We start from the raw sequence: 72,089 nt of genomic DNA, 5'->3' as shown, positions 1-72,089 counted from the left end.
AGAGGTGGGACCTTCTATGTCCCCGCCTAATATCCCCTATCTACAGGAAGTACACAATGACAGGAAGTCAATGGGTTCTTGGGAACTGTAGTTCTTTTTTTAGGGTAACAGATTTTCAATTATACAATATAGCTATAGATATAGATATAGATATCTTTCTATCTGCTGAGTATAGTATAGGACTGTGGGTTTTGAAAAGACCATGATGGAACTACATTCCCCAGGATGCCCCAAGGTCCCCTCCCCACTACTTCCTGGCATGGGATTGGTCTATAAAAGGACCAAGCCCACACCAGGGAGGGACCTTTGATTTCAGACTTGGAGCCCAGAGCTGCAGAGGAGAGGGAGAGCAGAGCTTTTGTCTGGAGCAAAGGTCATTTTTTCTTTATTAAAGATTTGTTTCCTCTGGACTTTCTCTACTGTTTCTTTATGTTTTGATCATCACAATATGAAGGGACAAAGGACCTTCAAAACCTAGAAGTAAATAGGAACCCCCATGTTCCCCCAAGTCTCCTGGGCTCCCTGCCCTTCCCGCCCACACAAAAGGAGGAAAGCCACTTTCTAGCCGCTCTCTTCCCACCAAGGCTGATCTCTCAATCCTTTCAGCCTTTTTACTCCAGCCTAGCTTCAGACCACCTTCTGAGATCTCTCTCATTTTTTTCTCCTTGGACCCCCTGCTGAGATGTCTTCCCTTTTTTAGACCCCTGCAGAGCTGAGCTCTTTTCCCCTCCAAATCCTCTGGTTGACCCCCTCTCTCCTTGCTTTCCCACCATCCTCCTTCCCCTCCTCCTCTACCTTTTCCTCCACCATGCTACCACTGCTGCTCTTCCAGCTTGCCCCAGATCTGGATCTTCCCTGATCATCCCAGATCCAAATCTCCTCTGTTTTCTCCATCCTTCTTTTTTCTTTCCCAGATTCTTCCTGCTTCTTGCTACTCTCTCTCTCTTTTCCTCTCTCTCTCTCTTCCTGTCTTGCCCCACCCAACTGAGACTCTCCACTCAGGAGCTCAGTCCCATCACCTCCCTCACTTTATCCTGGAGGCCACCTGCCCTCATTGACTGTGGCTTGCACTTGGCTCCAGCCAGCAATCTCCAGGCTCCCACTGCTCCTGATCCTGCCTGATATCTGCCCAGCCTGCAGCTTCTACTTGACTGTAACCTGACCCCCTGCTGAGAGTCCTTAAGAAGCAGGTAAGGTATACATCCTTTCCCCAACCTGCTAGCACAGAGGGCACTGTTTATGATTGTAGCCAAACTCTTCTCCCACCCATGAGGTATATATTTTTTTCTTTCTCTTCTTAAACACTCCCCCAGCCCTGTGCCAAACTTCCAGTTTCCTGCCCAACCTCATCCCTAGGCTCCTGCCTGAGGGCAGTTTGTACCTGCACCAGGCACAGGGGGTTTCCTGTTTTTATTTTGTTCTGTTATAGCTGCAACTAAGACACAATGTTGGAAAATATATTTGCAACCTTAATGCACAGCCTTTTGTCACCAGAGGTTTTTGAAAACCTTAGGGATTCAGACTGGATTTTTCTTTTTTACTAATCTTAGAAGTTTTTTTTTTTTAAAGAAACCTCAACAATAAACACCAAATGGCTAGTCTGCTTAATAAGAAGTTCCAACTGTAGACGCAAATGGAAGTTTTAAAGAGTTCCTTGTCTGGTCTCCAGATACAATAGAAAGATCCCTCTTCACCTATGTCTCAGAGGGAAGATCTTTCCTTACCTGTACCTCAGGTAGAATTTCTCCTCTCTTGTCTTGTCTAGCTCCTGGCGACCCTGCCCTCCCCTGTCCCTTCTTCCAGTACCCTACCCTCTCCTGTCCCTTGTCTTAGCCCTTAGTCCTGCCCATCCCCAGACCCAGCTCCTCCCTTTCCTCTCCTCTCACCCTTCCCCTTACTTTCTCGGTATCAACATAGACATCCACTATAAAGACAAGAACTATGACTGATTCATATGTAGTGCTTTTCCCATTAAGGGAAATGTCCACATGAAGGAAAAATGGGAACATGGTGACCTTAAGGCACCATAAGCCTTTTACTCCCCAGGATATAAAAAAATTTAAAAGAAATGTCCCCTTTTTTGAGGATGAGCCAATTGTCACTACTAAGACACTGGACAATATATTCTGCATGCCAGGAAGTACAAAACTTGCTTCAGGCCTTTTTCACTGAACTGGAGAAGAGCAAAATTATTTTTATTGTTAATAAAGGCCAAGGAAGGAATGTGATTCATTGGCCAGATCAGAAACCGAAATGGGTTGTTAATGAAGAAGGAGAATATTTGTAGCTTTACCATGCCAGGGAGGCATTGCTAAAGGTAATATGAGAATGCACCGATAGGCCAGATACATGGACCAAGTTAGAGAGCCTTAAGCAATTGGAAGATGAGTCACCCACCAAATTTATGGATAGACATATTGAACTGGGAGGAAGGTACATAGACCTTGACCTTACTAAAGAAAGGGATGTATGGCAAATAAGGAGGCAGTTTGTAAACAACTGTTGCAAAGTGATCTGGGAATATTTTGAGACAAATTGACCAAACTGGTCTAATATGGACCTTGAGGAATTGTGCAGGGTCACAGTGTATGTATCAAAAATCCATGAACAAAAAAAATGTCAAAACAAATTATTTGGTAGCAAAATTTTGGAAAGAACTGAAAACATTAACTGAAAGTCTTGATAAACAAGAGAAAGAAGGTTAAAAAGTGGCCATTGCCCCTTTGCAGGAATCTATACATTAATCACTCATATGTAACTTCTGTGCAAAAAGGAATCACATAATGATGAACTGTAAGAATTGAAAATAAGCATTTAGGAATAATAGCTTTAGAAATAATAACTTCAGAAATTACAACTATAGAAATAATAACAATTATGGAAAAATACTCCACATCCAACTCCAAACCAGGCAAATGATAACTCACACCAAAATACCCAACAAAAATATCTAAAGTGGAGCTCATCCATGCTATACTCAGTGTGAGATTGCCCCTTAGCCTAAAGGAGCCCAAAGAAATTCCCCAAACATACCAAATACCAAAATATCTTTATGAAAGTGTGAGATGGGGAAAAGGCACTGGAATCAGTGGCAGAAACTGAAAAGGAACATTTCCCTTCCAACAAAATATTGCAAGTATATACAACAGTTTATTAATGCCTGACATTGAAAAGAAAGTTAAGCACTGGCTAATAAGCATAAAGAAATATCCAAATCACTAGAAAATATTAATTTGGATCATTATTAAATTATTACAAATATGTATTTTTCTTAAGTAAACAACACTTAAAAATGACTTACAATATTTGAAGCATTACAACGAATACAGTCTCTGGATTTTTAAAATAGATACTATACTGTGATTGATATAAATATTTTGAAGGGAAAATTTGTGGCTCCATATTTGAACTGTTTGTGTTGGTCAATCTATAATGTTGCTATTACTCGATGTCATTTTCAACTATTGTATTTTTGCTTTGGAAATGTATTCTGTTGCACTGTCTTTATTCATACCATCCTATATCTGAATCTGAGAATATACCTTTATAAACATCCATGAACTAGTTGGACAAAACTTGTAACTTTTAGATAAGTTGATGTATTATGAATTTTGATAATTTGGTACTTTCTTTGAGTGTGTCTTACCCATTGCTTATTGTTTTATAAACCTGTTACTTTACTTTGAGAAATAATTTTTATAATTTGCACTTACACTGTGAATCATGGCTAAATTAAAAGGAAAATGAACCTAATTTTTGGGTAAGAAACCTTTATATTCTACCTCTCCTTGACTGACACAGTGTGTCACTGATTGTAAGATATCTATTTTCAATTTTTAAAATATTTTTATTGTTTTTCCTTGTATGTGCAGAATAGTATTTGAGTTTTCCTTTTTTCTTTCCCCCATTTTTTATACTTGAAGCATATGCCATTAATATTAAAATAATATTTTTTTTGCTTTTACACTAGTATAGATTTAGAATGTCTTTAGCCCTAAATGTAAATAAATGCATGCCCAATAGCCTTAGAGTATGGAATCTGCCACTGGTTATTTAACTATTATGGGACTTTACTGCATAAATGTGTCTGATTCAAGGAAGAGGGGTCCAAAAGGAGCATGGAGTTCACCTGCACAGTGCCAATGAAGCACAGACTTAACTTGAATAGTGCCAAAAGAGCACACAGGTCAAAGAGAGAAACCAATTCATGTAGGATCGATGAGATGCTGCACCAATACAAAAGGACTTGAACTGTGTGTGAGACTCAAGGTTGTAGTGCTTGACATATATTGAGACACAGGACTCCTTGTACCACACTTCTTATAAAACACTTTCAATCAAGTACATAACATTGGCTGTTCTGGCTCCCCTATCCCTAAGAGACAAGGAAAGGTCAGACCAGGAATTATATTTCACATCTATTTCAAAAATCTAGTTCCTTTTATATCTTTCATACTGTGGTAAATTACTTTAATCCTGGTTGCTAAGTGGTTAAGTGCATTAATACTATTGCAGGCTTATCAGACATAAATCACTTTGATTGGGCCCTGATTCAAGAACCTGTTATAATTTTATTTTTCCTTATTTAGAATTTTTTACATATTAGATTTGGATTTGGATGTTTTGGATTTCATCCAGTAATTACTTTACTTGGATTTTTTTGTGAATTTTTTGTGATCTTTTTTGATAGTTTTATTTAACAATGATTCATGCTTCATACCTCAGCCATGTATCCCTGTATGATTTCTATGTTTCTTTATATCCTCCTCAGGGGGAATGTGTTATTATTTTGTAATGAAAAGCTTAAGTTATTTTAAAAGTGATTTTAGGATAAGAAATTTGCTGACTTCAGGAATCCAGAATGTGAACTCCTTACAGAGGATACAAGAAAGATGCCTGCAGAGACCATGCACTACTTCAAGAGATGCTAAGCAAACCATTTGATTGTGCTGGATTGAACTTTGGGAGTTTGAATACATTTGTTTTATATGTACTTTGTTGTGCCAAAGGGATCTGGCCCCTTATTGGTTTAGTTCTTTTTCTCTTTTCTTTCCTTATTGTCCCTGTTATTGTATATTCCATTTAAAATGTATGAATGTTTAGTTTACTTATCTTTTGAAATGATCCATTGGGGAGACTAGTCTCCCAAAGGATCACAGGTTCCCCTTGCTCATTTTGAAAAGACTGCAAGATTGAACTACATTCCCAAGCATGCCCCAGAGTCCCCTCCCCCATATTTCCTGGCATGGGATTGGTCAATGAGTGGACCAATCCCATGCCAGGGAGGGACCACTCCCCCCCTACTTCCTGACATGAGATCTGTCTATAAAAGGACTAGTCCTGCATAGGAAGACACATTTGAATTCAGACATGGAGCCAGGGAGCTGCATAGCAAAGGAAGAACAGGGCTCTTGTCCCAAAAGATTTTTTTTTTCTTTATTAAAGATTTTTTTCTCTTGACTTTCCTTATTGTTTCTTTCTTTTTCTTTCTTTCTTTCTTTCTTTCTTTCTTTCTTTCTTCCTTTCTTTCTTTCTTTCTTTCTTTCTTTCTTTCTTTCTTTCTTTCTTTCTTTCTTTCTTTCTTTCTTTCTTTCTTTCTTTCTTTCTTTCTTTCTTTCTTTCTTCCTTTCTTTCTTTCTTTCTTTCTTTCTTTCTTTCTTTTTTGATTATCATAGTACTTTGCACAGAGTAGCTGTTTGGTATAGGTTCATTGTTGTTATTATGGAATCTTAAAGTGTAAAGAGAGGAATTCCATAAGAAACATATGTAGAAATATTTATTTTCAATTCAATTCAGTAAACATTTATTCAATGCCTACTATATGTCAGGCACTGCTAAGATGATCACTGAATGACTTTTTTTGATACTGATTCTCTGTAGACTATTGATGCTGAATATACTGCCAAGGATTTTGAATTATCTCTGTTTGCAGATAATCCTTGGAGTAGACTGCTAAAATTTCTCTGAGGAGAGTTGACTTTTCCCTATGAACTCCACATATATGTGGGTTCTAGTGGCCTGGAGAAAAGGCTATGCTCCCAATTTCTGCAGCACTGCTTACAGAGAAGTGAGATTTAGACAGAACAGGTAAGACTGAGAATGCAATAGTAAGAGAAGATGGCTGTGTGGCAGAGAAGTAGACTAGAACTGAGAACAAATTCATTGAGAAGTTAGGATTGTTGGTGACAGTTTCCAAGAACAAAATACAAATGGCTTCTATGCTTTCCTATAGTACAGAAGTGACTCTACCTGAGAATAGCTTTGTAGCCTATATATTGTTGGAATGTGAGTGCCTTTGTGCCTGTGTGCATGCATTAATATTCCTAATACATTATATTATAATTCATTATGATTTTTTATGCTATTAAAATGGGATTTAAGTTTGAAACAAGGGAAGATAGCCCATGGGAGAAGTGATTTCCTTGATTTCATGTCAAATTGGGAGTCAAACTGATAAAAAAAAAATGGGATAATTGTATGCAGTCATGACTATTTATTTAAGGATATACAATTAGTAAGAGCCTCAAACCTGAGATCTTCATTTTGCATGACAATTCAGCTCTTTTTTGACTCTATTCACTATGGAATCCAACATATCTTATATTCAACTATGATTTTATAACCCCTGCTGCCTTCTCATCTGTTCTCTGTTATAACCTAAACTTTTGTTAGTTTTGAAGATGGAAAGAAAAGGTGATTTCTTTCTTGTCTATTTCTTTATTAAAGCAATCAGGAGACATTGTACCTCAGCAGTTGTTTACCCCAAGGTACAAACAGGCAAGGATCAATATTAATACTTGCACACCCACACGAAGCGTTGCAAAAAAAAAAATCAACAAGAAGTTTAGCTAAGAGAAGAAATAAAGTATTCTAGACACTTGCAAAGTAATTTGGTCAGTCACTGTTATAAACCTAGGGAAAAGATTTTCCCTTGGAGGGAAAGAATACGTGAGCAAGTTATTTTTTGTCCAAAAATTCAAAGGGTCTTTCCATAAGAAGTAGACATGCTAGTCCATACTAGCTAGGTGGTAAAGTGGATAGAGTGCTGGACTCTGAAGCTGGCGTCAAAAGGACCTGATTTCAGATACAAAATATGAAGATCTCAAGCTTGAGACCATCACATTTTATATCTGAATATATGTACATGTAATATATATATACATACATATATGTGTATCTGAATATATACACATAAACATATATATTTATAACTCTATATTTATATTATATGTTATAATAGAAATATAGGTATATAATATATTTGTAACCTTAAGCAAATCATTTAACTTTGGTTTGCTTAATTTTTCTCAACAGCAGAATGGGGATGATAATAGCACCTACTTAATAAATGCTTATTTTCTTCCTTCTGTGAATCTGGGGAAAACATTTAATATCTGTCTTCCTCAGTTTCTTCATCTATAAAACTGGGACAATAATTGTACCTACTTCCAAAAGTTTGGTAAGGATAAAATTAAATAATATTTGCAAAACACTTTACAAAACTTGAATTGCTTTATAAATGTTGTTACCCCTAAAACAACTACAACTTCTCCTCTTCTTTCTTCTAAAAATATTTAAGGGAAGAACAAGAGATTTAATGGGTTCCAAATTAAGACTCCCATTGGAGGCTAGAAGGGAGACAGAAATAATAAGACCAAAAGTACTAGAATGGGTAGGTCTGCTGATGTCTCCACTCTGGGGCCTCTAGATTTATACCTCCAGAATGAAGATAGGTAGAAAAGAGGAGGAAATTATACCAAGGTGCCATTAAGGAACATCAAGCATGATGATTTTCATAATGGTTTTCTAGGGTCTAACAGAATATTATGCTCATCTCTTCTTGAGATCATTCCTTTTTTCTCCATGAAACAGGGCAAGTCATAGTTCAAGGCTGTATATGGGAGTAGTAAAGTCCTACTCAAGAGAATCAAAATTATTTCCCACTCTAATGGTCATAGATAGGATGATCCCAATCAATCATGAACAGAAAAATTCTAGCCTCAAAATTTATAGATCTAGAAAGCTTACATTTGGATGTTCTGGAAAAAAAAGAATAGAATAATAAGTAATGGGAAATGTGATGTAATGGAGAGAACACTGGCCTTGGAGTCAGTATACCATTCAACATTTATAACATATCTACTCTGTGAAAAACACTGTGCTAAGCCCTAGAGATATGAACTTGGAGTCAAGAATAATGGTCTTGAAGGCCATTTCAGACATTGATTATCTACAGGACTCAGGAAAAGTAACTTAACCTCTCTGTATCTTAATTTCCTCATCTATGAAGTAAGGATAATAATAACATCAACCTCATAGAATGGTTGTGGATGGCAAATGAAATCATGAATGGAAATTGCTTTGGAAAACTCAAAATGACATATAAATGTCAACCATCATCTCCTTTCAACTGATATGTGGGGGAGGTATGACCATAGAATCATTGTTGCCAAAATTCAGGAAAAAAAATAGTGAATATATAACCATTCCTTTAGGTCCAGGATGGAACTAAATATGCAGAATATATGTAAGGCAGATTATCCACTTAAGGAACTGACCTGAGAATGGGGAGTTTTACATTTGCATGCTTGGGAAGGTGAAATGATAAGGCTAATGTCCTTGACTGCAAAGGTTGGATAATAGCAAGGCCAATACACTGTCCAGTCTTAACGGATGTGCAGTTGTCTGGTACCCACACCACAGGATATCCTTTTGGCTGGCAGTATGCATAGCACCGGCCATCTTCTGGTTTGTAAATGGATGAAAAACACAAACCTAAATCAAGAAGTCAGCCAAGGAGACATTTTCTGTACTCTTAAGTTATTACATCGAGTTTCTGTTCAATTTTTGTGCCTTGAAGGTCACTCTTGTATTAAGTGTGCAGGACCACGGGGAGAATTTGAAATTCCCTTCGCTGAATGACTGCCTCTCTGACACCAGTTTTTCTTTTCTTTCTGTTTTTTTTTTACTTGAACGATTTCTTTTTCCTCTTGACAGGCCCTAAGCATAATATTTAGAGGGGCCAGTGGGTATCTACTTCCCTCATGCCACCTTGTTAAGTCTTAAATGTCAGATACTGTAGAAACAGCAGAAACTGGAGAACTTTAAGATGGATAATAGTCTTGGATTTAGAGCTGGAAGGAATCATAGAGATTATTTTGTTCAACTCCTTAATTTTACAGATAAGGAAACTGAGACTCAGAGAGTCAAAGTGACTTTCTTTGAGTTAGATAGGTGAAAAGTCAGATAAGCAAACCTGGTATTTAAATTGAGGTCCTCTGAAAAATTTACAGACTCTTCTACTGAACTTTCTCACATGGGGAGTGCTATCAATGCATTACTGTGAGTTCAACTCTCCCCCAATTCTAGGAAGAGACTAATGATTTTGAATGGAGGGAGTGGATATAAGGAATATTTTCTTCTTTAAATATATATATGTATATATGATATATATTTGTTCTTTAAAATATATGCTTATATTTTAAATATGCATATTTTAATATATTATTCTTTAAAATATATACTTATATTTTAAAATATGCATATTTTAATATATATTGTTTTTTAAAGATATGTATATTTAAAATACATATATTTTAAAATATATTATATATATTTGTTTTAATAAAGTTGGTCATTTTAATCATTCAGACAACTTAGACAGTTTTCTATTCTACTAGAAACTTATAACCTCATAGAGAAGAGTACCTTTTTTAATTTTTCCCCTTATGTCCTTAACAATTGTGCCTGACAATGAAACATGCCATACGAGAGTCTCTGAGGAATTGCCAAAATGAATAATAGAGAGGGCTAAAAGAGAGAGTCTAATGGCTGGTCACTAGGCTATACCATATAAGCGAAGAGAAATTTTAAAGATGAATAGCATTAAAGATGTCACCTAGGAAATAGAGAATAGGAAGAAAAGATGGGTTCATCATATAACTAGACTGATGACAAATAATGGATGACAGACAGATTACTTCATAGGCATCCTCATAATAGCAAACAGGAGGAAAATATAAGAAGACCTGTCATTTGGATAGAACCCCTATGATAATTTATTATAATATATTATGAAAAGATTTTCTCAAGACATGGTTGGGTTGCTACATACACCCATTAATTGTAGGGAACACCAATGCCAATGAAATCACTGATCCAGTGGAAATTTTCAATACCATCAATACTGAGCATAGGTCAGTTTCCCCCACAATTTTTAACTTGCATCTATTTTTCATTTAGCATTCTTATTTGCAAGGTGCAGTCAGTATTTACGAAGTCATTGTAGGCAAATGTGCCTTGACCACCATGAATTACTTCAAAGAAATAGTGTAATATTTATCTGAGGATTTTTTTCCCATATTCATCATATCTTATGGTCCAGTATATTTCATGACATTTACTTTTCAATTCAATTCAGCCATTTTCTGAGTGACTATATTTTGTTCCCATCTTTAGCTGTTGTAAAATGAAGTGGTTGATGAATATTTTGCATGTGTGTGTATGTGTGTGTGTGTGTGTGTGTGTGTGTGTGTGTGTGTGTGTGTGTTTATTTAGAGATAGGTCTTTTATGCCTACCTACAACCTCCTTAGGGTTAACTCCTAATACTGGTTTCCTTTAGTACATGAGCAACATTTAAGAAAATATTTTTATCCTCTTTTAAGCATGTAATTCCATTGCCCCCCCCCCTTAGACTAGATCTGTGATTTCATTGGTATAGACAATTCCCAGAGAGACCCAGTCAAGCTTTCTCCTCCCAGAACATCCTTCCACCCATGTAGCCCTCTTCTCCCACCAGGGACCTCATCCTAGGAAAGGTCCAAGTCAGTCATCCTGCTGGCTACTCCCAGTTCTCCTTCTAATATTTTGTCATGTTGTCTCATGTGCCTTTTCATTCTCAAAGTTCCCTTTTCTCCTGTGGTCTTTTTACCCTGGAACACTCTTCTAGGCCTATCCCCCAACTCTTACTATTGTTGAGTTCTTCTGGAAAACTCCATGTTTGGGGGGGGGGAGGAGTCCATTTTGATGAAGCACCCAGACTACCCATCATATATTTTTCTCCACATTCTACCTTTGACTCTCTGTATTGACCTGTGTCCTCCTTCCTTTTTTCTTTTATGTATGTGTCCCCTGCCCCCAATTGGAATATTAGCTTCTTGAGGGCAGGGGCTATCTTTATTTTTATTTACATTGAATTTCTACCATTTAACATAGTGCCTAGCACACTGGTTATACTTAAGTGTTTGTTAACTGGATTATATTTAAGGAACTTTCTCATATAATGTGGATATTCTATTGTTTATGATCTCAGAAAACTCCCTGAGGCAATTCCCAATGGGAAAAACTTCTGGAAGAAGGCAAGATTCTTGTTGAGATCTGAAGGAATCCAGGGGAAGAAAGGAGTTGGAGAGAAGATGGGAGAGGCTTTTCGATGTGGAGAAGAGCCATTGAAAATCCCTAGACTTGGGTGATACAGTCTCTTGTGTGAGAAATAGCCAGGAGGTCAGTGTAGAACATGAAGTCAATAAGATCTGAGATTAAATCCTGCCCCTTTTACTTACTGATTGTATTACCCTAGTCAAGTCATATGAGAGGAATGACTACTTACTCAAAAAATTCTTGAACTCAACATTAAGGTGGCAAAGGCTATTTTATTTCATACTCTTGAGAATGGGTACTCACAAGCCAGTGTTACAGCTATTACAGCCAGCAAGCAAGTATAAGGAATGGTGCCAGGAGCCATCAGAGACCACACTTTGACACGGCCACATGTGGAAACTGGGGAATGCAAAGCAGCCTCCAGGAAGGATGGAAACAACCACTGACATCCCCCTAAGTGACTTTCCTTATTAGCATCCCCTTATTATTGGAATTCTTATAATTACTATTCTTAGCTCCAGGAAAAAATAGTGGAGAGCAACATGCTTGCAGGGTTAATACAAATGTTCCACTCTGTCCCTCCAGGATATTACCAGGAGTCCCAACTTACAAATTAAACCTAAGGATTCTTATATACCCAATTAGATAGGATCCTCTTTTCTAGACATAAAAACTTCCTACAAATTTGTGCTTTGAATTCCCCAACTTATATCTAGGTCATGTTGATTCTACCCTTTTACCCAGCACTTAGCAACAATGTTTCATTGACTATCTCCCTAGGCTTCCTGTCTGTTGTTAGGTTCTATGGAAACACGTATGTTGAGAAAGAAACTGTGTGCCAAGTAGATGTGTGATCATGTAAACCTCAAAATTACAAAATATATATATAAAAATGAGTACTACATTCTTTGACAATTATATGGCAGCTGAAGAAGTAGGGGCATTGAGGAATGAAGGATACCTCCAAATTTTTATATTAATAGGTACTGTCATTTTTGTAATCCTCAATACTATATTTAGAGATGATAAAATAAGAAAAATTGAGGATAAAATGCAAGCCCAATTAGAAGATCTAAAAAGTTTCTTACAGGATCAATTGGCAAACAACCACTCTACCAGAAACAGACCTGTTTCTGAACCTTTGAATGAGGAAATTTCCTTCCCTGAAATAGAGATGGAAAACACCTTCCCTATAGCCCAGTTAACAGGCTGCTTCTCTCGTGTAGTGCAAATCTTGTCTGAATTTAATCCCCAAAACCCTTCCCCTGCAATCCCAGCTTCTCATGTTCCTTCTCCTACAGAAAACCAAATTCCAATGCAAGGGAGATCTTGTCCTCCTAGAGAAACCTGTCCTTGTCAGACTGACCCACAGGTGCAAAATTCAACTAGAGGCCTGTTTCCTCTAAGAGAAGTACCTGAAATAGGACGGAATGGGGATGTGGTGACTTTAAGACATAGGATACCGTTTACTCCCCAAGAAATAAATGAATTTACACGAAATATCCCCACATATGAACAAGATCCTTTTCTAGTAACAAAAAAGATGGGAGACATATTTTTTCAGTATAATCCGTCTTACAAGGACGTTGAGAGCTTACTCCAGGCTTTTTTAAGTGAACGTGAAAAAAATAAAATAATTGCTCATGTCAACAAAACCCGGGGGCGTAATGCAGCACATTGGCCATCTCAGGATCCCGAATGGGACTATAACAATCCTGAGGATTATCTACAACTATACCGTTGTAGAGAGGCCATCCTCACAGCCATGAAGGAATGTGCAGACAGTACAGATAAGTGGATGGAACTGGAAAAAATTAAGCAAAAGGACAAAGAAACACCCTCCAGATTTATGGATAGAATTATCGAGTTTGGGGACAGATACTTAGATTGGGACTTAACTAAAGAGAGTAGTTTAAGACAAGTTAGAAGAATCTTTGTAAACAATTCTTGCAAAGCAATTAAAATTATTTTAAAACACAATGCCCAAGATGGTCAGATATGGACCTTGAAGAATTGCGAAAAACAGCTATATATGTTTTAAAGGGAAACAAGGAAAAGGAGGAAGAAAATAATGATGACATAGAGGAAATAAAGAAAAAAATGAGATATTTAATAGATAGGATGACTAAATTAGAAAGTGGGCATGATAATGAACCAATGACAATTGCCCCTCTCCAGAAATCCAATTATCAATCCATTACTTGCCACTTCTGTGGGAAGAAGGGCCACAATATGATGGATTGTAGAACCTTTCTTAAGATGTTTGGAAGGAATACACAGTTTAATAATAGTTTTAGAAATAATAACTATAGAAATGATGATAATGGTTATAGAAACCAGAATTCTAGAAATTATAATAATGACTATGGAAATAACTATAATGAATATAGAAATAAGAACTTTAGAAACCAGAATTATAGAAATAGGAATTGGGAATTTAATGACAATGTTCCAATTAAAGAAAATCATAATGATAATGAACAACAACAATATATGAGAAATGGAGCTCGTCCAAAAAATACTCGAGGTACTAATGACCCTCAGAGAGGTGCCCTTCAGGAGGGTGCCCAAGGAACTTCCTAATATAATGATGATTCTTCTTAGATTGTATTGATTTTGTTGATATTAATTAACCTTTTTCAGTTTTTTTTCCTCCTCTCCAAATAGTAGGAAAGATGAATAAAGAACTTAAGACTATGATTGGCAAATTATGCACTGAGACCCATTTAAAATGGCCTGAAATTCTCCCTCTGGCCCTATTTTATCTTAGAAGCAGGCCTAGAGGAGACTTACATATTACACCATTTGAGATGCTTTTTGGACATCCGCCTATACAGGCTAAGCCTTTCTCCCCGGCTTATACATCGCTATTAGGGGGAGATATTACTATTGCTTCCTATATACAGGAGTTACAGCACAAACTACATGAACTTCATGAATCCGGAGCTGCAGTACAAGCTGGACCATTAGACTTTTCTCTGCATGACCTGAACCCAGGAGATAAAGTTTATATCAAGAATTTCAAGCGAACTGGAGCAACTCAACCTTCATGGGAAGGACCATTCCAAATATTATTAACTACTCCAACATCTATAAAGATTGGAGAAAGAGACTCTTGGATTCACTGCTCACATGTGAAGAAAGCATCTTCTGCTGAGACTGATTGACTCTATCCTATCATATGAATTGTGACTCTATCTTATCATAAGAATTGGAGATAATAATCCATAGACAAATGGATGCTGGTTTTTTTTTTCTCAAGAATATATTGAATTACTGATTTTTTTCTTATTTTTTCTTATTTTTTTTCTTCTCTTTTTTGATCAGAATATTTGATTTTTTTCTCATTTTTGTACTGAAGGTACACATAATTAATATTAATATTATTTTCCCTGCAGTAATACAAGTTAATATATATACTCTTGCTATAATATCAATATATGCCTAAAAGCTTTAAACTATGGGAACCTGCCATTTATTGATAAAATATTATAGGACTGTGATTAATGTTTGTGTCTGATTCCAGGAAAAGGGATAAAAACAAGGAGCACAGACTAAACCTGAATAGTGCCAATAGAGCACACAAGAAATATTAAAGTGAGACTCGAGGTTGCGACGCTTAACTTATGTTTAAGTCATAGGACTTCCTTGTATCTACACTCTTTTCGAAGTACTCAAACAAGTACAAAGCTTGACTATCATGCTGGCTCCCTATATCTCTGAAGAAAAAAAAATCAGACAAGGGAATGACATTTCCCCATCAAAATAGAATTCTAATTCTTTCCTTCTTATATTATGGCAACTTCCTGTAGTCTTGGCTACAAATGGCTAAGTGAAATATTACTGCATTCTGTCCTACATACTTGTGGGATAGAAATTACTTTAAACTGGACCTATACAAGGTCTATTTTGGATTTTTCTTGTGTTTTTGATTATTTTTCTATTCTTTTGATAATTGACACATACACCCCATAACTGAACATTGCATTCTGAGCTAAACTTGATTTTTTTTTAAATACTTACTTCAGGGGGGATTGTATTTTAATTTAAAATCTAAGAATTTTTGAATTTTTTTTTTGTTTGAGATTGTATTTTTATAAAAATCCAAGAATTTTGTTTAAGATTTTACTTTTTTTTTTAAATATTTTTTATTTGATCATTTCCAAGCATTATTCGTTAAAGACATAGATCATTTTCTTTTCCTTCCCCCCACCCCCCATAGCCGATGCGTAAGTCCACTGGGCATTAGATGTTTTCTTGATTTGAACCCATTGCTTTGTTGATAGTATTTGCATTAGAGTGTTCATTTAGAGTCTATCCTCTGTCATGTCCCCTCAACCTCTGTATTCAGGCAGTTGCTTTTTCTCGGTGTTTCCACTCCCATAGTTTATCCTTTGCTTATGAAGGGTGTTTTTTTCTCCTGGATCCCTGCAAGTTGTTCAGGGACATTACACCGCCACTAATGGAGAAGTCCATTACGTTCTATTATACCACAGTGTATTAGTCTCTGTGTACAATGTTCTCCTGGTTCTGCTCCTCTCGCTCTGCATCACTTCCTGGAGGTTATTCCAGTCTCCATGGAACTTCTCCACTTTATTATTCCTTTTAGCACAATAGTATTCCATCACCAACATATACCACAGTTTGTTCAGCCATTCCCCAATTGATGGGCATCCCCTCGTTTTCCAGTTTTGGGCCACCACAAAGAGCGCAGCTATGAATATTTTTGTACAAGTCTTTGTGTCCATTATCTCTTTGGGGTACAGACCCAGCAGTGCTATGGCTGGGTCAAAGGGTAGATATTCTTTTGTCGCCCTTTGGGCATAGTTCCAAATTGCCCTCCAGAATGGTTGGATCAATTCACAACTCCACCAGCAATGAATTAATGTCCCTACTTTGCCACATCCCCTCCAGCATTCATTACTTTCCTTTGCTGTTATGTTAGCCAATCTGCTAGGTGTGAGGTGATACCTCAGAGTTGTTTTGATTTGCATCTCTCTGATTATAAGAGATGTAGAACACTTCTTCATGTGCTTGTTAATAGTTTTGATTTCTTTATCTGAGAACTGCCTATCCATTTCCCTTGCCCATTTATCAATTGGAGAATGGCTTGATTTTTTGTACAATTGATTTAGCTCATTATAAATATGAGTAATTAAACCTTTGTCAGAGGTTTCTATGAAGATTTTTTCCCAATTTGTTGTTTCCCTTCTGATTTTAGTTATATTGGTTTTGTTTGTACAAAAGCTTTTTAGTTTGATATAGTCAAAATTATTTATTTTACATTTTGTGATTCTTTCTATATCTTGCTTGGTTTTAAAGCCTTTCCCCTCCCAAAGGTCTGACATGTATACTATTCTGTGTTTACCCAATTTACTTATGGTTTCCTTCTTTATGTTTAAGTCACTCACCCATTTTGAATTTATCTTGGTATAGGGTGTGAGGTGTTGATCTATTCCTAGTCTCTCCCACACTGTCTTCCAATTTTCCCAGCAGTTTTTATCGAATAGTGGATTTTTGTCCCAAAAACTGGGATCTTTGGGTTTATCGTATACTGTCTTGCTGAGGTCGCTTTCCCCCAGTCTATTCCACTGATCTTCCTTTCTGTTTCTTAGCCAGTACCAAATTGTTTTGATGACTGCTGCTTTGTAATATAGTTTTAGGTCAGGGACTGCAAGGCCCCCATCATATGTGTTTTTTTTCATTATTTCCCTGGATATCCTTGATCTTTTGTTCTTCCAAATGAACTTTGTTATGGTTTTTTCTAAATCAGTGAAGAAGTATTTTGGTAGTTCAATGGGTATGGCACTAAATAGATAAATAAGTTTGGGTAGGATGGTCATTTTTATTATATTGGCTCGTCCTATCCATGAGCAGTTAATGTTTTTCCATTTGTTCAAGTCTAGTTTTAGTTGTGTGGCGAGTGTTTTGTAGTTGTGTTCATATAGTTCCTGTGTTAAGATTTTACTTTTATAAAAAAAAAAATTCAAAGATTTTGATTTTGTTCAAGAAAAGATCTTCAAGAAAGAAGCTTGAAACTTTTATATCCAGAGAATGAACTGTTGCAGAAAGATGCCGAAACCCTACACTTCATCAAGAAGATCAAGAATGAACTTTGGATGTGATTGATTGGACTGAACTTTTGATTGAACATTTATTGTAACTGTACACATTCATGCCAAAAGGGACTGCCCCTAATTTGGCTTTCTGTCAATGCGCCTAGCAAACATTGGTTTTTCTTTCTTTTCTTTTCTATTTCCTCTCTCACTATTCTAATTTGTCTTAGAAAATTGAATATTGTGTATATCTTTAGTTAGAAGTGAATTTAGAACTACAAAATGATTATGTTAAATGATCAATGGAGAGACTAGTCTCCCAATGATCATCAGGGGGGATTGTAAACCTCAAAATTCCTTAGACTTATAAATGTTGGAAATTTCACCATTGGGATATTTCATACTTGGAAAATTTCTTACTGATAGTCTATTGGAATGGGAACCCCATTGGCATGGGAGGTTCCTTCTCTTCCCTTCTTAAGATTACTTTAGGACAGAAACCTTTTGCTGAACAATGGAAAGGACTTTGACCTATGCTTAAGCATAGAACAGGAATTTCTTTGAGTCATGATTGATTTTAGAATTGATACAATGGAGATACTTGGAATCAATCTCCACCCTATTCAGTCCTAACAGGATTGAGTAAGGGCTGCAGCCTAGATCAAAATTTAATTATTCCAATTTCTACCCTACTCAGGTTAACAGGATTTAGAAAGGGCTGTAGCAAAGGAGCAAAGATTTAATCATTTGAAAATATGACCTTCAACAGACATGTGCAAAGCCTCTGGGCAGTCCTGGGTTAAGCTAGAGCCTCCATTGGCACAGGGAACTGGATGGACAGTGATTGGTAGATGTGAGAACTGAGGGGAGGCAACTTGGATGGTTTCCTTAAAGATCAGGGGGGTCTGAAGACTCGGGGTGGTTGAGGAGTTGATCGGAGTGGTGGCAGTGTACTCTGAGAAGCTTGCTCTGAAGGAAGCTGAAGGTGGGGGCCTCTGAGACTGTTTCCCATTTTGGTCACGTGAGTAATAGGGACTGATCTCTTTTCTTTGCCCCAGCTATCTAAGGGCTTGTGCCTTTTGGCCCAGCCTAAACAGAAGGGGTATTTAAGCCCTATTCCCTTCTCTCCCTTTTTCTCTCTCTCTATCTCTAATTCCTTTCTTCCTCCTATTGAAATTAAACTCCATAAAAGGTTGACAGCTGACTTGAGTTTTCATTTAGGAATTACATAGCTGAATTCCTTGGCGACCTTAAATTAATATATATCAGTCTTTTAAAGTGATTCCCTTGTCACATCATGAGGGCATAAAATAAAGCCAGGTTTCAGCCAAGGTGGAGCAGTTTATCCTGTGAAACCTGTGCTGCAGGTTGAATGCAAAAGCTGGGTCCTATCCATCATTCTGCAGAAATCATCCCACCTCCAAGACCCCATCCCCTGTGGGAGGCTGGCCCACCCCATATCAGAATGGGAGCACACAGGTTCCCTTTTATTAACTCAAATTAGTCCCTCCCCTTGTTTGCCATTGACTGGTTATTAAGAGTCATAATCTAGTCAGGAGACCAAATTGATCAGCAAACAAAACAATTTACAACCCCAATCATCCACATGGGTTTTAACTAATCAAATAAAGCAGCTTCACATGTTAGCCTCTTAAAGAACTAACCAATCATCTGCTCTGTCATGTCCTTCTGATTTGGGGTAACCATTTTAACTGAAATAATAACATATTGTTAAGGAGAGTGGAATAATTAAGGAAAGTATTTCGTAGGTCTTATAAAATTTTGATCATATGAGTAAAGCATCCCCCATTAAGTATATATTTCCTAGATATTGCATTTTCTACTAGTTCTTGAACATAAGTCCTCAGGTTTAATATTCTGCAGCATACTTCTATCTGTCATATGTCTTTTTATTGGCCTTTGGGTCATCCATAATTCTTATTTTGGGAAGACTTATAGCAGTATGATATTGATCTATGTTGAATATGGCTATTTAGAATATGGCTATTAGAAAAAAATAGAAAAGGGAATTCCCTTCTCTTCTAATTAGCTTCTAGTCATTTGATGGTTTGGTTTGGGATATAGAAGACCAAAACCCCTATCCTGTTTTTGTCAAATGCCAAAGTTCCAGGATCTTGTGGCACAATAGATCAGCCTTCCTTTATAGATTTTATAACTAGCCTCACAAAAGCCTCCAATGTGACAAACATAAAAGTCCAGCTTCCTTTATCAACCCTCCACCTCCATTATCAGTCTTATTCACTGATTCTAGTACACTTTTATGTTCATGTGTTTTCTGGCAAACAATAATAATCATGCATTAAGCACCTACTCTGTGGCAATAACTTCAATGGGTGGTTGAGATACAAAGATGAAAATGAGATAGTTCTCATCCTCGAGAAACTTACATTCTTCTGGAAGATCACAGGATAATAAATCTAGAGCTAAAAGAAAGCATTTAATCTGATTTAATTTTATAAATTAAGAAATTGGTGGGATTAAATAATTTAACTAAATTCATACAGGTAGTGTCAGAGTTGTGATTCCCAAGGTTCTTGGTAAAGGATTCCTTAGTTCTCTCAGAGGACTGAGGAAATACATTATCCAAAGTGATTTGAGCCACTGAAAGTTTCCCCAATCTCTCTTCAGGATCCATTGCTGCTTCAGCAAGCCTTACTTGTCTAGTCAACCCATTGATGATGGCAATAAAGAAATTGTGATAAATAAGAGAAGGAATAAATACTAACTAATTTATAATTTCTCATTCTTAAGGAGCTTAGCTTAACACAAATTGTGAAGAAATATGAAGATAAATCTTGAGAAGAGATATTAATTAGCATCCTCAGGGAAATGAATGGTGGGACCATGTTTCTAGAATTGAAAAATCAGCAGTTCAGTTAATAGTTAGAGGTGACTTTGGGCTGTGAATTTTTTCCCAGCTGATACAATGTAAATAATTATTTGTCTTCATTTTGTTGTTCATTTGACTCTTAATAAATTATGCAACCAATAACCTTAATATTTATTCAAACCCAAGAGTTTAAGAGGAATTTATATATATATATATATATATATATGTAAAAGAGCAAAGTTTATAAAAAAGAACATACATTTATGTTTTTAATGCACGCTATAATATTAAACTGAGGTGATATGATTTATTAAGGAGAGAGAGAAAAACCTCATTTTTGGTAATATGTATATGTATTTTATAGATGTATATACACACAAGGACACATACTCACATACCTACATATCACTTGATTGCCTTGGGAAATCAAGAGTTAATAAGGAAAATTAGTCAATAGCAGAGAGATGGTCATCCCATTTATACCACATTTGGGGGAGGGGCATCAACCTGAGCTCTGCAGTGTAAGTGAACATAAAAGCTTCAGAGTCCATAATAGAAAAGTACAGCAGACCCCCTCTGACAAAGAAGTGCAAATTCACCTCTTGACATTACTGATCAACCATACAAAGAGTGCCAAGTTTTTGAGTGACCAAGCAGACACTGATTCTTGCCAAATAAGCAATTTCCAGACTGATTTTCTGTTATACATGTGGTGCTGACATGTTTAAATTTTCTCATTATAAGACAGGAAATTTATTAATTCATATGTTACTTCATAGAACAGTTGCTAGGCTCAAAAGAAATAATGAATAGCAAGTGCTCTGTGTACCTTAAAGTTAGCTATTTAATAACTACCAGATACATAGATACATACATAGATAACTAGTAGATAGGTAGATAAATAGATAGAAAGATAGGGTAAGATAAAAAGCAGATAGATAGATGGCTAGGTAGAAATATAGGTAAAAGCAAAGGTAGATGGGTAAATATTAGAAATAGATGTAAAATAGAGATTGATAAAAATATTATAGATAGAAAGACAGACAGACAGACAGATGTAGGGATGGATAGATAGAATGATAGATAGATAGATAGATAGATAGATAGATAGATAGATAGATAGATAGATAGATAGATAGATGGATGGATGGATGGAGAGACAGACGGATAGATAGACAGATAGACATATATGGATAGACAGACAGATAGATGGATGTATAGACAGACAGATGGAGAGAGATAGAGATAGATAGATAGATAGATAGATAGATAGATAGATAGATAGATAGATGGAGAGACAGACAGATAGACAGATAGACATATATGGATAGACAGACAGATAGATGGATGTATAGACAGACAGATGGAGAGAGACAGAGATAGATAGATAGATAGATAGATAGATAGATAGATAGATAGATAGATAGATGATACATAGAAAGGTGAGTAGGGGAATAGAGATAGAAAGCAAGACGGCTACAGAGCTAGCTAAATAGTTAAACCAGGTTTTCAGCCAGGAAAGGTTTTGGTTCGATCTTTCCTATCAACAATGGGATTGTGCATAATTTATTTAACCTTTCAATGCTCCAGGTAGTTTCAAAGATCATACATAGAAAAGATGCTGATCTGTATAAGTAGATGAATCTTTCATAACAGGGATTTCTTAAACAAATATTTTAAAATATTTATCTTAAAAATTAACAAAACTATTTTCTCTGCATCCCATTGTAAAAAAAAAAATTTTTTTAAAGATGTCTTTTGGACAAATCAACAGTCAAGCAAAATAAATTCTCTCACTGTTAAAAAAATAAACCAACCAATGCGTCCCCCCAAAAAACAAAACATGCCTCATTCTGTACAGTAAATACAACACTTCTCTGTCAAGAGCTGAATAGGTATGTCAGCATTGGTTCTCTGGAATCATGAGTGGTCATTACATTGATCATTTAGCTTTGAAAACTTGTTTCCCTTGTTGATGTTATTCTCTAAATTGCTCTGATTTTGCCCACTTAAATTTGTGTTACTTCAAAAGTCTATATGTCTGTTTGAAACCATTAATTTCTTCAGTTCCTCAAGAACAATAATATTTCATCACATTCTTATGTCATCACCTGTTTATCCATTTTCCAATTCATTGGTATTGCCTAAGTCTCTACATATTTGCCATTACAAAAAAGAGCTGCTACAAATTATTTTGTCCATATAGTATATATTGAAATATGTAAATATAAGGTCATCTTTCTTTTGGAAAAATCATTTTGCATATGAGTCTGTCAGTGCTATACTTGAATCGAAGGATGTGCAGTGTTTTGTAACTCAAATGAAATGCAGAATTAGAAAACCATACATATGTGTTTACATATGTATATTTGTGTTAATATAATATATGCATACATTGTGCATGCTATATGTGTGTATTTGTCTTCTTAATATAACATGTCTAGTCTTAAAAAATGAAACTCACAAAAATAAAACTCCAGATTATTTTTGCGGGATCTCTACTTCCTAATCTTCCTAGGTGGCTGTGGGGGAGGTGGGTCCACTACAGCTTGACCTGACACAGTAAACCTGATCATAGGATTCTATATCTCAAGCTGGAAAAGTCCTTAAGGTCATCTAAACCAGCCTTCTTCACTTACCAATGAGGTAACTGAGGTCCAAAGAGATGAGTGATGATGAATTATCTAAAAAGAGATAGATACCCCAAGTACTATACGGATACACTGATGATATCATAAAAGAACAAAACAAAATTTCCTGGGGAAAGTGCATGATTAAGTTAGAAGACTTACAAATTTGTAGTCAGAGGGCTTGTGTTCAAATCCTAGGTCTTTTAATTACTTTCTTGTACAAAACACTTACCCGTCTACACCTCTGTTTTTTTTTCCAATAAAATGAGAATATTGAATCATCTATTGATCTATCTATTCTTCTCTGTACTGACTGATCCTTCTCTCTCCTTCTGTCTGTCTGTCTGTCTCTCTCTCTCTCTTTCTGAAAAAACCTACCCCAAATGTACTGAGGACTATTGGATCATAGATTTAGAATTAGAAGGGAATGCAAAGGAGAATAATAGATTTGACCAATGTAGCAGCACTTGTAGTAACTGATAGAAACAGGAGTTGAATTCAAGCTCTCCAACTTCAACACCACATATTCTCCCAGAATTGTCAGTTTGTTTGCTTTTTTGTTTAGTATTTCCAACAGCTGTCTCTTCACTGTGAAATGAGGTTTTGATCCTGGGTGACCTCTAAGGCTCTTTCTAGCTCTTTGGTAATCACACTTGTTAAACATTCTGTACACTGCCAGTCACACTGAGGTCCCTAGGAAAGAGAAAATGTATTAGGCCCCTCAATGAAATTTAGTTACCTTAAAAATGTTATTTTTTATTATTTTTAAAGATTTTTAAATTTTCCCAATTACACATAAAACAAATATCAACATACGTTTTCTGAAATTATAAGATCCAAATTAGCTGCCTTTCTCCCTTCCCTCCTCTGAGAGTTCTTTTTTAAAAAGACCATACTATCAGAAACATGCTATCTCATGCATTCAAGTAGAAGCTAGAATAACCTTGGCTATGGCTAATTTGATGAAGAAGAGCAGTCACAGGTATGGAAAGAGGAGATAACTGGAGAAGTAGAAAGAGAGCCAGATAACCCTGGAAAGTCCCCAGAAAGGTTACAGTGACTGACTTTCCTCACATTTACGCTCCTTTCTCCCCCAGGAATGGTCCATACTTTTATAAATGGATAAATAATATGCGATTAAGAAAGGGCTCTAAAATCAGCTCTCTGCTTTGTCATGGCTGTCTCTCTTTGTGAATAGTAGGTGTTTAGATTGGTTGCTAAATTACAATAGAATGTCGCCAGAAGGAACCCAGAAGCATGCCATGTAATGCTACCTTAACATTAGAATAACCAGCATCATTGCTGGAAAAAAATTTTAAATTACAGACAGGAAAAAGAATGTTTATTGACTTGGAATAAAAAGTGAAAACCAAGAATGTCCAGTCCACTGGGAAGATATCTTGCAGCAAATTTGATTATTTCATTTATTGTACTTATATTACTTATTCCTAGTATAGTGCCTGGTACTTAGAAACCTTTAATAAATACTTGTTCATCATGCATTGATGTGCATAGGCATAAACACACAATAAATATGTGTATATTTAAATCAATGCATATATGCATGAGTCTATGTATGCATGTAATAAACACATGTTTGTATGCACATATATGAATAATGTGTATATTCATGTATACACCAACTATGAAGATTTGTTGGATGTCCTCTCTACAATATTACAGAAGGATTTCTACATAGGCTTATCGGTTCTGCAATCAGGAAGACTGGTTTCCTGAGTTCAAATCTGGCCTCAGAAACTTACTAGCTGTGTGACTCTGGACAAGTTGCTTAACCCCATTTGACTCAATTTCCTCATTTAAAAAAATAACCAGAGAAGTAAATGGTGTATCACTCTAGTATCTCTACCAAAAAAAAAATGTATATGGAATCATGAAGAATCAGGCATTTCTGTTGGATGTCCCTCATCAGCAAATGAAATAGTGCATGAAAAACACTATATGTAAATTCAAATTATTATTCAAAGTCACTTTATTACTTTTTTGAGAATGGGAGTGTTGTGACCATTGAAAGGCCATTGCCTTATAGATTTAAAAGATGCCCTAGAGATGACCTAGTTCAACCCTACTCTTTCCTCCTTTTTAGAGTGAGGATAAGAGAAACCTGGAAATCCAAAAGAGCTTGTCTGAGATCTCAGAGGTAATCGGTAGCAGAACTAAAATCTGAACTCAAGTGCAATGAATCCAAATCCCATGCTCCTTTCACTATATAATTCTGTCTTACCATATGCCAAAGGCCTTACCAGGTACAGTATGCAGAGCAAATGAGGAGTCATGTTTCTTTCCCCCTGAGGGTTTTGAGTCCAAGTCACACATGTTTTCATAGGTACAGGGATGTGGGTTGCATAAACCAAGTCCTTTCTGATGTTTCAAATCTCTCTCTTGTGCTCTGGATGCTGCCAAATCAGATCAAAACACATCAAAAGGAGAGGTTTGAGAATACACATTTCCCAAAGGCTCTTTCATGAAAACTGCTTTTCTTCTTTTATTTCTGCTAAGAGGGATAGACACAGCTGAAGAACAAATTCTGCTGCTAAGGAATTATTGTAAATAGAGGGCCATTGCCTTGGCTAACTAGTGAAATAGTCTTAGCATCCCCTGATCAACCATCTCTGAAAATGGAACAGCAGGGCCTAGAAACATCAGGTGTTGAACAAAAAGAATAAAAATACTGATAGTTATATAATATTTTATCATTGTAACATCAGTTTACTTAAGTATCTTTTTTAAATCCTCCTTCCTTCCTTCCTTCCTTCCTTCCTTCCTTTCTTCCTGCCTTCCTTCCTGCCTTCCTTCCTTCCTTCCTTCCTGCCTTCCTTCCCTCCTCTCTTCCTGCCTTCCTTCCCTCCTTCCTTTCTTCTTTCCTTCCTTCCTTCCTTCCTTCCTTCCTTCCTTCCTTCCTTCCTTCCTTTCTTACTCCCTTTCCCCTTTCTTTTTTGTCTTTATGGCTTCAACTTCAAGAATAGTTCTTAGAATTTAACAGAAAACTAATAAATACTTACCACCTATTTAATCCTACCAAAACCCTACTATCATTCAATCAATTTACTAAGTGTGTATATGCCAACTATGAGTATGATTATCTCAATTTTAAAGATGAGAAAACAGGAGAAGTAACTTGATTAGGGTCACAAAGCTACCAGTCAATCAAAAGTTTTGATAAAGTATTTATTGTGTGTCGGGTACTGTGTTACACATTAAGCTTGTAAAAATGAGCTGGGCTAGCCCTTGTCCTCAACTAGCTTGCATTCTCTCAATTATGATAGATAACTTCTACAGATGGCTTCACAAATTGCAAAATTTTAAAAAAGACAGTTTCGGAGAGCGTAGGCTTTAGTTCCACAAAAGGCTTCATATAAATGGAAATTTTCAAGCTAAATTTTGAAGGAAATCAGGACTACTAAGAGGTGGTAGTAAGGAGAGATTATAATCTGGGTGTGGTGGACAACTGATGCAGTATGTCAAAGATGGGACATGGAATATATATACATACATATATAAGCACAATCTGAATGAAATGCTTTCTGAGGTCCAGTGTAGTACTCTAACCAATAAACCATATTTTTCTAGTAGTTAGAATCATGTATATGCATACATGCTATTTCGCAGAATAGTTGGCACTGGAGAAAGAAGGCTAGACTTTGTTGTTTTGTATTTGGTAACTGCAAAAATGATGAAGACCTGCTTAAATATATTTTTATTTGCTCTTTGTGAGCCTGTGTTTATCCTCCAAAACAGCATACCTAATGACTTTTATTTCACCTCTCTCTTCTTCCAGAAAAAAATGGACCCCCATAAAAATCACTAGACTGGTTACTGAGAGAACTCTTTGGCATAATAAAAGTTTGATTTAGAGGTTTAGCAAATGTGATGGAACATTTCCGCGTGCCCTTCTGAAGTGTGCAAACTATTCTTGGCATGTGGTAATTTACATAATATTGCCAGAAACCCTTCCCCACCCCCCATCTTCCAAAAGGAGATGTGATGAGTCAAACCAGTTTTGAGGTAGGCTCTGAGTCAGAAGACATTTGCTTGCCAAATGAAGGAATGAGAGTTAATGTTCAGACAGAATGGATTAGAACTAGACATCAGGACAAAGCTAAAATAAAGCATACAAGTTGAATATATGAAAACTGCTGTACCAAAGATTTCTCTCATTACCTAGAGGGGTAATGGACAATTAAAGAATGACTATCATGATAGACCATCCCATTTTCTTTGCTCTCCCCTTCCTAAAAGCTAAATATATTGCTCTAAATCCATGTTTGCACTATAGAACATAAAGGTGAAGTATTATTCACATAATTCAGATTCCTTAACTCAAATATAATTTGTCATTGGAGACAATAGAGTCTTGTAGAATGCCTGTAGTATTTTTCATCCATGTCCTGGTTTGGGATCTTAGGTCTGCCAGTTGCTACCTTGCCTGTTGTTATTTGTGTGTTCTAGTCACATATGGTTCTTCATGAATTAATTTGGGGATTCCTTGGCAAAGATACTGGAGTAGTTTGTGATTTCTTTCTCCAGTTTATTTTATAGATGAGTAAACTGAGGCAAAGTTAAGTGGCTTGTCCAGAGTCATACAGCTAGTAAGTTTCTAAGGTTGGGTTTAAAATCAGTCATTCCTGACTTCATGCCCAAGACTTTATATACTATTCTAATTAGCTACCTTTGCTACCTTGATATCCCTGTGAAAATCCTTCTCTCAGAGGCTCAGTTTCTTCATGGTAAAATTAGCCAAATTAGATGACTTCTAAGGTTCTTTCTAGATTTATATAAACCTATAATATAAGAAGGAGAATTAGGAGTGTGAGAAGACTTAGATTGTATATGCTTATTAATTCATTCACTAGAAAGTCATCAAATGCCCATTCCTAAGAAGAGAGGGAGCAATAAGATTGCTTAGAAGTGTAATGAGGGGAGATGAGAGTTTAATCTTAACTCTGGAAAAAATCATTCATTCATTTATTTATTTATTCATTCATTCACTCATTTATTTATTCATCCATCCATTTATTTTTTGTTTGTTTATTATTGACATAGTCCTGGGGATTTCTCTGATCTTTTTCAGTTTCAATTTCCCTTACATCTAAAATAATTTTAGTAATACTTCTATTAGAAAGTTGCTATATGGGTCATTGGCTCCTAAATAAAAATTATTTTAAAAGTCATTTAATCCAGTCACAACATTTTGCAACTAAGGTAACTTAGTTAGTGAGACCCAAAGAAGGTCACACAGGTAATAAATGGTAGAATCAGGAATTTAAACTGAAATTCTCAATGTACCTAAAGATAGACTATATGGGACATGTTGCAAAGTGTAAGTGCTAAATAAATATTAACTATTATTATATAACTAATGACTGTTCCATTTAATTAATTAACATTCATCATAAGCCTGTTACATGCAATTTAAGATACAATACAGTGCCTACTAGTTGCAATCTCCAAGGATTAAAAAAATAAACTTTCAAATGCATACATATTTCCATTCCTATTAGATTGTAAGCTCCTTTAAGAAAGAGGTTAATATCAGCTTCTATATCCTTAGCATCTAGCACAATATATGCCATATTTTAGGTGCATAATACATAATTGTGAATTAACTTCACTTAAGGGGATTATATGATACTAAAGAATTGCAACATTTTGGTATTTTTCTTTTAAGTAGAAGGTAAGTTCTATAAAAGGAAAAAAAATGTTTAAAAAAAGTGAGGAGTCAAGAAAGGTATTATTTAGGAGGAGAGGACCTGGGTTGTGCCTTGAAGAAAGTCAGGGATTCTCTCAGGACAACATGGGAAAGAAGTGCATCCTAGGCATGGGCATGGGCAGCCATTTGTGCAAAAAAATGAATATGAGAGAATAATATATGTATATTTTACATACAATATACACATATAACACTTAGGTGAATGGACATGTCTATGTCTCTTTCTGTGTGTTTATATGTATGTGTCCTTTCCTACATAGCCCAAGCACTAATATTCTGAAGGGTTAGTGTCTCCAAAAGCCCCAGTCAAATATACAATGAAACAGTGAAACAGATGATCACAATTTCCACTTATGGACAGCCTAGTGAAATCAGTTGGAATGCTTACCAAGGGAATATATTCAGGGGACAATGAACGGGCAGGCTCAGTTTTTTCTGGGTTAGCTTTGGCATCTAACTTGAATGATTTGGCAGGAAAGAGTGGTATGGTTTAGGGTTAACTGGTGGTTGGCATTGGATGTTGGCTTGAGATCGTATTTCACCAAATGGAAAAAATACAACACTGAACTCTGAATAGACCATTGATCTATATACCACATTGGAATTTCTAATCTTCATGAATATACAGAGATTCAAGGAAGCCATAACCTCTGTATATTCATGAAACTTCTATATACCTTCCTTGAACCTGTGTTCTAAGATCCAAGAACCTTATAAATGAAAGGGTTCTGAAAGTCTTTGCCTCAGTATAAGAACTCTCTCCACAGTGTGCCTACCATGTGGCCATTCAGCCTTTGGTTTAGAGACCTTTAGTGTAAGGGAATACACTATCTCCTGAAGTAGCTTATTTCAGATAGAAAAATAATTTGAAATATTATTATTATTAAAAATGCTTCTTTGAAACCAACATCTGCCCCTACCCCTGAAATTTTGACCCATTTTTTTTTGCTTCTTCCTTCCAGGCTCAAAAAGAATAACCAGAATCCCTCTTGCCTATAATAACAAATCAAATACTTAGGAATATGGTCATCATGATTTTCCTTCCCTGTCCTGAATCCTTTCTTTTCTAAATTCCTAGAGTTATAATTTTTAGGAAAATGAAGAGAACAAGCATTTATATGGTCCTGACTATGTTCCAGGCCCTATAAAGTGCTTTGAAAATAAAACAGGAAGGCCGGCCCACAGCCTTCTCACGAAAGGAAAGCTAGAAAGCTGACCTTGGGGAAGGACTACAGTTGAGGAGATGGACAAGAAACAGGCAGATACACACGTAATATTTGACAATGGAGCTCCACAGAAAGCCCCGACTACTTAGCTATCAGAGGACATGATACCACTAAGCAGTCCTAAATTAACAATATATGGATATAGGAGTATAGAGATTAGCTGAGAGGAAAAGCCCCAATCCCTTGCAGCCTGGGCTGCAGGTACGGATCAGTCCGGCTTGAGGAGAGGAGATCAAGAAAGAAATCACTGGTTCCTTAGAGCTGGTACTCTAAGCACGAACCACTTGAGGATAAGAGATTGAGGAGGAAAGGTCTTTCAGGAAGAGAGAGAGAGATGGAGAGGGAGGAAGTTAAAGATGGAGCTTGGCCAGGAAAGACAGACATAGGTGAGAGGTGATGCAGCAAGAGAGACCTGGCCTTCTGTGGAGCTCCTATTTATTACCATTGAGATGCAAATGTGCATAATACATATGGATGAGATGGAAGAGTGCATAGTGTATTATCATTGGTTAATGACAAGGTATAGGTGTGGTTTGTCTTAGCCAGGTGAGCACAAGGAAACCTGATTTCGCACCTAACCTGGGGGAAGCTGGGATCAAGGGTCAACAGGCTTTACTAGCCTGCGCAAGACTGAGCATGCTCTCTTCTAAGACAATCTTTACATTCTAACTGTTTCCCTTGTCCATAGATAGGTGTAGACTGCTACAGAAAATATTATTGATTCCCTTGACAACTTTAGAAGGTAGGTACCATTATTATCTTCATTCTACAGTTGAGAAAACTGAGGAAAATAGAGCTTAAATGGTTCCTCTAAGGTCCAACAACTGGTAAGTGTCTCTGGCTGAATTTGATCTCCAGTCTTATTGTCTCCAGGTCCAGGGTTCTAGATACTGCACCATTAGTGCCCTCATTTTACAGCTCAAAGCACCTTAGACAGTATTGAGAACAACCACTTCACTTTATAGAATTTCAAATTGAGGACCAAGATGGTTAAGTGAATAACCCAGGGTTACACAGCTACTAAATACCTGAGTCACACCTGGAACCTAGATCTTCCTCATTCTCAGTTCAATGCTTTAACCCCTACATCAGATTGATTAGTTCCATCAAGCTGTTTACAAATGGCATTATCTCTAGCTTCTTTATGTAACATTAGACCAGGAAGAGGCTTTGGAGGCCACAAATCCAATAATTATACAGAAGAGTTACGCTAGCTCCAGAGTGCTTAATGCTAGACTCAAGACCATAAAGTGGGTTAGTAGCAGGAATGAGGTTAGAATCAATATTTTTTTCCTGTCGTATTACTTTGCCTTTATCAGATACATTATAGTATTCTTCGTGCCTTCGTGCCATGACATGCCTTATCCAACAGGAGGCAATCACAGAGGCAGATGTTATCACTCAACAACTGAGGGTTCTTTGTATTAAACTTTGCCCAAACCAACTATAATATTTAATTTGTCCACCTGCCTGAAAGTATATGCATCAACAGAGAGACTTCAACCTCTAACTAATCTGTTTTTAGGACTGAACAGTACAGGGGAACTTTAGAGATTCCAAATCATGAATGAATCATGATATAATCTTAGAGTTGCTCTGCTTGGCATACGTCTCTCCTCTCTCTAGTCCATCGTCCATTTGGTCATCAAAAAAAAATGATTTTCCTAAAGCTCATATTATTCCCCTATACACACATACATAAACAAACTCATACACACTTAATAAACTCAGAGGTTCCCTATTGTTGTTTTCATTTTAATTGTCAATATGATTTTAAGTTTCTTTATTATTATTAATTATTATTATTATTTTAGAATATTTTTCCATAGTTACATGAATCACATTCTTTCCCTCCCCTCCTCCCACCCCCTCCCATAGCCAATAATCAATTCCACTGGATTTTACATGTGTCATGCCAATACAATTTTTAATAATCTGTAGCATTTCCCAATCTCCCTTAATCCTAGTTTCTTCTCTACATTGATTATTTCCTATTTTCCTGTAGATAGCTTGTTCATAGATTTGTTTCTATGTTGTTTCATCTGTTAGGGAGCTCACTGACTCTAGAATAATCTACTGGGACTTTTTCTCCAAAGCCCAAATTCCCTTCCATACCTTCCTAAGAATTAATTATCTAATCTTTTCATTGGAAGTCTTCTGGTTTCAGGAACTCAGTGTATTCAAAGCTATCTTATTCTTTTGTGAGACAGCTCTGTCTGAGCCTAAACAATGGAAATCTAATCCTGTTTCCTATCTTCAAATATTTTAAGACAGTGTTTGATCAATTAATTCAAACCTTCACTGTACAGATTCAATCAATTAAACAATCAATATGCATTTTAATCTGTTGTGAACTGGGGAGTATGGTAACCATTAGAGTTTTAAAAAAAAAGAAATATTTTTGCCCTCAAGGAGCTTACATTTGAACATGTACAGGTGGAAAATTTGCCACACCTGAGCTACATTCCCAGCATCCTTTTAAGTTACATCCTCATTTTACATAAGGAGGCTTGGGAGATAAATTTGGTGGCCCTTTTTTCAGAGTTTGTGCTTTTGGTAAAGTGCTGCAGGTGGGAGTCTCTAGCTCTCTTTGCTTTGCTCATTTCACTGAAAGAACCTTTATTTCTTTTCCCTCTCTTCTGATTTATTATTAAAAATGCTACATATTTTTAAATACTAGGAAACAAAAAAGTAAACTGCCAACTAGGAGCATTTGTCCGTGATAATATAGATAATATTTGAAAATATTGGATTCAAACCCTGGAAAATGCATCATAGGTTTTTGTTGAAAGAGAATTTAGTTGACATTTATTCAAATAACCTTATTTTGTGGAAGAAGAAATTGAAGCCCAGAGCAGGCAAGTCACTTGCCCCCAAAGTCATACAGTTAATAGGTAACAAGTGAAATTAAAACTCATATCAGTGTCATCATGTAATAGATTTAGAGCTTCATGAATCCACCCAGTTTGAGGCTTTCATTTTACAAAGGAAGAAACTGAGTCCCAGAAATTTTGCAACTTGACTAAGGCCAGATATCTTATAAGTGGCAGAGCTAGGATGTGAACCAGTTTCTCTGATTCTACCTCCAGGACCCTCTCCTCTGTAAAATCAAGCCCTCTTGGGACTGCCCATTGGAAACTCATTCCATTATGCCTTCTACCCTCCCACACTCTGCCTCTGCTCTGCTCTGTTCTGTCTACCTCTGGCTGGTTGAGTGTTAAGAGTATTTGCTCTGCTAGTTATTGCTTTCATTTCCTACATTATACTTCAAATTGCATGATCTATATCATGCTGTCTAGCACTTGATTCACTGTTTAAATTAGCTGCTATTTCTTTATCCTGCATTATGGGCTCAGAGTAATTTGTTTATGAATCAAATGTTCTTCTGTAGTCTCTAAAGAAAGCCTTAATATGCATTCATTACAGCTCAGCTATAATCACCCTAAATCACAAGAATTGCCAGACATGGACATGCCATTGGTCTCCTTGGGGCAATTGCCCAGCTTTTACCTGACCCGAATAATTCTGCTCAGGCGTGTATTTTAATCAAAGGAATGAATGGGGGAGGGATGAAGGGGGAAATTATGAAAACTAGCATGTTGTGGCAGGATGAGAACTAGATTTGGAGTTTAAAAATGGCTCTTTACTTACCATGTGACCTTGGGACAGTGACCACCTCTCTTGTCCTTCATCTGTAGTATGAAACCAAGCCAATATAATTCAATTAACATTTTTACTCTGCTAGGAAATAGAATGACTTGTAGTACAGTGGATCGGGCATCCAGCCTAGAGGCAGGAAGATCTGAGTTCAAATTTAGCCTTGGACAATTACTCCCTGTGTTTCCTTGGGAAAGTTGTTTGATGCTGTTCTTGAATAGCAAGTTGGCATAGCATCAGGCCTAGAGTCAAGAAGATTCATCTTCATTTGATATAATCTGGCTTCAAACACTTACTAGCTGTGTGACCCTGGGGAAGTCACTTAACCCTGTTTGCTCTAGTTTCCTCAACTATAAAATGAACCAAACAATTCAATGACAAACCACTCCAATATCATTGCCAAGGAAACCCCAAATGGGGCCATGAAGAGTTGGATAGGAATGAAAATATTGAGAGAGAACAACAAAGGAATTGGAGGTATAATGCTAGACACTGGAAAGAGATTGACCAGAGGACTTCTACAGCTTTACAGAGCTCTCAATCCTTATCTCATAGGACGTTAAAGTCATAAATTTCAGTGTAGATGGAAACTGAGAGGCCATTATGTACAACCATGTAAATTTACAGATCAGAAAATTAGAGGCCCAAAGAACAGATCTGATTTACCTTTGGCCAGACTCAGAGAAAGTGTCTCAGTCACAATCTGGATTCAGGTCTTCTTGACTCCAAGCCCAGCATTCCATCCACCATGTGTCTCCCTTCGATGATTCTGGGAAAATTTAAATGTTGAAGACATTCTAGAGACTTACATGGAGGTCTTCAACTGAATTATAAAATTCCCCCTTGTTGTGACCACCAACCTCCCACTCCCTTATGTGACCAGATCCATTTATTCTCATAATATTGATGGAGAGCTCCATTTTATTCCATACCATTGATCAAGGGAAGAGGGTTGTTGGATTGAAAGTGTCCATTGGCAGCTAGATAGACTGAGAGCCAAGCTTAGAGATGGGAGTCCCTGGGGTCAACTCTAGCCTCAGAAACTTCCTAACTGGGTTACCCAGGCAGGCCATTTAATCCCCATTGGTGAGTAACTTAACTTCTATTGCCTATCCTTGACTACCCTTCTGCGTTCAACCAATACCCAGTATTGGTTTGAAGAAAGAAGGGTTCAAAAGGGGTTTTAAAAAAGGGTTTAAAGAGTTTTAAAGGGTTTAAAAAAAGCCAATGACCTGGAAAAACTATTTAGCACAATAGATAGAATATCAGGTCTGGAGTCCAGAGGTTTTAGGTTCAAAGGTGGCCTCAGATTTCTGAGTCACCCTGGGCAAGTCATTTAACTGCAGTTGTCCTGCTCTTGCTGTTCTTCTGTCTTAAAACTGATAATAAAGCAGATGTTAAGGATTTTAGGGAGGTGGGGGGGGGGGATAAGAATGGTCCAAGGTATAGTTGTAGACTTGAAAGATATTCTTGCAAAATAGCTTTCTCATTTATTTTTACCCATGCCAATAGAAATTTAGAGAATCGTGGAATTTTGGAGCTTTAATAGATCATGGACAGGGATATAATGGAACATGTTGAACAACTGGTTCTCCAAGAAACTTTTTTTTTAATTTTTTAATTTTTTAAAACCCTTACTTTCTGCCTTAGAATCAACACTAAATATGAGTTCTAAGAAGAGTATAAGGGCTAGGCATTGGGGGTCAAGTGACTTGCCCAGGGTCACACAGCTAGGAAGGGTTTGAGGCCAGATTTGAACATGGGACCCCTCATCTCTAGGCCTGGCTATCAACCACTGAGCCATTCAGCTGCCCCCTCCAAGATGTGTTTTTAAGAATATAATAGATGCACTTTAAAAATTTAATCTGCATTAATAACATTTTTGTCCATTGGTTTCTTAAGACTGGGAATAAAAACAAAACAAAAGTAAACCCTAATTTATATTATTTGTTAATACCTCCGGTGTAAATACTCTGAAAATTTAACAACCCATTGTCACAACTGAGTTGGAGCTGGCTCCAGGATATAGAGTTCAGTCTTACTGCTTCATTTACTGGAGAGCGTTGAAGATCGTTGCTTTTGATGGGTATTTAACTTGCCAGAATGGTTCTAGACTCATAGATCATAAGTTTGAATCCAGGTTCTACCACTAACTTGCTGTGGGCCTTGGATAAGTCACTTGAATTCTGTTTTCTAATATGTAAATAATGGTATTATATTAGGTGATCTGGTGTGTAAAAGTCACACTAGATTTAGGTCATTGCTTCTATGGCAGATGGGGACAGTTTGGGGTAAAAAAAGTGTAGTATTTGAGTTTGGGGTCAAATCAATAAGCCTTTCAGGGCTTCAATGCTCATAGCTATCAAGTGTCAAGGTTTGGTTAAATGAACTCAGTTCTATAAAGTGAAATGGATGCTTATGAGGATTATTTCTCATGGTGAAACTCTTCATTCCCTCCAAACCTATCCTGAGCTTCAAACAATGTTTCCCAGAACCACAAACCTGAAAGGAAGTTTTTCTAGAGTATGAGTCCAACATAGAATTCTCTAGGTGCCCTTGTGTAACTAGGGCAAGGTTATCAGAACTTTGCCCTAGGGCAGTGACATTTAGAAGGTGCTAATAATATTTAAATTTCTTCAGCGTGTTGAAACAACAGAGCTTGACATGCAGTTAGCAAAAATAACCAATTATGATAGGAAGCTGCATTGAACCTCTCCCTGACTCTCTTGTTCTTTCTTTTTTTTCTCCCCTGGCAGTAACTTCAGCAAAAATGTCCTTCTCCTGTTGAAGATTGAAGTCTTTTCTTCATCAGTAACTGAAGTCATCGTACACAGTAGGTGGATGATGGTTCTCATGGTCCTCCTCCAGAGACTCAGGTTGTCGGGGCAGCCCAGGTCACAAGAGTTGATAGATGCAGCTCTGCCTAGATGCTTCAGAGGACTCAGTCTTGCTGGTGAAGAAGGAGAGCAGAGCATCTAAGATCATTAGGAGAAAAACCAGAGACGTCTGTCCCCCCCCCCCTCCTCCCATATATGCACCTGAGGAAATTTACATTCTGCCTGATAAGCCTCACAGTTTGAAATTTTATTTGCAGATTTCATTAGAAACTAGTTTATGGCACAGATTATGAGGTGCACAGGACGTCTAAACGAATAAAAAGCTGATTTGTTTCAACTGCAAAATTCATGACATGCAGCCTTTTATTGCTCTGCATTTAAAATAAAGCATTATCCATTATAATATTATAGAAACATGTTTTACACTGGATTCCATCGACAATATTCCATTTAATGAAATGTCTAAACTACCCACATTAGAATATTATTGACTGTGTCTTCGTATGGAAATGCCAAGTCTGGAGCAATTATGAAATGTCTTCATACATCATCTTAAGTCCAAAGAGCAAACAGGGACTCCAGGAAAGGATTCTGGCTGAGGTTGAGCACAGCTCTGGGAGCATATTCTGAGTAGGCAGAGGCAGGGGGAATAGTGGCCAAGGACATCCAGCTCCCTGGGGATGATGATAGGAATAAAGCACAATTAAGTGTGATGTGATTATATTAAAAGGCAAAGAGGAAATGTTTTGTAGCTGGCAAGTCAACAGGGCCAGTCATCACAATGAGTCCAGCATCCCAGAGTGCTATTCCTGTTGGAGATGCTTTGAAGCAGAATGTTCTGTAGACTGGTGAGACTTGGGTCATGGGATGGTCTGAATAGTTTCTAAATAACAAAAAAGCCTGTGGGTCAGGATGACACAGTGGCACCCACATAACCAAATGCCCCTGGCAAAGGCATTTTTTTTTCTTACTGATTGCTCCTGGGCAACTCCATTTTAAAATGTAATGAAGGTGATTAGAGAGAAGCCTTTAAGGTAAACTCAAATAGATGGATGTCTTTAAGCTGTCTTAATGAACTTTAAACTCTTTAAACTGGCATGCCTCCAGGCTAGGTTCCCTAATTAGTATGTGGTGAGTTCAGAATAGGCTGCTTTGCCTGTCTTTTGATGGCTTAGTTGCAGGAAAGTGATCATTTATTACAAAGGTTTCTGGGAATCAGGGACCAATGAGTCCATCTGCTCCCCTTTTCCCTTCTCAGTCCATTCCAACAAAGCTGAGAGACATTTACCCAGGACCAGGCTCAATTCAATTCAGTTCAACAAATATTCATCAAGTCCCTGCTCTGTGCTAGGCACTGTGTGACACAAGAGAAAAATAAAGCAGCACCTGCCCTCAAGAGACTTAAATTCTAAAAGGGGTGAATTTGAGTTCATTTAAATCATATGTAATATAGATGGTAGGAGATATCAAGTGATTAAAATAGATTATAAAATTACATGTGCACCTACATGTGTGTCTATATACATATGTACATGTGTATATAATATACTGCACACATAGTATAAATATTAGATATAAAATATTTTATAATATATAATAATTCTATAATATAATCTATATATTATAATATAATGTATAATAGAAACTATATATAATAGAACTTATACTAATAAAATATGCTACAAACTAATATAATATAAACTATATATAATATATAATATATAAACTATATAACATACAATAAAATAAATAATATGCATAACATATGATAATAATAAATATATAATTATTTCTATTTCACATGTACACCTGTGTATATATTTACATGTGTATATATGTGTGTATGTATCTATTATATACAGTGTGTAATTTTCATAAAATACAAGATTTAAAATTTTTTGAAGAAAATTTCAGGAAAAGAAGCTCATAAACTTCCTGAATCACAAAAGTGAACTCTTTTAAAGAAGGTGTCAAAAAGAAGTCTGTGGAAACCATGCAATGCATGAGAAGATCCAGAATGAATTTTGGGATGTAGTAAATCAAACTGAAGGGGTTTGAACACATTTATTTTGAATGTAAACTCTTATGTCAAAGGGGACTGCCCCCAATTGGCTTTTTGTCAATGTGCCTACAAATCATTGGTTTTGTTCTCTTCCTCTTTTATTTCCCTCTTATCTCCAATTATTGTAATTTCCCTTTAGAAAGTGCAATATTGTATGCATCTTTAGCTAAGAGATCTTTAGAGGTATAAGCTGGATATTTGAAATGATTCATTGGGTAGACTAGGCATGTAAATCTGGAAGATTTAAACATACTCGTGTCCCATTAGAATCATAGGAGGGATTGTGAAAGGGAATTTTTTATTCCCTTTGTCTATTTTAAATTAATCAATCAGGAACCTGAAGTACCCCTACTTAGCACTTAGTAAATCACTAACCTAATGAAGAGAGTTCACATATACCTTGTCATTAACACTTAGTCCTAAAAGACCACAAGTACTGCCCCACCCCCTCTCCAGGCAGGGGTAGGCAAATTGAGAGACTTTGATTGATTTCTGAGATGTGATAGACAAGCCCACAGTGAAAGGAAGGAGAAACCAGAGAAACAGGAAATGACATGGAGAAAATTGCTTATAAAAGCCAGCCAAGGGCAGGCATTCTGATTCACTTCTGCTGCCTTTGTGACTCTTGTTGAGGGAGGATTTCTGCATTAGTTTCTTCTGCTTTGGGGATTGATTCTGTGCTTGTAAAACTCTTGCTAAAGAGACTACTGTGACTCTTGGTTGGAGATTGGGACCTTAAGGAGCCTTTGTCAGAGTTGAGCTGAATTTCTTCAGATTGGCAGTTATAGAGTATTCAGCTGGGCAATATTTTCTACCTCCTTCCTACATTTCTCTCTTTACCATCTCTACCCTGATGTAATAAAGCTACTATACTAATCAGCCTCCTGACTTAAGAGTTAATTTTATAAATGGCGACCACAATAATTTTCTTCAACTATTATTTTTGTCAAACCAAAACTATTACATTTGGCAACCCCACTTTAATTATTACAATAGGATTCTGTCTTTACACTCAGAGACCTTATATTATATGATAGAGACAACTGTAAACAATATATATAAACATATATTGTGTATGTTATATATATAAACATATATTGTGTATGTTATATCATATCATTATATTATGTAGTATATGTCACATTATGTGATGATATATGATAATGTTAAATAGTGTGACATGTCATATTATGTGATAACATATGATGATATATTAAATGTTGTGATGATTGGTCATATGTGATGATATATGATGCTATGTTAGATTTTATAATGATATGTCATATTGCCAGATGATATATGATTATATATTAAATATTATGGTGGTATTTTATATGATTTCCTTTATACATTTGGATGTATGTATATATAAAGTTCAGGAGTAGGGACCCTAAAACTGGGCAGGTTAGGACAGTGTTTGTATAAGAGGTGAGGTCATTTGAGATTTAAAGGAAACCAGGGATTCCAAGAGGCTAAGGTGAAGAGGGAGAATCTCCTAGGTAAGGGACCCAGCCTACACAAAAAAGCACAGACAAAAGAGATGGAGTGGCCTGTGTGGTTAATGATATACAGTCCAGTTTGGGCATAATATAGAGTATATGAGGAAGAATAATGTGTGATGAGGCTGGTATGACATTAAATGCCAAATAAGGGCTTTAACTCTTATTAGAGGCAATAGAGAGTCAGTGAAGCTTCTTGAGCAAAAAGAATGATGTGGTTAGTTGGGATCCATTTCTATAAAGGGAATGCTGGGACTCAGAGTTCATAGGGTAGCTTGTAAATGAAGTCACAAGGGTGACTATTCAAACACCTTAAGGAGCTGTCACTGGGCAAATGTGTTCCATGGGAAGCTCAGAGGGTTTATGATCAATGTTCTGCTGCCACGAGAGGTAACCTGAAAAGGCTTTCACTCGGCTCTCACTCCCATCTGGGAATATGGTCTTGGCGGATTTGGAAGGTATCTGTATATGAGAGACGCAGAGAGGTCAAGGAAAGAAAATGCGATTAATGGGCAAGATCCCAGAGAAAAATCCTGCCTCTGATACTTCCTAGCTGTGTGGGCATAGGCAAATCTCCTTTTCTTTCAGAGTCTCAGTTTTCTCATATGTAAAAAGGAGGAGAAGGATGTGTCAATGATCTGTTTCCCAACTTTGTTGGGTGGGAAGTCTTGAATGAAGCTGAAACCAATCCAATCCAATAAACCTTTATTAAATGTCTATCTACAATGTGTAGATCCTAGTCTTAGGAGCTGGGTCTTCTAAGACAAAAGGAATCTCTCTATATACTCAGGAAGATTACATGATATGATAGGGACAATTTATACATGTAAACATGTAGAGTCAACTAGAATTTATTAAATGTCTACTGTGTGTCAGGCACTGTGCTAAATAGTGCAGTGCCTATCAAATAAAAGATTTAAGACAAACAAACAATCCTTGCCCTCCAGGAGCTCATGGGGAGCCTATATGTATGCTTACAGCTATGCAAACATATGTGTACAGATGAATTCACACACAATTCCTGTATTTCTGCTCTGCCTACACATGCATTGTGCCATATTATAGGTGAACATGCATGTACATGACTCTACCTATATAGACATCCATGATTACTTCTATGGGAGCATATGTCTAAGTTTATATAGGTGTGTGCAAATTCATGTGTGTATGCATGTATAAAATCCTCCTGTAGGGACTTCTAGGTGCATGCCATTCTGCCTGTTATATGTACACTCACACACAAGTATACGTTTTTTGAGCCTTTGGACTTCATTCCCCAGAAGTTCTTTAGTATTTCCCCAAATTCCTTTTTCCTGCATCCCCACATTTTGCGTGATTGTATTAAAGTGACTGTAACTCCTCCCTCCTTCCTCTCTCTCTCTCTCTCTCTCTCTCTCTCTCTCTCTCTCTCTCTCTCTCTCTCTCTCTCTCTCTCTCTCTCTCTCTCTCCATCCTCTCCCCTCTCCCCTCTGTCTCTCTCTCTCCCTCTCTCTCTCTTTCTGTCTCTCTGTCTCTCTGTCTCTCTGTCTCTCTCTCTCTCTCTCTCTCTCTCTCTCTCTCTCTCTCTCTCTCTCGGACCTATGACAGGGCTGAAGTCAGGCAGTTCTTTTGTTTTACTTATTATTAATACAATTTTATAAAATATAATATTTAGTTATTGATTATTAATTTTAAAACCCACAATTTATGCCTGTAAATGTGTGTGAGATATGTTTGTGTGCATGTATGCAAGTATGTATATGGGGTTTCTAGAAGGAGACAAAATATGGAAAGGATTCAGGCCACAAATGTCAGCTTTGGGGAACACCTAGAAAGAAATAGGGAGTTGGTAATTTAGCTGGAAGACCAGAAGGCTCTCTCTTGCAAGGGATGTAGAGGATTGTGGAGGACTAGCAAAATCCCTTAAAGTTAGGGACCCCATGATCTGATCCTCAGTTTCTATCCCATTTTATAAGAAAAGAGATACAGTTTTTTCTATACCAATTGTCTCCAAGATGTTTGTGCAACTGGCCCAGTGAGAGAAAGTGGTTCTGTTTCATTCTCACTAACTGGAGGTTACAATACCTGAAGATCACAATGGGGATATTCAGGGGAATCCCTAAGTGGAAAGTACTCTATCCACTCTGGGTCTGGGTCCCCTAATATATATATTTTTAGTCAGAAGTGAAAATATTATTATCATTGTTATTATTCCCATTTTTTAGATGAGATCATTGAGTTTTAGAAAGATTAAGGGACTTACCGGTTGTTATTACACAAGTAGACATGGAAGACTAAATTTGCAAGCTAGGACAATGCTTATTCCACTTCCTAGGTGTTGTTTGTAGCACGTCTTATATACATGCATTCTGGTACAATGATTTGTCCTTTTGCCAGTCAATCAAAAGTCATTTAATAATCATAGGTAGAGGGGGCAGCTGGGTGGCTCATTGGATTGAGAGTCAGGCCTAGAGACAGGAGGTCCCAGGTTCAAATCTGACCTCAGACACTTCCCAGCTATGTGACCCTGGGCAAGTCACTTGACCCCCATTGCCTAGCCCTTACCACTCTTCTGCCTTGGAGCCAATACACAGTATTGACTCCAAGACGGAAGGTGAGGGGTTATAAAATTTTTTTAAATAATCATAGGTAGACTCAGGACTAGACACTGAAGATAAAACAATAAAGTCATGGGTCTTCTGAGGTGGGCTGAAAAATATAATGGAAGGAACTGAGTGTGAGTCTCCTTTGATTCTGATTTCCTCTTATTTATTAATTATCTAACAGGTAACAAATTCACAGAAGGCAAATGATACCTTACCTTTAGGGCTTCTGTAATTATCTAATTCACACTCAACTTCTAAAACAGAGGCAGCTAAGTGGAACAGTGGTTAAGAGTACTTGGTCTGGAGTCAGGAAGACTTGAGTTCAAATCCAGCCTCACATACTTCTTTGCTAGATTGCCTAGACCCAGTCATTTAATTTCTGTATGTCTATGAGGCAGCTAGGTGACATAGTGGATGAGAGCTGTGCTTAGAGTCAATAAGACTTAAATTCAAATTCAGCTTCAGATAATTCCTGTTTGTGTGACCCTGGACAAATCACTTAACTTCTGATTACCTGACAGAAGGATCCAATAAGACCAATATCCAATATAGATTCTAAATGGTCACCCTAGTGCAAATATCAATAATATAGAAATAGGGCTTGATCAATGATACATGTAAACCCAGTGGAATTTCTCATTGGCTACAGGAGGGGGGTGGGAGGAGGGGAAGGAAAAAAAATATGAATCATGTAACCATGGAAAAATATTCTAAATTAATTAATTAAATAAAAGTTTTCAATTCAAAAATAAAGTAAAATGGATTTTAAAAAGATCAATATCCAATAAGATCAGTCCAAAGAGAAGGAAATGAAAGACCACCCAGGTATCCTTGCCAAGAAAACCTTATGGATAACTATGATCTATGGGATCATTAAGCACTGGACAGAGCAGAAGGACTGAACAACAGCAAATTACAAAACGTGTTTCCATGACTATAAAGTTGGCAAGGGTTCATTCCAATATTTGATCAAAGATCATCATGGTGGGAAGTTCCATTTCCTCCCCTGTGGGTAACCCATTTCTCTTTGATATATCTCCATTGATAGCAAGTTTCAAATTCTTTAGAGAGCCTGGTCCCAAGATTTTCAGAAATAATTGAGTTAACTGAGCCTCAGGTGAACTCATCCTCTCCAATTAAATTAACTCCAAAATTGAGAATGGCTTCTCCTGCAGGCTTCTCACTTCTTGTTGTGGTGGCCCTCCACCTTCAGTCACCTTGAAGGAATCCTCCTGCAGAGACACCCGGGTCATCAAGATTAATAATGCTAAGACTTTCACCGATGTTTAGCTACCGAAAAACACCTGGAGCTGCTCTTTCGTGACTGATTAATTAGGGAAAAAAGCTCTGTGGTTCTAATTGGCATTTGAGCATTTTCTGAGTTTTAACATTCATGGTATGCAAATGTATCAATTTCCAACAATATCTAACAAGATCATTTGAAAGTGAGACTCTCCTGAGAAACACAATCATGATGTGGGGAAGGGCTGAGGCAGGGAGCTCTGTATATACTTCCCATAAATCAACAGAAACTTCGTTATGGTGGTGCCAATTGTAGTAGCATTCTTCAGTGAACTGAAGGATTGGCCAATAAATATGCATTGCATGCAATTATAGCTACCTGTTGCAGGTTAATTTCAATAGTGAAGGCCTATTACTAATGTTTGATGAATATTCCCTGCTTCTTATAGGACTTGGAAATGAGTGCCTTGCCCAGTGGGGAGAGGAAAGTTCCATTCGAGTGGGGATGCTTCCCTCTGTTTCCCTGTGTGAAGTTCTAAATTGAAATATGTACCTCTAGGGAATGGAAACCAAAGAGAAAAACATAGTCCCCCAAAGGGATCATTTACTACTGTAATGAACATTTTAGGTAGCAGGTTGAAATACTTGGCAGTCTTTCGGAGACAGCATGCAAATGATCATTTCTGAATTACTCCAAAACAAAACTTTTAAATTAGAAGGAGAGAATAACTTTCCATTCTGATTCCCAAACCTAAAAAGTAGTTTTCTTATGAAAAGAAATAGCTGAGAATATAAAAATGATAACAACCAGCTTCTCTTGAGGGCTCAGTGGCTAGAGTGGTGGTCCTGAAGTAAGGAAGACTCTTCTCCCAGAGTTCAAATCTGACCTCAGACACTCACTATCTCTGTCACCCTGGGAAAGTCACTTAACTTTGTTCCCCTCAGTTGTTCCTCTGTAAAATGAGCTGGAAAAGGAAACCATTCCAGTATCTTTGCCAAGAAAACCCCAAATGGGGTCACAAAGAGTTAGACACAACTGAAAAATGACTTAACAATACTTTACATAGGGTAGAGATGTGTAATGATTTTATTGGCTTAGGGAATTTCTCTATATTCCTCTACCAGTAGAGTTAAGTACCTTCTTATTTTTAAAAAAATAAAGATTGACATATTAAAAAAAATTACCTTCCATCTTGGAATCAATACTGTGTATTGGTTCCAAGGTAGAAGAGTGGTAAGGTCAAGGCAATGGAGTTTAAGTGACTTGCCCAGGGTCACCCTACTAGGAAGTATCTGAGTATAGATTTGAACCTAGAACCTCCCATCTCTGGGCCTGACTCTCAATCCACTGAGCTACCCAGTGCCTCCTTAATTTTTTTATATATGCTGATTTAAAGCTACTACTTGGGACCCTACATGTCCTTCTTTGGGATTCATCCCCTCGTCCAACTGGTCTCCTGTGAGACGACAAAATTCAGTGTCCATCCATATTTGTGTGCTGTCTCGCCAATCTTTGCAGCCTTGTTATATCTCATATTAGCCCAAGAATTAAACTGAGACAAAGAGAGTAAAGTGAATTACCCATGGTCACACAGCTAGGAAATGTCTGAGGCCAGATTTGAACCTAGGACCTCCCATCTCTAGGCCTGACTCTCAATCCACTGAGCTACCCAGCTGCCCTCAACATAATTTTTAATAATAATTTTCTGACATATTGTGATCCACATTTCCACATTTACTCTCTACCTCTACCTCCCAAACCCTCCCCCAAATGGCAGGTGTATGATATAGATTGTATATGTGTTATCATACAATACCTATTTCCATGTTCATCATGTGGAGAAAGAAGACACAAAAACCACACATAAGAAAATACTCATGAAGCAAATAAAGTGAAGAATTATATGGTTCAATCTTCATTTAAATTCCATTGGTTGCTTCTATGAGTATAGATTGCCTTTTTCTTCATGAGTCCTTTTGAGATGACCTGGATCCTTGCATTGCTCACAACAGTTAAATCATTCACAGTTAATTATCATGTACTTTTGCTGCTTCTGCATATAACATTCTCCTGGTTTACTTTACTTTGCATCACTTCATATAAGTCTTTCCAGGCTTTTTTTCCTTCTGGTAATTATTTTGTTTGTCATTTCTTAGGGCCCAATACTATCCCATAACAATTATGCACCACAACTCATAAAACCATTCTATAATTGAAGAATGCTCCCCCCTCCCAGTTTCTAATTCTTTGCAACTACACAAAAAATAGCTACAAATAGTTTTATACAAGTAAGTCCTTTCTGCTTTTTTTTGGTTGAGGCAAAAGGTATGCACAGTTTTATAGTGCTTACATCATGGTTCCAAATTATTCTTCAGAATGGTAGTATCAGTTCACAACTCCAGTAGTGTATTGGTATCCCAATTATCCAACATCCTCTCTAAAATTAATCATTGTCATTTTTTGACATATTAGCCAGTCTAATAGGTGTGAGTTGGTGCCTCAGAAAGAATTGTTTTAATTTGTATTTCTCTATTTAATTGTGATTCAGAGCATTTTTTTCATATAACTAAAGATAGTTTTAATTTAATTCTTCATCTGAGAATTATCTGTTCATATCCATTGACAATTTGTCAAGTAGGGACTGCTTTGTGTACTATAAATTTGACTCAGTTCTCTATATGTTTAAGAAAATAGGCCTTTCTAGTCATTTTCTCTAAAAATAGTTTTTTCCCAGTTTTTAGTTCCCCCTCCAATCTTGGTTGTGTTTGTGCTGAATCTTTCTCATTGAATGTAGTCAAAATTAAGTTTTTTATAATTTATAATTTTCTCTATGTCTTGTTTGGACATATATTCTTCTCTTATCAATAGATCTAAAAGGTAAACTATTCCATACTCTCCTAATTTGTTCATGTTATCCCTTTTTATTTCTAAATCTTGTATCCATGTTGACTTTACCTCTATATAAGCCATGGGGTGTTCATCTATTTCTAGTTTCTTCCCTACAATTCTCTAGTTTTCACAGCAATTTTGTCAAATAGTGTTTGTTTGTTGATTTTCCAAAAGTTTGGATCTTTGGGTTTGCCAAATACTGGGCTACTATGGTCATTCACTACTATGTGTTGAATGCCTAACTTATTATGTCATTCCACTATTCTATTTCTTAGCCAGTACCAGATTGTTTTGATGGTTGCTACTTCATAATGACATTTGAGATCTGGTACAACTAAGCCACCTTGTAATTTTCATCAATTCTTTTTATATTCTTGGCCTTTTTTTCTTCCAGGTGAATTTTATTATTTTTTTACTCTATGAAATAAGGTTCTGTTATTCATAATAGGTAACTGAGAGATTAAAGGAACTTTATCCTGGGACACATTTGGTATTGTCAAAGTTTGGACTTGAAACCAATACTTTACTTTAAAGACAGTTTTCTATATTTTATAAATATTTTCTCATTTGATCTTCATAGCAACCTTGTAAGGTAGATGTTCTTATTATCCCCATTTTATAGGTGGGTAAATTTAGACTGAGAGATGTTAAATAAATTGGTTCAGGATCACACAAAATAATTAAGCATATAAGGTAGTATTCTAGCCCAGGTACTCCTGGCTTCAAGTCCAGATCTCTTTCCCCTTCAACAAGAAAGTAAAAAGAGGCAATAAGTAATGGAAAGCAGGGCAGCCACTGTGACTCAGTGGTTTTTGCACTAGGCCTAGAGAAGAGAGGACCTGGGTTCAAATGTGGCCCTGAACACTTCCTAATTGGGTGACCTTGGGCAAATCACTTGGTTCTGTTTGCCTAGCGCTTCCCCCTTCCATCTTAGAGTTGTTACTAAGAAAGTAAGGATTTTCAAAATGAGTAATGGAAAGCAGATTATGAGTCTGAGCATCTTAATTCCTCTGTTAATGGCCATTATTGGCAAAACCACATATAACATCTAGTGACTCATCATGACCATGACCATCAAGTCAGGACACTTCTCAGATAGACGCTCTCACTTCCATTTCTAAATTAAGAAATAGAAATTTATGATTGTAATATAAAAGTAGACAAAAATGACACATTAAAAATAGCTTGACTTAGAGTTAAAGGCTAATAATAATCCTTCTCAATTGATTTATTCAATTACAAAAAAGTGTTTTTTTAAATATTATCCTGTGTATGAGGTTCCAGAAAATTAAAAAAAAATAATAGCAGGACAAAGACTTTCAATGGTTTAGGAAGGAAGCCAGGTGGTACAGTGAATTGTGAGTTCTTCCAGGAGGTGAGGAGCCTTAAATTCAAAACCAGTACTTAGCAACTATATGGCTATGGGCGGAGCTCTAAACTTCTCTTGCCTTAATTCACTCATCTGTAAAATGGTGGTAATAATATCATTTATCTTGAAAGGTTGTTGTAAGGATCAAAATAGATAATATTTTTAAAGTACTTGACACATAATAGGGGCTGAATAAATGATCATTCCCTTCCCTTCTCCCCCCAAAAAGTCAAAACAAGATAAAAAATAATAAGTCAATGTATAGATGCACTTTGAAAGCTGCAAAGTATCATATAGGAGGTTAAGTAGTAGAGTGGATAGAGCTGGACCTGGATTCAGAAAGTTCTGAATTCCATTCCACCCTCAGATATTTACTCTCTATGTATCATCTCTTGGCAAATCATTTAACCTCTCTGCATCAGTTTTCTTACGTGGAAGCAAGGGTAATAAGAACAACTTACTTCTCATGGTGGTTGTAAGGATAAAATGAAATAATATATGTAAAGCATTTGGAAAACCTTTTAAATGCTATGCTAGCTTTGTTGTTCAATCCTTTTAGTTTTATCCTACTCTTTGTGATCCCATTTGGGGTTTTTTGTTGTTGTTGGGTTGGTTTTTTTTTTTTAGGCAAAGATAGTGAAATGGTTTGCCATCTACTTGTCGAGCTTTTCTAGTGGAAAAGCAAATAGGGTTCAATGACTTGCTCAGGGTCACAGGGATAGTGTTATGATGATTTAATAAGATAATAATAGGAAAGTGCTGAGCAGCATTGTGCCTGTACATAGTAGGTGCTATATAAATGATGATGATGATGATGATGGTAATGATGATGGTGATGGTGACAGTGATGATGATGATGATGATGGTGGTGGTGATGGTGGTTTCATCTTTAATACTGTTAATTTGATTTTCTTCTTTCCCTTTTTTTATTAGATTGACCAGTATTTTCTCTATTTTCCCCCAAATACCAGTTTCTAGTCTTATTTATTAATTTGATAGTTCTTTTACTTTTGATTTGATTAATTTCTTCTTTAATTTTTAGGATCTCTAATTTAGTTTTCATCTGGGGATTTTTAATTTGTTCACTTTCAGGTTTTTAAATTTTCTATTATTTTTAAATGCTGAGGTTCTATTTAGGCAAAGTCTAAAACAAACTGCCCTCAAGAAACCTCCATTTTATTAGACAACATGTACACAGATATATTGTGGATGTATACAGACATATATACAGTAATGCTAAAAAGGAAACAAACAAAATTATCTGGGGAATTCAGTAAGTGGCTGGCACCTGAGGTGTACTTTGGAGGAAGCAAGAACTTTTTTGAGAAGTCTATTTCTAAAAATGAATCTGCTTTCTTTAGTGCCTGATTGCTGTAGGGAATGAAAATGAGTTCACACACACATGTCATGCGGGGAGCTTTGTTTTAATAAAAGCTTGGAAATCTTTCTAGTTCCCAAAGGTTTGATTTTCTGAGTAACAGTAATATTGGTGAGTTTCCCCAAGAACCTTCATTTTGAACCTTCATGTTAGCCACTCTTCATTGAGTTCCCAGCTCTATTTCTAATTTATTAGTTTTAATCATCCTGAATCAATTGTTATCTCATCCTAGAATCCACTTCAGCATCCAAGGCAGAATTTGAATCCAAACTTCAAATTCAAATCTTCCCAAATGTAAATCTTAAATTGTATAATGGAAACAAAAGGTACCAATTGATTAATTATTTTATGACCAAGATGAATCACTGATTGGTTTTCCAAGAGAAAGCACTACCCTTCTTTGGTGAATGAAACTCTTTGAGGGTAAGGAAAGAAACAAGTATTCAAGCACCTACCATGTGCCAGGCATTGTGCTAAGTGCTGGGAATTCAAGAAGAGGCAAAAAGACAATTTCTGCTCCTAAGGAGCTTATAATTGTAATATACTAGATGGTCTCAAGGTCTCTTCTAGCTCTAAATATGTTATGTCAATAGCTGTAATAAGAGTAATAAGATTTTTAAATGCTTTGGCTACTCTAAACTGAAAAAAAAAGCTATGTAAATATATATATATATATATGTACATATATATATATATTTACAGATAAGGAAACCAAAGTTTAGAAAGATTAAGTGTGACATAGGTCAGTCATATAGCCAAAAAAAGTCAAAAATTAGTTCTTTCCAAAAGCAAGTCTAATATTCTATATAGGAAACCAGTTTTACCACTTGAATCATTTCACAGAAGAATGAGTCACTCACAGGTTTTCCAAGAGAAAACAGTACTCTGCTTTGGTTAGTGAACCCCTTGTCTATAATAAAAGGTCCTGATTGAGGAGCTGCCAGAAATTACTCTGGTTTCATTATGAGAGTCTCATTAGTGTGTATCGAAGATTTATAATATAATCATAATAGCCAATCACTGTATCGCCACAGCCTACCTGTGATTCTCAACTCTTACTTCCATTCCTTTGTATATTTGTCTCCTATGTGTGAAATGCTTTTCCTCTTCATTTTTCTGCTTCTTGTAATCTCACATTGCCATCAAAATTTATTTAAAATATTATATTCCAATGGGGCAGCTGGGTAACTCAATGGATTGAGAGTCAGGACTACAGATGGGAGGTCCTAGGTTCAGATTTGGACTCAGACACTTCCTAGCTGTGTGACCCTGGACAAGTCACTTAACCCCCATTGCTTTGCCCTTACTCTACTCTTCTGATTTGGAAAAAAATATATAGTATTGATTCTAATGTGGAAGGTAAGGATTTAAAAAATAAAATAAAATATAATATTGCATATGAATCTACTAACTGTTCTCTCTCTCCCTCCCCCCTCCTTCCCCTTCCCCCAAAGATATCGCCTCTATTTTCTATACATTTTCCATTTGATCATTTGTGTAGGAATCTGACATAGATTGAAAGTCAAAGAGGAATGTCCTGGAGATGATGAGATCCTCCTGTTCATGGATGATATTATATCAAGTCCAAGAACATTGCAGTCTTCTGAATGAGACCTTTAATAATTCCAAAAATTTGACCTATCTATCCACACAGGAAAAAGCAAATGGATGAAGAATGCTTATTGCTCATACCAGCAGCATGCAACAGGATTGGACAACTTATAATCTATCTTGTGTATTAGTATTCATATCCCGCCCAGACACTGGAAATAAATAATAACCTGGACTCAGAATTGAATGAGAGAAGGAGAGCAGATTGGATTGTCTTTGAGATATTTCCAAGTTATTTTATTAGTCCTCATATTCTCCCTTAATCAAATAGTCTTCAGAACTAAGGTTCTATTGATATAACTGAATGATTTTCATCCTTATTGTCCAAACAAATATCTCTTTTGTGTCCCAAACTGTGTTCCTTATGAATTTATAAATTCTTCTTGTGAATAATTGATGGTAATAATAATGATTGACATTTATGTTTTGCATTTAAATTTGCAAGGTATATTGCATATATAATTTTGTTTTATCCTTATAGTTATTCAATAAATACTATTAATATCTGTAATTTACAAATGAGGAGGATATTGATCCTCAAAAAGATGAACTACCAAACTTCTTGCAAGTCAAAGCTCAAGTTGTACGTCCTGTTAGAGACCTTGCCCATGCGAAATCCTAAAGCTTTTCCCCTACTGTATCCAGCACTGAGCAGAGTAGCTAGCACATCTTGGGTACTTACAAAATATTTATTATTGACTGGTCACCATGGGGATGATGGCACAGGAAATACATAACAAAGTGAAAATTTGAATATATTTTCCTAAGATCCAGTTGAATATTATATCTCAAAGTAGATTTGAAGAGGATCTATTAAATCAGAGAAGGATGGAGAGAGGATTTACACTGATGCAAAAGACATGCAGAAGAGTGATGAATAATGCAATGCTTTTAGCATGAGGAAGATGACTTCAAATCCAGCATCTAACACTTGTTAACAATAAGCCCAAGAGACTTATCCTCTCTGAGCTTATGTGTATCTAAGCCAACTCAAAGGAACTTTCAAGAAAAGGATGTTAGAGGGCAGCTGGTTATCTCAGTGGATTGAGAACCAAGCTTGGTGACAGGAGGTCCTAAATTCAAATCTGACCTAGATATTTCTAGCTATGTGACCCTGGGCAAGTCACTTCACTCCAATTGCCTAACCCTTACCACTCTTCTGCCTTGGAGCCAATACATAGTATTAATTCTAATGCAGAAAGTGAGGGTTTAAAAAAAAAAGATAAAGTTTTCAGTGTGAGCAATTATACCACAGAAATTAGCAATCACAACAAATCAAAGCTTGCTTTATTGATTTCCTAGACTTAAGTAAGTGTTAATAATTCAATTTAAACTTAAAAGTACATGTACATTGTGGTTTTTTGTTTTTTGTGTTTTTTTTTAATTCTGCTTGTTAAACATTAACTAGCACTGCCCTGTCTCTGAATCTCAGTTTCTTCATCTATATAATGAGGACGTTGAACTAAATCACCTTCACAATCTCTTCTAACTCTAAATCCACTTTCCCATAATGACATCAGAGGTCCATGAAGGAGAGACATGTAGAGTTAAATGTCATGGTACACACAAATTCATATTAAAAATGCATTTGGATCCAAAAATATATAACCAGTCAATTGCCAATTTTGTAGTTGTGTCTATATTCAAAAATTGCCTAAAGAAGAGGTGGGGAGTTTAGTTGAATCCGTACAGTTATTTTTTTTCTTTTTAATTTAAGAAGGAAAATTGTATATTCTATTTTCTCTTTTGACTACTGTTTTTTTTAAACCTATGTTTAGCCCCCACTGTGGGATGATGCATTAGCTCTGGAGAGATATAATCTTAAAAAGAATGTGGGGCTTGTGTATTTAAATGACTAGTTTACTACATTTTCCTTTCTTCTCTCTTTTAAGAACAAACAAATAAACCTGTTTCCTGAGGCTGTAAACTGAACATTCTTTAGATCCTAAAATTAAATGTACTATTTTTAAATGTCACACACACACACACACACACACACACACAAGCATGCACACACACAAGCATCAAAATAACAAGATGATAGCAAAGTCCTTGAAAACAACCAAGATACTCATTTCATTAAAACAACAACAACAACAACAAACAACAACCCATACTTGCCCATTTAGCCCTTCTTTGGGGAGGGAGAAATTGGGCAATATCTCTTTTAATGGACTAGTTTCCCTCTTTTTTCTTTTTTCTTTAAATTCATAGGGACAAGGATAGATTTGTCATTCCACTGATGTAAGACAAACCCAGATAAATCATTTTCCTCAATGAATGAAGGTCAGTACCTCATCTACAATCAGTACTGCTTCAGAACTGCCTGGGACATGGCATCAAACTCAAATAGAAATAGAGGCCATAAGAATCACTGGAGTCTAAGTATGAATTAAAAAAAAACACAAATTCACACCATTCATATTTTATTGTATTTTTTTTATTTTGTTAAACATTTCCCAATTTTTAATCTGCTTTGAGCAGTAGCCTGGTGTGTTGCAGATCACAATAAATCTGGTCTGGAGCAATGAGAGGCTGTGACTTGTCCAGGATCATGCAATCAGAATGTTTTAGTGTCTAGAATTGAACACAGGTTCACCTGACTCTAAGACCAGCTATCTTCTAGTCCAGACGTTCTTAATCCTTTTTAATGTCACAGATATATTTCCTTCAGGATGGTAAGTCCTATGAAATCCCTTCTCAGGATGATATTATGTTGCCTGTATTCATAATTGATGGAAAAGCTAAACTTAAGTTAGAGATTAATGAGAATAAATATATATTTTCCCCATCCAAGTTGACAGTTCCCTATGCAATCTATTCATAGTGGACCCCAGGTTAGAACTTCCTACAAAAGACATAAATATTCATGTTTACTGCCAGCACCCTTGGTTAAAGGAAGGAATCATTGTTTGGGATTTTGCTTTTTATGCATTTTTTAGTCATCAGATGTTTTATAGAACTTCTAATGGCTTGTTTGGTGTGAAATTAATTATCAAAGATTTGCAGAGAGTTTTAAATTAGATTTTCTTTGCTCTTAAAGGCAAATAACTGGCTCTGCTGTGCCACTAATGGGAGGTTATCACAACTGCCTATTTTTTTCTTCTGTACAATGAATGATAAAAACAAATTTTAAACTTATTTTAATGTGCTAATTGGGGCTGATTACAGCTCATTTTATTTACATTGAATTTTTTTTAAAGCACTAGTTCATTTTCTTTGTACAAACAACTTAGAGGATTATAATTGCCTCCCTTGCAAACCAGCTTTTTTAAAAGAGAAAAGGCACATAAAACCAGAGATTTGAAGAAAAAAATTATCTTCTCTTTGGTGAGAGTTGTGGATGGTTCCATAAATTCTATTTTTTCTGCATATAATGAAGAAACATAGATCTAAAATGAATGTGTGAATGTGCATTTGGATTGATGTCATAGAAATTTTTTTTAAATCCCTAATGAGGTAGCTTTTGGGTTTGTTTTATTTTTGTTTTGATTTTTTTTGAGGACACACAAGAAATTACAAGACACATAAAGGTATATATGTAAATGGTTTGGGTAGGATGTCATACTTTTACCTAGCATATTCTTATTTTTTACTGAGGTCAGGAATGAAGGGGCAAGCAAATTGCCTGAGCTCTACTTGGCACACAATTACCAGCTTCTTGAGACAGTCAGTTTTAAGAAAGACTTTAGAAGCACCTTTTCTGTGCCAGATGAGGCAGCTAGGTATCTCAGTAGATAGAACACTGATCCTGGAGTCTGGAAGACAAGTTCAAATTCAGCCTCACATACTCACCAGCTATATGACCTTGGGCAAGTCATTTAACGTCTGTTAGCCTTAATCCATTGGAGGAGGAAATAAATAGCAAACCAATAAAACCCTATTCGGGATCATGAAGAGTCTTACATGACTGAACAACTGAATAACAAACATGCCAGACAAAATGTTGTTTGCTAGGGATACAGAGAGAGGTACACAAGAGACCCTGCTTTCAAGGAGCTCACAGTCTAATAGAAGAGACAACTTGCAAATGACTACTAAGTTATAGACAAGATAATTTAGAAATAATAGACAAGGGGAAGGCCTTAGAATTAAGAGGTGTCAAGAACATCAAATAAACAAACTCAAAAGGATGAAATCTCTACAAGCAAAATATTTTGAGGAAAAAGTCTCTAGACTCAATGAGTCCACTGTTAGAGATATAGCAGTCTGGGGCCATGCCAGGGAAGAAATCATCAGGTAATGAGGAGGAAGCTTCCAATTTTAACCAATTAATCTTCCTAATTAGATGCTAAATTCACCTGATGATGGAGCAAAAATACTGTCAGCAATCCCTAATATTGTTGTCCTGGTATGAAGTCTCAAGCACCCCACCCTAGTTTTATGTCTATGTGAATTTATCACCGTTTTTTTCTAATGTGATTTTTAATTGCATTAATAGAAACTGAATTTCCAGGTAAAAGGTTATTGTTCCAATATATATTGGATCATAGCCCAATGAGATGATAGATAGACAGACAGATAGATAGATAGATAGATAGATAGATAGATAGATAGATAGATAGATAGATAGATAGATAGATAGATGGATGGATGGATGAATGGATGGATGGAAAGATAGATTGATGGATGGATAGATGGATGGACGGACGGACAGACAGACAGACAGACAGACAGACAGACAGATAGATAGAAACAGATAAAGATGGATACTTGAATAGATAAATATGGATGTAAAGAAGGAGACATAAATGAATGGATGGATAAATGGCAGATGAATAAACAAAAGGATGGATAGAGAGTTAGATGGATTGATGAATAGATATGGTTGGTACAGATAGGTGAAATATAGAGGTATAGATAGATAATGGATGGATACATAAAGATAAGAGGGATAGATGATAGAGGGATAGACAGATAGACAGACAGATAGATAGATAGGAAGATAGATAGATAGATAGATAGATAGATAGATAGATAGATAGATAGATAGATAGATAGGTAGGTAGGTAGGTAGGTAGATAGGTAGATAGGCAGATGGATGGACAGATGGATGAATGATGGATAAAGATATAGCTATATCTATATATAAATAATAATATATTGAAGAGATCTTAGAACCAATGGAGGTCAACCCCTTATCGACAATATATCATCATGATATTGTGTGTGTGTGTGTGTGTGTCTGTGTGTGTGTGTGTGTGTGTGTGTGTGTGTGTGGCTTGCAAATTACATAAGTATACTTAAATTGATGGAATCAAAGATCTTTTCTGGGGTATAAATTATCCTGGCTTTTAACTAGGAACCATGGTTGAAATGCTAGAGTAGCTTATCTGATAGAATGTTGTTTTTGGAATCAGAAAATCTGAGTTTAAAAACTGCTCACACACTTAAGTGGTATAATTTGTTGTTATTGTGTTTCAGTTGTATCTGACTTTTTGTGATCTTATTTGGGATTTTCTTGGTAATGATATTGCACTGGTCTAACTTTTCCTTCTCTAGTTCATTTTACAGATACTGGGACAATCTAGGTTCAGTGACTTGCCCAGGGCCACAAAGTTAGTGTCTGAGGTAGCAAGATGAGTCTTCTTGACTTCAGATTTGATGCTCTATCCATTGTGCGATCAGCTGCCCTATCTGTTCTATAACCTGGAGCAAATCAGTGATCTTTGTTGAGCCTGTTTGTAACCTTACAGTAAATTGAAAGTATCAAATATAATTAGGCACATGAAACATTTTTAAAGTCATAAAGATCCTTCAAAATATTACATTATTATTATAGAGGCAGCATAGTATGGTAATTTGCACCATGATTTAGCTGTCATGTATTAGTAGAGAGGAATTCCTCAGAGGGCAACCCAGTCCCATTGAAATTAAAGGTCCAGTTAAATATTAGATGGATAGATAAAGAGATAGCTATATGCAGATTACTATCTTTGATAAGTCATGTCTTCTTTTGGTACCTCAGGTTCTTCATTAGTAAAATGATGAAATAGAACTAGTACAAAGGATTATTTATTTTCTTTTTTCTGACAAAGATGCCCTTGTTAGTCTGATGAAAACTGTGAACCACTTCTTGGTATAATGTTCTTAAGTGGATAAAACAAAATATATAGGAATCCATAGAGAAAAATAATTTTATCAAAATGATGAAAAAATTCATGGACATAAATCTAATAATCTTTGAACTATTGTTGTTTAACCCTGGTTTTGGAAAGGGTTCAATGACATCACAATGAAACATGTCTTTACATGCACATCAGTGAGATTTAAATGAGGCAGCATTGCACAAAATTGTCAGCATCACACCCTCTTTAAGGGTAATCAACATCTGATGGCAAGACAAAAGTTAAGATAACTGTAGATGACCTGAGAGGCAATAAGTGACCTTGCCATTTTCAATTTCTGTCCAATTTCCAAGAGCTTTATAATGCCTGATTCAGCCATCTTAATGTCACTGGAAGAAATTAGACTACACAATTTAAGAATGTGTGGTAGAGATATGAGAGAAAGAAGTTTTTGCAGGACTGGAGATTTAGCTCTAAAATGCAAAACCCAGGATTCCATCGGAATGTCCCCAGGTTGGTGGCAGTTGGAGCTGAGTTGGGGGTTTGCTGGCCACACAATGAGAGAGGAGAAACAACTTTTGAACTTACTCTCTGTCTCTCTCTGGCTCTGGACAGTTGGAGCTGAGAGGGGGCTTTTGGTGTCTCTGTATCTGGGACTGAAGTCACCTTTTCCCTGGAGGCTTTGGCTGGACACTCTGAGAGGAGAAACTTGGCTTTTGGACTTTGTGTTTCTGGCTCTGAACAGTTGGAGTTGACCAGGGGGCTTTTTGGTCTCTGGGTCTCTGACTGGGAGACACACACTTGCTCTCTGGAGTTTGAAGTTGGCTGAGAGACTTTTGTGAAGGTGACTTGGCTTTTGGACTTTGGTAGGACTGACTTGGTTACTTGAAGTTCTCTGACTTTGAACAGTTGAAATTGACAAGAAGGAGAAATCTAACTGAAGAAGAAGAAAGAAGATCTTGAAAAGCCATTGTCCTCCATCTCCCTGTCTCAGAGTCACAGTTTGTGACTGGACTACTTTCTCAATTTTACCTCAGTTAGACTAGGGACTTCCTCATCCCCTTTACCTCAGTTTCCCATCCTGTTATCCCAATAAACCCCTTACTGAAGAAAGAAACTTGGAATATTTTATAATTCACTCAGGAGTGGGGGAGGGAAAATTGGGAGGAGTAGGGTGGCAGGAGGAAGAGGGTTGGAGGAGTGAGGGAAGAAGGAGGTTAGGAAATAGATCAGCCATCAGTAGAGATCAATAGGCAGATTCCCCAGAGCAGTCCCCTGTGTACCAGCATCCCTGTTTGTGTGTTGTAGCATCCCCCCAGCATCGTTTCTGTCCTCCATTACCAATAAGCAGCCTCAGATTCCCTTAGCAGTTTCAGTTCTCTGAAGCAGTCCTCTCTCCAGTCAAAGCCAGAGAACAACAGCCATTGGTGAAGAAACAGGTTCCCCCTCAGTTTGTCCTCTCCATCTCAAGAAGTAAAAGGATTTCTCCTCAGTTTATCCTCTCTAATTCAATCAGTAAAAAGTTTCTCCTCAGTTTATTTCTTTATTACAAATGGAAGAAGACAACTTTGTAGCTAAGATTCCAATTATAGGTAGTTAAGGGCAATCTATGTTTATTTTTATTAAGCACTGAGAACCAGAAAATAAATGTAGAAAATTATGCTTATGTTATTGCAAACTATACATTACTGCCCTGCTAACATTTGCAAATCTTTTATTTTCTTCCTTTAAGTATACTTAAAACATCATCCAAATTGTTATTCTTTGTTCCTTTTCTAGAATCTCCAATAACTCTCAATGAGTTTCCCATGAGTCAATGCCAACTGTATATTCTACCAGCTATTTTATTATCTCTCAGTTAGGGCTATACAATCTCTGCTTTTATTAAAAACAAAAACAAAAACCTTTTGTTTTTGTTTTTTTAATGCATATTTTCTTGATTGTTTGTGCTTTGAATTTAAATGCACAAGTTATAAATACAGAGGACTGATCAGCCTACTGAAAAATTAAGAACCCAGATCGTGGTTTTTCAGACAAATACTGTAGCTTTCACATTGTCAGTTTGTGTAATAGATAATAATAATAAGGGACTGTATTTGGTTGTTAATTGATAACTAACAGATCAGGCAGTTATCTTCTTTTGCTTGCCCTCTCTTCCTCTCTCTTCCAGCCTCCCTCTTCTTCAGCCTCTTCAGCTTCTCCTTCCCCCTTTTCTTCTTTCTGAATCACTCAGGGTGAGCTATGATGTTTCAAATCAAATTTCTTTTTCTCTTCTTTATCTTAAGCAAGGGGGTTATTTGGATAAGATAGGAGAAAATAGAGAATGAAGGTAAGAGGGTTGGGGATTTCCCTAATGGTTGGAGGATATTGGGATAGAGTTCAAATTGAGAGGAATGATTAATAGGTCTGGCAGTTCAGTCACTATCATCAAACAGAGCAAGTCAGAGAGATATCTAGACTATTGTCCTTCTGTCTTCTGCCTTCAAAGTCACCAGGCCACCTCCAGCTTGATTCTCCAAAGACCAAGAGAGAAATCAGCTTCTTCCTTCCCTGATACAAGGCAACCAGGATCAAGAGAGTTCAGCCAGTCATTGGCATTGCCTTCAACTATTTTCCCGGTAACATTCCAAAATGGAACCTCTCGTTTGACTGGCAGATCACCACTCAGCCACTGCTTCTGCCTCTTCCATGCTTCCCAATTCCTCTCTTCCACAATTCTCACTTTTTGTCTTGGAAAAAGTACAACCAGCATTTTTTAATGATACTTACTTTTTAGATATATATTTTGTTATATTTCCAACTATCTAATTCTTAACCCTTTACCCTCCCAAATATTCCTTTACCCTCCCAAAACAACAAATCTTAATCTATCTTAGCTATTCTGTCTATCTAATTCTATGCTAAGTGTGGGTGGAGGAAAAATGTTTTAGGTAATAGGAATTTACATGAAATATAGTTTTGAACATAATAACAAATCATGTAACAAGTTTAAACAATTTCAACAGCATTTTGAATATGTAACTGTCTTTTCTCCTAATGTCTATAAATTCAGCTAAGTAAAATTTCTATTACCAACAATTACTAACCTAAAATCATAATGTAATCTAACTTCTATACTTAAGTAGTTTTTATGTATGTCCCTACTTCTCTAAGACTTTGAACAATTTTTTCTAAACTGTCCCTAAAGTTTAATTATTAGGATATTAATAAATTATTCTAATAGTTTGTTAGTACATTAGTATTCACATATGTACATAAGGTGTATCCATAAAGATTTACATATGTACAAATATAGTACATTGTTCTTCATTTCTGTGCAAACTCATCCAGATAAGAAATTTCTTTGTCTTTTTGAATTTTCCACAGAAATGTATATATCAGTGTGAATTTTGTGTTTTGCAACTATGCATATTTTGTATACTTACCCATTCCATGAGATTTCTTCCTACATTGTATTTCTGGGTAACATATGTATGTATATATGTGATGTTAACATGTGTGTCACATTCTTACATAACCTCATGATCTCAAGTCCAATATTTCAAAGTCCTTCCATGTCTTTTGATGTTGATTGTAGAAAAACTGTGTGTCTTGGTCTCTCTTCATCTGGTCAGTGTGCTGCTTGTCTGCTATCGGTCTTGATTGTAGTCCTGTGTTCTTCAATTCAGGAATATACTGGAACAATCAGGAACATGCATGCATGTAAGGTTTTTACATGTGCATGTATGTAAGATTGAAAATGTTCATTGTGCATGGAAGTAAGCTATGAATTCTTCATGATTGCTTGTCAGAATTAATTAGTAATTCTTCACGTGTGGAAGTAAGCTATTACATATGAACATCTTCATGAGTGGGTGTATACAGAATAGTATAAGTTCTTAGATTTATGTTAAGAATATACATTTGAAGTTTTCTTATCTTTTGATGTTTGAGTTTTTTTCACAAGGAGATTTATTGTATGCTGTCTTTTAGATATGTCTTGGAGAGAAAATTTGGATATTTCGTTCGGTCATGGAGTAATGTTTTCATTTGAAATAACTTTGTTTCTTTCTTTGTTGTTACTATGGTTGGTAGAGACTTCATCCTTACAAGGTTTTGTGTTGTATGTTACTCTATGGAACTCCAACTAATCTTGGTTTCACTCTTACTGCATGAGTGGTATTTGTCATGTTTTTGAAGTTAGTGAATAGATGTGAAATTGTATATCTATCTTCTCCTCCAGTTCTCTAATATGTTCCTTGATATCCTCCTTCCCATTCAAAATCACCATCTGTATAAGCCATGTAATTCAATTTCTCTACAAAGGTTCTACTCTATCATCAGTCTGAAGGTTTTGTTCATCTTCCCTCTATTTTGACTGGGTAGAGATAGAAATCTCTCCCTCTATGTTGTTTTGTTCTGGGAGTAAGTATAGTACATCAGCATTTTCCCCTGCATCATTAGGATGTATGTCTTCATTCTTTCCCATAGGACTCCATACATTTGTTTCTGGCTGTGTGGCTAAGGTGTGTATTGCTACTGAGTCACTGTTCATTTCTTTGCTACCCTCTGCCAGATATATGTTTGAATAAGCTAAATCTTCTTGATTTAAACCATTTCCTATGAGATCTGCATTTGAGGTTGATTGTACTTTATCCTCTACTATATTGGAACATGAATTTAAATTATAGCTATTGTTTTTCTCATATAAGTTTATTTGGTCAGACTCCCCTCTGCCACTTAGAATGTTGGCTTCAATTCTGCCATTTGAATCCTTGGTTGTTCTGTCAGTTACTAAGTCTTCCATTCCATTCCTCTCTTCAAATTTAACTGTCATTTCACGTCCACTACTTTGAATACGATTACTATTTTCAAATGTGTTGTCAGCTTCATGTCCATTAAATTTTGTATTGTCTAAATCAGTCATTGCAGGATGGAAAGTTTCAGCTTCAGGATTCAGTTTAGATGTTTTTTCTAAGGAGATCTATGCCATACAGCTATTTGAAGAATAAACTGAGTTTTGTGGAATTTTGTGATGCAAATCTGTGAACATGTCCAAAGTAGTTACTTCTCCATTAATAGTAACCTCATTGGTAACAGTAAAGTTGTGCTTCGATTTTCTTTTACAATCTAGCTGCAGAGAATTGAAATTTTGTTCCTCTGTATCTTTCACTAACTCCTGCTTGAGTTTATGTGACTTTTTCTGACTCTTTCTTTTACAAAATTCAATCCCTGTGCCCAATCTGCACTGAAAAGAGTTCTCCAAGAATACTTTGACTTGATTTGTACTTTTTTTCATGTGTGGTTACTCTACAGCTGTTCTCGAAGTCTCTTATCTCTGTTGTTATTTGAGAAATGATGTTTTAACTTCTGCATCAAGCTGTTTTACTTATTTATGCCTATCATCTGATCTTTTGCTTGGTTTGCATTAGTCATCACTCATAGATTCACTTTCTTGAACTAACTTTTCACTGTTTCCTCTTAATTTTAACAGCAGTCTCTTTTTCGCTATGTCTTCTATCTCCATGTACCAAACTACATACATTATAAGCGTGGCTTCATAATTCTCTCCTAACCATGTCAGAATATTTTGATTTAGCTCCTCATTTAATATAATTTTTCATTTCTTGTAGATCTGTTGCCTGTTGTGTGGATTTCAGTGTACAATGAGCACAGCAAATGGGTTTTGCTTTTTGTATTTTGCTTGTGTGCTTTTGTTGTTACTAACTTCATATTTCTTTTTTTAGAAAACAGTCTTTGATCAGGTGTCCTGTCTTATGGCAGAAAAAACATTGCCTAGTCTCTCTGCACTGTTCTTGGCTTATAAGCAGGTTTTGTGTATGTCCTAACAGTATTCAGCTTTTTGATTTCTTAAATCTCCTTATCTCTTAAATTTTTTGTGATTCTTCTAATTTTTCCTTTAAATCTTGCATCTGTTTATTTTGCTCTATATAATTGTCATGAATATAAGTTGCTGTATCACGTAATTCAATTAAACTCACTGTGTCATATTTTGGAAAATAATGTCTGATAAACTTTTTTAAGTGTGGTGTGCACCCTTTCAAAAACACTCTCTGTACACGCGATGTAGACTCTTCTGTGTTTGCCTCTAAGCCCATTATATATTCAGCCACTTCAGACAGATAATCAATAAAGGAAGCTGGATGTTCCCCTTTATTTTGTACCAATTTGTCAAATCTTGCCCATGCATTTAGTTTAGAACAACACATCTTAATGGCTTGGAGCAAGGCTTCCGTACATCTCCTCAGGTAGGTCATGCTGGTGGGATTAGAAAAATCAGGGTCTTCTCTTTGCTCTTCTGTGGGACAACTTGTCAGGCTGTTTTCTGACTTATCTTTTCTATTCCTTTCAATGAACTGGCAATACTCATGGGGGCTAAAAAGTTCTGCCAAAATATCTTGAAAATCTGGTTCAAAAATTCAGAAAGCTTGTTTAAGTTCCTTCTGAGTTTTATAAGTCTGGTCGATAAATTTTGGGACCCTGTTCTTCAGGGAATCTAACTCCTGGGTAGTAAATTTTCTATGAACCTTTTAACGTAACACCCTAACTATACTTGATATCTTGGTAATATCTTTGAGTGGAAAAATCTTCTCAGGTTCATTATTTGTCTTAGTGTCCTTATCATTGTCATTTCCCTGTGCATTAGATTTTACTTTCTTGGCCTTTCTGTCTTTCTCGTTGGGTGCACTCTCTGCCTGATCATTTCCCTTATCCTTAATCTGGTCTAGCCCTTTTGCCTTCATAACGTCTTCAAACATGTTCTTAACAAAGGTTTCCAAGTTTGTATCCACTACCATTATTTGTGCTATCTGTTTAGGGATCACAAATCTGTAGATATTCTTAAGGTAAGCCAGTATCTGTATAGCAGCCGTGGAAATGATATACATTTGTGTCTAAAATTTGCCAGAGAACAGTTTCTTTTTGGAATGGCAACTGGAGTATGAACATAGTGGTATTGAGAATGTTTTCCACTGAATCTACTATCATGTTAGTCATTTTGCTGTTTAAAATGTTATAAATCCAATAGCCTGTGATGGCTGCCAGCACAACTACCCCACAGATCACTTGTTTGAACATTCATTTTTGCTGTTGTTTTAGGGATTGTAAAGTTCAGTCAGTCTGGGTGCCAATTCCTCTCTTCCACATTTGCCATAGAATGACTAAAAAAAAACAATCTGGTAAATGACTATTGCATGCATCTTTTTATGTATTTATTTCTTGATGTAATAAAGCTTATTTTAATTAACAATGAAAAAAATTTATTCCACTGGGGGAGTATTCACATGCTTGGTGTAGACATTTTTCCAAGTCATCAGTGGGTTACCCTCAACCTGGTTTAGCCCACCTGCTAAGATGGATTTAATGATCTGTAACTGTTGTGCATGCTATATATAGCTTCTTGAAGCCACAGGGGTGAATTGGGTGACCAATAAATACCAAAGATGATGGAACACCTCTGAAAAGGGTTTGGGAAGTCCTTGCTAGTCTTTCTTTTGCACACCCCATCTTCCATGTTCCTCCCAGCTCAAAATGGGCTTTCTACTATTACTCAAAAGGCAGTTGGTTGTCAAAGTGGTTAGAGTGCTGGTCCTGGAAATAGGTAAACTCATCTTCTTGACTTAGAATCTGGTCTCAGATATTTACTATCTGTGTGACCCTGGGTAAGTCACTTAACCCTATTTGTCTCCATTTCACCTGAAAAATGAGCTGGAGAAGAAAATGGCAAACTATTGTAGTGTCTTTGTCAAGAAAACCCTAAATGGGGTCAGGAAGAGACAGACACAACCAAAATGACTGATGGATAACAAAACCATCACTCAGGGACCAAATTCTGAACCATAGAATTTAGAAAATTTAGAAGGTCATGAATTATCATGCTTTATTCTGTCTATTAGATGCAATCCAGACATTCCTTAGAAATTGTTTTTCTTCTTCTTGTGCAAACTACAAGTCCCTCCATCTTCACAATATTGCTGGAGCAATTTGGGCACACAATGGAGAATTGTATTTGTGGGGCTAAATATATAGAAAGCAATTATCAGATAAAGCTTCTGATTAGCAATGCAAATCAAGTAAGCTCAAATATGAAATTATTACTGAATATCTTTGGCTTGGGGAATTATGTTTTCTGACTACAACTGAAGTTAAGCCCACTTAGCTTCATTACGCTTTCTTTTGCAATTTGTGGTTAGTGAGCGGCAAGACTGCCAGCATAAGGAATTCCTGATCTATGCACAGTTTTCCCCTAGATATTAGCTAGACAGTACTTTCCCAAGCACATCCTATTCATGACTTACAGCAAACGGCAAGGGCACAGAGCTGGGCATAGTGTAAGGAAGTCCTGGTTTCAAAGGTTGCCTCTGATATTTGTTAGCTATGGGAACACTAGCAAAATAGCTTTTCCATTCTGACTTCAGTTACTTTATCTGTCAAAAGAGAATTGTAATACTTTATGAAGTTCTTCACAGTGTTGTGGGGTTCATATTTGTGTAAAGAACTTTACAAATATTAAAGCTCTGTGTAAATATCAGTTATTTCTATTTTGGTTTTGTGGGTCTCCCATTGGACTGAGCAATGGAGATGAACATGCTCCTCCATGTTGTTTTGTTATTTTTTTAACTTTGTATTTCCACATTATCCAGATATTTGAAGAACAATTAAAGTCGGAGGGGGCTGAGGAGGGAGAGTCTTCCTGTATAGGCCATACACTCTTGCAACACTTGTAACCCTTGCACCCAAGTCTTTGTGATGACATTGCTGCCTTTATATCCATTATGCCATACTACCCTTAAATCTGATATTGCAAAGGAGGATATGAAGGTCTAGGAAATTAAAGAAGTTTTACATATGCTTCTACCCAGCATCAGAGTAGTATTAGAATGAAGGAATCATAGTTGAACTCTCTTTCTGCTCTTCCAAATACTCTCTTATCACCAAAAGAGAAAACTAGGTTGAAAGATAACTTATCTAAGGATATTGAACCAGTGATTCTTAGAAAGCATATTTTAATTCATATCTCTTTACTACAAATCCAACCCTCTTACTACTCTGCCATACTGTGTCATTGAATAGAAATGTGACTTGGTATTAGCCAAAGGACTTTAGCTTATTTTTCTATAAAATTTTCCTCAAATTTCATGGAATTAGAACTACCTCCTAATTAGCAGATTACCAATTAGAGATGTCTTAGAGTGTTCAAGGGAGGAGTTGGATAACGAGATCCCCAAAATGCTAATATGTACCTGGACCATGAATTTTGTTATCTTTTGATTGTTATAGAGTAATTTTATAGTAATTATGATGTCTTGATTGGTCAATAACAAATTATCTTAAAATTAAGAAATGCTGTCTATCAAGAATTTCAATTATGGCATTTATGAGAGAGAGGGAGGGCTATCCAATAGGGGCCAGGTTCTTACAATATGCTCAATTTTTTCCTTTCCTGGTAGGATATAATGATGATGACAATGATGGCACTGACTATGGTGTGTGTCAGTGGTGATAATAATCATAGTGATAGTGATGATAATCATGATAAAGAACATTTATTTAATGCTTTAAAGTTTGCAAAATGCCTAATAAATACTATTTCATTTTATCCTTACAACTTCTGGAGACAAGTACTATTATTATCCCTTTTTTCAGAGGAGGATATTGAGGCTATAAGGTTAAGTGACATTTCCAGAGTCACACAACTAGCAAGAGTCTGAGGGTTGATTTGAAAAGGAGGTTCTTTATAGATCTTCCTGACTACAGATCAGGCATTCTATCCATCACCCCATCCAGGTCCTTGAACATGTATAGATATTCTTTGCCTGGTTCCAATCCAATTTGTGGAAGTTCAAATATGTTTTTCATCATGAATGCCTGAAGGACTGTTCTTACAGTTATGATGAAATTTTCTAATTGGCTGTAGTAGTAAGAAGTAGTAAGTCAAAATTGATTTAACATCCAAAGGGGGCAACAAACCAGTCGTTCAATCTCTCTCTCTTTTTTTTCTTAATGATGAGTATAAGAAATGTTGTAAGCTGGTGTGTGTCTAGGGAGGAGACAGTGAAACGCATATCTCTCCCCAAAGGCTGCTCAATATGGGCATATATTGCAACTGTCTAGTTTTTATTTGTTCTTTTCCAATCCTTGGTTAATGAAGAGGGGACTGCCCAAGAAATTGTGTGAGTTCAGAAGAGCCAGAGGTCCCTTCAAAAGTCTTAGTTGTGACTGAAGGCAATAGACAGGGTCACCAGAGCATTACCAGCCAATTAAAGGAAGGATCTCTAAGTTAATATGGAAGGACAGAGACCTGGGAATAGTGGCAGTTCTAGAGGCTATGCCCACTGATGATAAATTAAAGTATCCTAGCTAAAAGAACTCTGTGGCACTCAAGGTGAAAAGATCAAAAGGGGCATTGCAACTCAAGAGAGTGTAGTCCTATCTAGGTAACAATAAACTAAAGGTAAAATAACAAAAAACAAAGAAAATTGGTACTTGTCCATGGAAGAATCAGTCCTGGAAATCTTTTCTGAAAATGATGCTGAGAAGAATCCAGAGACCAGGAACCTTCCTGGTCCAAATGGGAAGAAGATAATCAAAAGTAGAGTAGTATTCACTCTCCCTGTCTGGAAGTCCCTAACCAGTGACTACACAGCTTATTTTGGTAGCAGTAGAAGCTAGTGAGGAGATAGTCCCTCATTAACCTCACACAACAGCAGATTAGTCCACACATTTGAGATACAACACCCAAGAAGGAGGAAATCTGGCTAAAGATTTGGTATAGTATATTCTGTTTCCTGGAAAGAACCAGTCCAGCTGAGTAGTATTGTTATTTGAGCATCATGGACCCCATGCCAGGTGAATTTCATGAAGTACCTCTGGAGAAAGAAAGGACATTACAATTCTGCACTTGTGGAATTCAGAGATGCCTTGTCCATATGTATTCCCTATCCATGTACCTCTCCATGACTTTACTCTGAGTATCCCCATCCCCATCTTGGATTTAGGATAATTTATCAAATTATGCTTCCAACATTGGAGAAAATGATTTGAGGACTATTCTATTTTTTATGCCATTGGAAGAAGTACCTTTAATAAAGAGCCAAGTCAGCTCACTGTCTAAGAAAAGCACAATATTGTTTTAGGAGGATAGTGGTCCATAAAGTTACCCCAGTAACTTTAAAAGCAATAGTAACCACCCTTCTGGGAACCCAGTCTGCCAGTGACATTGTGACTTGAGAGAGGCATAAGTGAGGAATCAATTTAGAAATTCTATCCCTCCAAGGTTAATCCAATAACCCTGAGGAGAGGAGTAGATGTTGTCCTCAGGGTTTTCAAAATACCACTATGAATATAAGTTGGAAGAGTTGATGAAGGGCATGATTTATAAGAATCAACTAAAGAAACTAAGGATGATAAGACAAGATAAGGAAAAACTCACAGAGACATAAGAATTATCTTCAAGTATTTGAAGGACTGTGATATGGAACAAATATTAGATTTGTTCTCCTTGACCTCTTATGGAAAAGCAAGGATAAGTGGAGGATGCAGAAAGGTAGATTTAGGTTTAATGTCAGTGGAGGAAAAAATAAATCAATTAAAACTATTACAAAATAGAAGGGACTGATATATATGGTGGGGAGTTGAAGGTTTTTCAAGGAGAGGTTGGATGACCATTATTCAAGTATATTGTAAAGAAGATTCTGATTCAATGACTCATGGAACTGAATGGCCTCAAGAGTCTTTTTCAACACTGATATTTTCAACACTAATATTCTATGATTTTCCTGAGACACAGTAATGTGAAAATTTTCTTGGAGGAACGAAAGGGCTTACTGATTAGACAGAATTGAAATCCATATATACAAGAGAGTTAATTTTATCATTTGTTAGAATCTTTATTATTTTGTCCATTGAAAAAAGGTGCAATTGAAAACATAATGTAGAACCACATAGAGATAGCTAGATGGTATAGTGGCTAGAGCACCTGACTTCAAATAGAAACTTAGTCCTTTACTATGTTTTCCTAGATGATTTAGCTTTACCTCTAATTGCTTCAGTTTCCTCAATTATAAAATGAGGATCATAATGGTACTTCACAGGATTGTTGTGAGAACTAAATATCTATAAAAAAAATTTAGCACAGTGCTAAGAACTATTGGCACAGAGTAGATACTTAATAAATGCTTTTTGTTTTCCCCTACTCCTTCTCCATTCTCTATCAGTCACAAAACATAGTTTGAACAAAACCATACATGATTTCTTTGATATTAAATTCTATACCCTCTTTGAATTCATATGTCATATTGAAAATTATGCCCTGCATTTTTTGCTAGTATTATTGTGTGTCTCTCTATATATGACCTTGGATTTGGAATCAGAGAAGGTAGATTTAAAGCCCATCTCTGATAGTACTATTATGACCTTTGAAAACATCTGTAATTATGCTACTTATTTCCTGAATTTTCTGTGAGTTTTAGATGACATATATATATATATGCACATATATATATATATGCACACAGGTGTATATGCATATATATACATATGTTCTGCTTATAAACTATAAAGTGCCCTATAAATATCAGTTTTGATGATAGAAGGGTTCTTTAGAGGCCTTTTACTCTTTCAACTTCATTATATAGACAAGAGAAACTGAGATCAGAGAGAAGGAATGACCTGGCAAAAGTATAATGAATGGAAGCAAAGGCATTCAAGTTGAAAGCCTCTGAATCCAAATCCATTGCAATGAATATTGAACCATTCCTACTTACAACAGTTTTTGCTGCCTGATTTTCTACCTCTTTCTTAATGGAACACAGAAATGGTCTTAGGACAGGTTCCTGATATTACTGAACATTTTGTATTCATCAGAGTATTGAATTAAGTATTTTATTATTTTTATATAATTGAATAAGAGTATTAAAATACTAGTTCATGTCTATAGGCTCACTGAAAACATTAGAAATAGAATGGGCCTCATCCTATTTCCATTAGAACTTCATCCCCCACCCCACACTTGATTTATACTTTAATTCCTTTATACTTTTATTCTAGTACATTTGGAAGTTATGAATATTCATAATGGTAATGTTTTTAATTTGTTCCCTTTTTTAAAAAATGGATCAATGTTTTGACTGGATGGTAGTAGACAACTATTCAGTTTGTCATAATGTTCTAGCTCTAATACAATTTTTATGTTGAATTCTGAAGAACAGTGAGGGGGGAGGAGGTTACATTTACATTATGGAGATTGGTCATATGTTAGTTTTATAATGGATAGTGAGCTTCTGGAATGTAATTCTAGCTACCTTTTCATATCTTTCTATGTGTCTAATGAATGCTAAAAATTCAAAATCTGTAGTGATGTTGCACATTTTCAGCCATTTCACTGAATAAATCAATCAATGTAGGCTCCAAAGAAATAATCTTTCTGCTGGTATAGTGGTGCTCATGAAACCGTCTATTTCTACAGTGAAATCCACATGATTCAGCCATTTGAGCTATACTTCTATATAATCATATCATAGGTTGTCATGTATATGTCACATTTGGAGTACCATACTTGTATTTTGATCATTTTATAGACTTTGCCCATTCTTGGTTATCCTTGAAAAATTCAGTCACATTTCTATTGCTAGCGTTGTACTTTGTTATATAAATTGAGGTTATTCTTGCTCCTATAATATTTCCACATGATATCAACATGCCAAACATCTTCCTTTTCCAGTATGAAAATGTGTTAATTTTTTTCCATATTTTTTAAGATGCTTCTGTTTCGTAACAATACTTTGGTTTTTGTTTGGGCACCTTAGAGATCTTTTTTCCAGTTTGGTTGTCATAAGCAATATTAAGGCTGATATTGCATATTTGTTGATTGCTTTATGATATCATTAAGCTTTGATTTCAGGATGTCAGTTTGTTAACATACATCTATGGCTTGCATGTTGATAGTTTTGTGTTTGATTTGTCCTCCCTGGAGAAAATCAACATATCTGTAAGCCTTACCTTCACTGAGTGTTTAAATTTGACCTTTCAATTTAATATTAAAGTCTTCATTCATAATTATTGCTTGGTACACTTTTAAGACTCTTACACTTGTCAGTTTCAAAGGACAGGTACCAGAGAATGGTACCAGGAGTGGACTTATTTAATATGTTTTTAGTGGAGTAATATTTAAATGCCATCTAGGCACATCAAGTAATTAATGTAATTTTTGCTACAACTCCCTCTTAGACATGAAAACTATACTTGGTTACATGCAGAAGTAATAACTTAAGGTAGGCAGAATACTTGCTAATGGTTTTACATTGCCTTCTTAATATATGCCATGTTTTGTAAAAATTTTTTCTTGACATTCTTCTATTGGTAAGGCTTTAAGCAGAGAAAAATGCTCCAAATAGATGAAGTATTCTAGAATTCCCTATGGCTTTATTAATATTATTAATCACAATATATTATATTAATTATGTTGGCAAGACATGACTTAGCCATCAGTGAGCACCTTACCCAAAGGCTTTCTTATGACACTTGTTGGTTGAAAACAAAAACTTTGTTTTGATATAGCTGATCTAATAATTGTATATAGGTCACTAAAATTAAAAAAAAATAATTATCTTTGAAATTGCATTCTAAATGTGTCTATTTCCCTTCAAATTAGTCAAGATATTGGCATGTTTTTACCAATCATTTCATTAATAACCAATGCTTCTGAAGTTATTTGTGAACTATAAATTTCCAGTGTCTTCAGATTCTTAAACCTCTGTCTTTAGATTGAAGCAACTACAAGAATATACCAGTCACTGTTATAAACAACTGGGATTCAGAAGTAAAAATAAATGGTTCCTGAAAATAGAGAATATATAGTTTATAAGAACCTTATTCCCATAGGAAAAAATAAAATCATCCCTTAGATATTATATCATGGGTTCTTCTGAGATAATGCCTTGTTATCATCATCATCGTTATTGGTCATTGCCATCGTTATATCCTTGAGTCTCAATTTATTGCCTCATATGTAAATTGGCGGA

This window comes from Monodelphis domestica, chromosome 4, assembly GCF_027887165.1.
Source record: "Monodelphis domestica isolate mMonDom1 chromosome 4, mMonDom1.pri, whole genome shotgun sequence".
Taxonomy (NCBI): Eukaryota; Metazoa; Chordata; class Mammalia; order Didelphimorphia; family Didelphidae; genus Monodelphis; species Monodelphis domestica.
The sequence above is the reverse complement of the archived record's forward strand: the minus strand, read 5'-3'. Positions refer to the sequence as shown.